The sequence below is a fragment of the Glycine soja genome, chromosome 10 (genome assembly GCF_004193775.1).
Source record: "Glycine soja cultivar W05 chromosome 10, ASM419377v2, whole genome shotgun sequence".
Taxonomy (NCBI): Eukaryota; Viridiplantae; Streptophyta; class Magnoliopsida; order Fabales; family Fabaceae; genus Glycine; species Glycine soja.
Window position 1 is genome coordinate 18,415,914 of NC_041011.1, and position 72,089 is coordinate 18,488,002.

The 72,089-nt window shown below is 37.6% G+C and overlaps 1 protein-coding gene across 1 annotated transcript; it reads right to left on the reverse strand.

Annotated features, from left to right (window-relative positions):
- Positions 1–24,358: 24,358 nt before the first annotated feature.
- LOC114371496 lies at positions 24,359–25,243 on the reverse strand. Its single transcript, XM_028328913.1, has one exon. It carries the CDS (start codon positions 25,241–25,243, stop codon positions 24,359–24,361), a length of 885 nt encoding a protein of 294 aa, XP_028184714.1.
- Between the last annotated feature and the right edge of the window lie 46,846 nt (positions 25,244–72,089).

Genomic DNA, 72,089 nt, shown 5'->3' on the forward strand with positions numbered 1-72,089 from the left:
CTAGTACCCAAGGTGAGGGCGTGTAGCCCTCTCAAGGCGAGGACATGTAGTCCTCTGGAGGTGAGGGCATGCAGCCCTCTGATGGTGAGGACGTGTAGTCCTCTCAAGGCGAGGACGTGTAGTCCTCTCAACGGTGAGGGTAACTAGTACCCAAGGTGAGGGCGTGTAGCCCTCTCAAGGCGAGGACATGTAGTCCTCTGGAGGTAAGGGCGTGCAGCCCTCTGATGGTGAGGACGTGTAGTCCTCTCAAGGCGAGGACGTGTAGTCCTCTGACGGTGAGGGTAACTAGTACCCAAGGTGAGGGCGTGTAGCCCTCTCAAGGCGAGGACATGTAGTCCTCTGGAGGTGAGGGCATGCAGCCCTCTGATGGTGAGGACGTGTAGTCCTCTCAACGGTGAGGGTAACTAGTACCCAAGGTGAGGGCGTGTAGCCCTCTCAAGGCGAGGACATGTAGTCCTCTGGAGGTGAGGGCATGCAGCCCTCTGATGGTGAGGACGTGTAGTCCTCTCAAGGCGAGGACGTGTAGTCCTCTGATGGCGAGGACATGTAGTCCTCTCAAGGCGAGGACATGTAGTCCTCTAAAGGCGAGGACATGTAGTCCTCTAAAGGTGATAGGTACAAGTACCCAAGGGTCCACCCTTATGAGAAAGCAAGAGATCGACTCAGCGAGAGGGCCGGTCATCCCAAATCCACAAGATTTGGACATTAGATGTAGGAAATCTATGCAGTTAACATAATTTTTGGGGATGCAGATGCATGCAACCTTTGTCGTGAAATTTTGGTAAATGCAGACTTCATATGAAACAATGCAATGTAATGGAAAGTTGTACAATGTTCATGACATTCTTTCCCTATTTTGTGATTTTGATTTTGATTTAATTTTTTTTTGGAAAACACAGATTGACTGTCTTTTTGAAAGAGGTGATAATTCATGCAACCTCATCCTAGCTTTTTGCAAATCTCTCCGGGAACTCCCTCAGAGTGTATGTTCTTTTTGATTTAGTCACTTGACTATTTTGGAGTGACGGCAATGGAGTCGTTTGATGTTTGATCAATCCATTGAAAACCTAGGGTTTATCCCCCCTTTTCTTTTTCTTGTTTAAAAACATCGACAGGCGAGAACTTTTGATCTGCCCCTATGTTCACTTGAGGCTCATGCACGATGCCCTTCATTGCCCCAGTGTAAGGCTTTGAGGTACCAATCATTGTCTTTCGTCATGACCTTGTAGCTGGGAACCTATTGAGTGAGAACTTCTAATCTGCCCCTAGGTTCGTTTGAGGTTTATGCATGGGGCCTTTCATTGCCCCAGTGTAGGGCTTAGAGGTACCAATTGTTGTCTTGTTTTCACAACCTCGTAGTGAGGAAGAATGAAAGACGCAATTGATTCTTGCAAAAAGAATTTTCCAAGGACGAGAAATAGTTGAAGGATTTTTCAGCTGATGGATTAAGTCAAATGACTCCTATGTAGAAGCAAAATGTTTTGATGTCTTGATGATGCTAAAGGATCAAGTGCTTCTAAGTTCTATCCAAGGAAATCAAGATATATGATCAAGTTTGATCTCTTTAGAATCTTTAGGAAGAAGTTTCCAAATTGAAACAAACAAAGGTTTGACCAAAGAATTCTATCCTTTCAAATTGAGATTTGCTCTCTGGTAATCGATTACTAGCAGTTTGAAAATGTTTTAATTCAAATTTTTAAAACCTGTAATCGATTACATAAGTCTTGTAATTGATTACCAGAGGGGATTTTCAGAAAATAATTTCCAAGAGACATATCTATTCAAATGTTTTATGAATGGCCGTTCAAATGTTTTAAAGAGAGTTTTCATTGCCCAAACAGTTTTATCCTCTCGAAAGATCAAGAGTTTTTCTGAACTGAAATGTCTTATCCTCTCAAAAAAAGACTCCTTGGTCAACCACTTGCTTATTCAATAAGGAATTTTGATTGATCTTCATTTTACAATCTACCTCTTTTACGAGAGACCTCTTCTTCTCTTCTTCTTATTTCTGAAAAGGGATTAAGAGACCGTGGGTCTCTTGTTGTAGAGGATTCCTGAACACAAGGGAAGGGTTATCCCTGTGTGCATTGTTAATCCGAAAAGAGAGAGTGATAGTTCAATCGGGGAATAGTCTTTGCATCTTAATTCAACCCCCCTTTTTCTTAAGGTAACTGAGGCCATTTGCCCAACATCCTATTCTTGATAACTCACTTCTCTCTAAAAAGACAAAATGAGGTCACATGAACGTCTATATTTTTACTTGAAAACACAGCCAATCAAATGCCTTTTTATTTTTTATTATTATTTTTTTTTTTGAAACTTATTTGTTTTGAACTTTGCTCGTTGTTTTACGGCACCCCCACCAACGTGCAAGATGAGTAATCTCTGATTGAACGGTCTTGGAAGTCAACACTCAGGAGCGCAGGTTGCTTGAGCAAACAGACCAATGGCTTACACCCACATTCCGGTGAAAGTTGAATAAGCAAACATGCGTTTGTGAGAGGATGAGGGACAAAGATATCAACTTTATCCATTAACATTGTAGCTGTGGTTTACAATAATGGCATAAACTTGGAAACCCTGATGAGTCATTAGGGACACCTAACAACAGCTTTCAAAATTGCCCCATGTGTGGCATTTCTTGTCAATGTCAGGATTTACACGCAATTCTCCTCAAATTTCAGCCAGCCCGTATCAATTAGACTTCACACTTTATGCTTCGGGGTCATACAATGCTCAATGGAATGCCCCAGGGCTCCTCCACGATAAGCACACGTTGCGTTCGAGTCGTATCCTCAGAAAAGTGGAGGTTGATGAACCTTGGCTAGGGTTATGGCTACCATTGAATTATCAAGTAGATATGGGAGCAAGTCAGCATAGGACACTGGAATTGGGGTGAATTCTACAGGCTTTCTTGCTGCAAAATTCACTTCTTGGTTGGTGTTTTTGGTTTGTGCTAAAGGTGGTGTTCGTCATTGGAAGTGCGGTAGACAGACTTTGTGGTTGATTTAGGGATGGCCTTTGTGGATAACTGGGTGGTGGGTAAGGAGGAGGTTTGTTATTGACTGAGTAATGACATTGTTGGGTTTGTGGGAAACTTGGTCGTACAGGAATGGCAGTCACAACATGGGTTTCTCCCTTATCCTCACTCTCTTTATTTGCCCCAGTTTTCTCAGTCGTCCTAGTAGGATGATCAAATTTGCCTTTTTTCGGACCCACATCGATCCTTTCACTGGCAAAGACCAAATCCGCAAAGCTTTTGAGGGTGCGAAGCCCACCATCTTTTCATAGTAGAGTACCGATAATGTGTCTACCATCACGATTATCGTCTCCCTTTTTGCACAGTTTTTGTAGTTGCATCCTATCCGGAGCCATATCAGAATTGTACTGACACTGCTTAATGAAGGCAACCATTAGGTCCTTCCAAGAATGGACTCAAGAAGGTTCCTAAGTTAGCATACCAGGCGACAGTTGTCCTAGTAAGACTTTCTCAGGAAAAATGTATCAGCAGTTTCTCATCTTTTGCGTATGCCCCCATCTTCCGACAGTACATCTTTAGATGGTTCTTGGAGCGAGTAGTCCCCTTGTACTTGCCAAAGTCCGGCACCTTGAACTTGGGAATGACCACGTTTGGGTATTAGGAACAACTCTTCTAGGTTAGCAAAGGCATAATCTTCACCTCCTTCAATGGCCCTGAGCCTTTCCAACTTTCCCATTCCTGCCATAGTCATGAGGGGCTCTTCCCACCGCAAAACGCAATGGTTATGGTTGTGGGCGAAACTGAGGGCTCTCCAAAGTGTTTTCAAAGGGTATACCACCAACTGCTTGCCCTTCAGTGGCATATCCGAGCCAAGGCTCGAAGTTAGCTAGATTGTGGTGGGGAATTTCATGTGTCTCCCCCGTGGTTTGAGAGATATGTGCCTGATGAGGTTATTGGTTCTCAATGAGTATCGGAGTGGAGTTATCGAGATTTTCATTGAGAGTGTATGCCACATTGGGTGATGTATAGTTGGGAGGCAAGCCATATGATGGGAAGGCGTGCTCGTTTTGAATTTGCACATCATGGGGTCCGCCCGTACTTCCTAAATCTTTGCCTACCATATTTGACGTTGGACGATTCATTTGCTTGAGGCCAGATGGGAGCATCGGGTTCACCTTAACGACAGCGCTAATAGTGGCAACTATAACTGCATTGGCTTCCATTATCTTCTTCATGCTCATCATGGCCTTTATCATTGTGGCCATTTGCTCTTTTATGGCCTTTTTGGCCTTCATCTTCTCTTGCACCTTCTCTGCTTCACCCATTACTCTAGCTCTAGCACGAGTTCGGTAAGGGCGCCGTAAAGCGTTTCCTTTTTTTTTTTTTTTTTTTTTTTTTTTTTTTTTTTTGATAAGTTCATTTTATTTTATTTTTCAAGGAAAGAATGCAATGAGCAATGCAACCAATGAAAAGCATGGATGCATGCGAATGATGTAGAAGTATTGCGAATTTTTACGCAGGATATGGGGTTGAATCAATTTAGATTTTCAACATGGTCCATGACATCTTTGTCAAGGTGAAACTGGAAGTAACAAGGACATCAATAATCCTAAATATGTTTGGCAGTAGACGAAGCAGTGATGTGACTCGATTCATCTTTTGCCCCAAGTTTGCAGGATGGTTACTTCCATATTTCAACCTGACTTGATGAACCTTTTTGTAAAAGCATGAGCTCGGTTCAACCCTATAATCCAAGGAATGGCATGAAGGGGAGGCTGAGGAGAGGTTCCAAGGTCAGAAGGTGCGGGAATTGAGAGAAGAGAGAAAGAAGAAGAAAGAAGAGGAAATGAAGTTGAGGCGCGACTGTGATCAATCTCTATGTTGTTCTTTGTTTGGTGTTCTTCATGCGACTATCGGTTAGTTTTGTTTTTAAGATTTGGATGAGATCTATGTACCCATAGAGTTCCCCCTTGTTGTTTTGTGCATATTCATTTCCTCCATCTATCATCGGTGGTCTCGTCTTTAAAGAGGTTGAAAGAAAATAAACAAAAACCAAGATAAAACCAATTCATAACCTCTTCTTTTTAACAAATATCACTTGAGATCGTTTCAAGGTCCAACGCCTTAATGATTCCCTCTGCTTTTCGAAATTTAAAACATCGTTTTGAGGTCCAACGCCTTAAACGATTCTTTGTTCACAATTAAATAAATCTTTAAAAAAAAACATAAAATCAATTTAACACACAAACATTTAGACTTAAAGAATTACGTAGGTTTGAATTCCTCGTCGCACCTGAGGATACATAGGAGCAAGGGCAACACCCTTGTTGACCCAAAAAAAATAAAAAAATATAAAAAGGGAAAATAAATAATTTTGAAGTCACGTTACGCACACTCGATCAAAGGCTACCGTCCCTTGTGATGCGCACGTGGGGTGCTAATACCTTGCCTATGCGTTGCCTATGCGTAAACAACTCCCAAACCTTTACTTTCAAAATTCACAGACCTCTTTTTGGTTTTTCTAACATTTTCCTCGAATAAACATTGTTGGCGACTCCTACGCGTTTTCCTTTTTGGAAAACGCTTCTTTGGCTTTTCGCCCACACTCCCATCGTAAGGTAGGTTGCGACAGATGCCAACTCCACTGGGGATTGTTAGATGTTTTATCATGACTTCTTCTGCTCACTACCTCAAAGGACTAAAAAGCCATCTCCAAGGATTCTTCCACAGCTTCAACATATGGCATAGAAGAAGGGCAACTTACTAGAATATCCTCTTCCCCCGAGACGATGACCAAGCGCCCCTCCACCACGAACTTCAGCTTTTGATGGAGTGTCGAAAGGACCACCCCAACCGAGTGAATCCATGGCCGGCCCAACAGACAGCTATAGGCCGGATTGATATCCATCAGTTGGAATGTAACTTGGCATGCGTGGGGTCCAATTTGGATTGGGAGGTCAATCTCCCCTATAATGTTTTAGCGGGTGCCATCAAAAGCCCACATTATCATGGAGCTTGGCCTCAGGTGAGAGGCGTTGAATGGTAGTTTTCCCAACATGCTCTTGGGCATTACATTGAGTGATGAGCGATTGTCAACGAGCACCTTGGCCACAATGTGATCCATACACTTGACAGACACGTGTAGGGCCTTATTGTGCCCTCGCCCCTCGACAGGGATCTCCTCCTCAGCAAAGGTGAGGTAGTTGTTAGTTGTAATATTGTTAACGTTGCCTTCGAAGCCTTCCATGGAAATATCTTGGGCCATGTGGGATTCATTCAAAATTTTAACCAGCAATGCCCGGTGAGGTTTGAAACTCATGAGTAGCTCTAATAGAGAGACCCTAGTGTTAGTCGGTTAATACGACAAACTTTTGTGTAAAAAAACTGTGTAAATTGTATTCGACTCCTTCCATTTACAGTTCTTTTTGTAGTATTGTAAGTACTTTTAGTAAATTTAGGTAATAAGTACTTAGATCCCACTTTTGCGTATTTAATAACCTTTCCATTTCAATTTCAGGTAAAATAAGCAAGTTTGGTGAAGTTTGATTTTTGCAGTTCGCTGAGCCATCCTCCTATGGATGAGCGCATGATCCGCACTGAGCGCAACATGAAATGTTGAGCGCATAGAAGAACTTGGAAGAAGATGACTTGTACAGGTGTGTTGAGCGAGAGTCAAACTCGCTAAGCGCATCGCTTGCACCTCCAGGCTGAGCGAAGAAAAGGCACGCTAAGCCAAATGTCACTTAATTCGGCTGAGCGAACCAGAATGTGGCTGAGCTAACGACCAAAAATCAGCAACATTATTTAAAGCCTGAAATCATAAATGGAATGGAGTTCTCAATTTTTGGCGTTTTCTATGTTCTCGGAAGCATTCATCTGAGTGGCTGAGTGGCAGAGAGAACTTCTAGTGTGAAGATCCTGAGGGACAACAGAGATTGAAGAGGAAGTTATCTTGCAGAGTATTGGATGAGAGTTTGAGTGATTGTGAGGTTTCTAGAGGTGACGGAGACATCCTCACCACTTGTACTTCCTAATCATTCATTTTCTCTTTTTCATCTTTGCAAGATAAGCTTCCCAGCTATTCTCAATGAAAGGCCTTTTTGTTACAAAATTTGAAAGCAAAGCAAATTGCCAATTACAAAATTACAAAGAAATGAAAAGTCCTCAATTGTGGTGGCTATTCTCTCTTTAGTGTTTCACTCAATTTGGAGTGCTTCTTAGTCCAATAGCTCTTAAGGTGGTTGGCCCCTTGCTTCTTGACTCGACTTCTTCAAGGGATGGCACCAATCCTCCTTTCTAATTCCTTATATGGCAACTCACAAACAAGGAAACAAAGAGACAAGTAATAACCAAAGACCAAAAAAATGAAATGAAAGCTAAACCAATAGATCTTTAACAAGAAAAATTTTCAAGGATTATTCAAAAATTAAAGCAATGAAAAGCACATAAAAGCAAGCTAGGACTCAAAGAGAAACCTAGAATGGCTCTAGAGTATAGTAGAAAAACTATAAAAAAAGACTCAAGAAACCTCTAGTTTTAGCACTTGCTTTCACACTAATTTTCAATTGAAATATCAGAACTAAGATTGGTATAAAATAGGAACCAATTATAGAACAAATATTAAGCCAAAACAACAGGCACACTTCCCTTTCACTTTTTTTCCTGAACACTAATTTTTCTGCCAACTTGTGTGATTTTTATTATTTTTTCCTTAAACCCAAACCGCGTGGTTCATTTTTTATAATTTTTGCCCTAATGTCTAGAAAAATCAGTAAAAAGTTCAGCTCAAAATTCGTAGTGATCAATTCCCAATAATTTATACAAGTTCGAATGTTCAAGTTGCCAGCACCAGCGATTTCAGCCTAGAAATCTAGAGTAGTGTTTATGTTGCTTAAGGCTTGGATAGTTACAATTTGTGTTTGCTTATGCTCAATTATCTTGAAGAACACAATTCAAGAGATCTTAAGACTTATTTTGATTCACAAATCCAGCCACAACTCAGCACCACAACTGAATTTCTTCATAGGCATCATATAGGAAACATAGAAAACAAAACAAAGTTCAACAACAAGACTACTTCTAGGAATTGATTTAGAACATGTTATGAACTAAATAACATGCATGAATTAGACTCAAAATTCAAAAGATAGGAAAAGAATGACAAGAATACATGAAAAAATGTATCTAGAATTCAATCAACAAAATCAAAATTCAACACAAACTTAGAACATAATGTGACAATTATTATGACTAAACATGGCCCTAAGACAACATGGATTAAGTGATTTACACTTAGATTTTTGTGTTTTTTTTTTCTAATCAATATTTTGGAAGAAAATTTAGATCTAAAGGTTCAGCACAAGAAGATTATGACTGAAAAATGATAGAACCAAAAATCAACACAAAAACATGATTTAAGAGTAGATCTATAAAATTTGATCCATAGAAATGCATGATTATGTGTAGATCTAAGATTTAATCGGTTTATTTTTTTGAATCTACTCTAAACAACACCAAACCACAATACAATGGAGGATATAAATGGAGAATAAGATCAATAACAATGAATTAAAGTGAATTGACCGAACAAAAAGATAGAGGAAGCAAAAGAACATCACCTAGACGAAGATGCTCTTGATACCACATGATGTAGCTCCATGTTGAGCCTATAGGCCTTGGATCTTCTTGATCAATGGAGTGCTTTGCTTCTTAAAGATGAATGGCAGCAGAATGGAGAAGGAGAAAGATGATTGGAGACGCCACTTCAAGGAGAAGATGAATCTAGAAGAAGCTCACCACCATAGGAAGCCATGGATAAGAGCTTGATGGTAGGAGAAGATGAATGGAGGGAGAGGGAGAGAAGGAGCACGAAATTTTGTGCCTCAAATGAGGTCTGAACTTTGAAGTGCAATTCTCAAATGATCAAAGTTAAATAAATGCACACACATGACCTCTATTTATGACCTCTATTTACAGTTGGTGGCTTAAGCCTGAAGTAACATGCTCGCCCAGGCGAGCTGGTTGCCTCATGTAGAAGCTTCCTGATGGGCCTACATGGGCCCAAGGCTGAAGAACACCCATAAATTGATCAGTTCACCCCCATTTTGAGTTTTTGGCTTATTTCATTTCAAAACATCGCGAAATCTTATGGATCGCGCGACAATTGGCTTTAAGCAACTCAACGTGACCTGCAAAAATCCGCATGTCGACAAATATTTGTCTCTAGACGAAATTAGGGTGTGACACAAGCCATGAACTCCAGCAAGTAACTATATCCTGAAAAATGAAAATTAAAAAAAAAAAGAGTTAAGCTAAAGAAGCGTTACCAAACATGTAGTCCTTCAGAAGTTGCAGGATGAGAAAAGAAAGAAGGTAAGAAACTTCCTAAAAAAAAACATCAAGAAACTTTGTCATTAGAATCACAAAAGTTAAAATGAAAAGAAAAAAAAAATGGATGAGAATCACCACATACCCCCAGCTTCTAATTTTTGGATGAAACCTATTTGATTTCACATTTGAAAAACATCAAGAAATCCATTAAAGAAAATTGAGGGAAATTAAAAACAAATATGAAATACCTATAATAATAAGAAAGATGTAAATGACAAAAAAGATGAGAAAACAAACTTACCAATGATATCGATGCAGTGGTGAAGGAACTAATTGTGCAAGAAAACGACATAGAGATGTATATTAATATAAAAAAATTACTTAGCCACACTTTCTCCCAGACAAACCCCACCAGAAACTGATTCAAAGACAAAGATACCAAAAATCCAACCATACATCCACAAAAACCCAAAAATCCCAGGAAAACATCAAAAAACTAAAAAATTAGCCAAATTTCTTCATCTAAATAAAAAAAAAATGCATAATCTGAACTCCATAATAGCACTCAAAAACTAAATCACATAAATGATCCACAACAACCTAAAGGTAACTATGATTATGTCAGAAAAATCAAGAAATATATTATAACATGTGTGCATAGAATATATTGAACGAATTATTTAATAAGTTGATTAGAACTTTTTCTGACAGAGAGAGAGAGAGAAAGAAAAAAGTTGATTACTGCTATAACTTATTAAACCCACTAAATGATAAATTAATAAAATAATGACTTGAGAAATAGTAATAGTAATGGTAGTAGAGAAGAAAAGGAGAAACCTTGGGCATAGGACAAACTCCAGAGATCCCAAGCCATGAACTCCAACAGGTAACTATATCTTGAAAAATGAAAATTAAAAAAAAGGAGTTAAGCTAAAGAAGCCTTACCAAACATGTAGTCCTTCAGAAGTTGCGGGATAAGAAAAGAAAGAAAGTAAGAAACTTCCTGAAAAAACATCAAGAAACTTTGTCATTAGAATCATAAAAGTTAAAATGAAAAGAAAAAAAAAGATGGATGAGAATCACCACATACCCACAGCTTCTAGTTTTTGGACGAAAGAGGAAAACTTGAAAACATGAGAGGCAAAAAGAGCAGAGATTGAAGAAGAGGGACATTACCATCTTCTACGAAGGTTGTGAGGGGCGAGTGGGAGAGGAATAGAAGTATCAAGATGGAGATGCATTTCATATTCTCACTCTCTCTGATACATGTAGGGTTCTCTGTTTTTGAGGAGCGCAAAGGCAAAGAGAGTAAGAGGATTGAATGTCCTTGACAAAGACAAAGCCAGTGAGAGGGAAAGCGGAGAGAAGAAGGGTTTGCTCTGCAATAAGAAACTACATGTCCACTTTGAAATGACAAGACGACACTGGACAGCAAGACACGTGGCCTAGGCCAAGAGAAGAAACATAGTTAAAAATGGAGGGGCAAAAAGACCATAAAACCAAGAAATGTGCCACGTGTCAACGATTTAAGCATGGGTATAATAGGGTTTTCATTGGACTACTCTTTTATTATAGTTATATTAGATATCTTGAATAAAATCATAAGGTTTTAACTCTCATTTTAATTTATGAATAGAATTTAATTTAATTAATATGTGAATTATTGTTTCGGCAACAACCCGTGCCTACATCCAGTCCCCAAGCAACCAACGGTTCTTGAGATTTCTTTCGACCTTGTAAAATCCTTTACAAGCCAAAGATCCACAAGGGATGTACCCTCCCTTGTTCTCTTCGAACAACCAAGTGGATGTATCCTCCACTTGAACTGATCCACAAGAGATGTACCCTCGACTTGAACTGATCCACAAAGAATTCTCAGACGGTTAGTCCTTTGAATCTTTGTAAGGGGAAATAAAAGATATCTCAGGCGGTTAGTCCTTTGAAATATTTTTTTTAAGGGGAAGGGAAGAATCAAAAGAATTCTCAGGTGGTTAGTCCTTTGAATTCTATTGGAAAGAGAGAAGGGAGACACAAAAGAATTCAGGCGATTAGTCCTTCTATTCTTTTGGCAAAGGAAGAAGAGAATGAAGAAAAAGAATAGCATAAGTTTTTGAACAATGAACTTTTCTTGGAAGAGAAAGTATTGAACAAAAACTCTTAGAAAGAAGTTGAGAAATGAATCATAAATTTCTGTAAAAAAACTTATTATGAAATTCATGCCATGGTCACATATTTATAATCATTTGATGACTCAGGTTAAAGTTTGTGACTCTTGACAATTTCTTTAAAACTAGTAACCTTTTAAAAATTGTGACTCCTTTGAAAACTAGTCACTTAAAAAGTTGTGACTTTTGAAAAAATCTTTAGAAACAAGTCACTTTAAGAATTGTGTCTTTTGGAAATTTGTTTTTCGAAATCAGTCACTGGTAATCGATTACACATCAACAGATGTGACTCTTCATGTTTAAATTTTGAAAATCAAAATGTTTAGAAACTCTGGTAATCGATTACAAGTATTGTGTAATCGATTACACAAGTTTAAAATGATTTGAAAATGTTTTATCACTAGTTGTGACTCTTGAAATTTGAAATCTAACGTTTTAGAACATTGGTAATCAATTACATGATTATGGTAATCGATTACAGCTTTGTAAATCAGTTTTGAAAACAATTCTGGTAATCGATTACCAGAGAGTAAAACTCTTTGGTAAAAGATTTTGTGAAAAATTCTTGTTCTACTCAATTTTTTGAAAAACATTTTTTAGTACTTAATCTTGGAAGTCATTGCTTCCACAATATTTGCATATCTCAATACAGTAATGAAAATATTTAATCTAAAAGTGAACCACGTGAGAAATATATTTCATAAAATTGGAAAAATTTCAATTGAAATTCACCCTCAATCAATTGAGCATGTTTGCTCCTAAAAGATAAAGAAAATCCTATCATTTAATTAAGGAAAATCCTACCAATATCCACATCAAAAACTAAATAGTAAATACCCATTATTTCATCAAATTAAAATAATGAACTACATAATTTATATATCAATTTCCTACTCAAATAACATCAATCGAACATTAAAAAAGACTTAAATATGTTTTTGGTCCCTGATAAATACTTGTTTTTTGTATTTGGTCCCAAATAAATTTTCCTTCAGATTAGGCCCCTAATATTTGAAAAATTTTGTCTGATGTCCCTGTTGTTAGCCGGGATCTGTTAACTGCCTACGTGACCGTTAACCGGCCACACAGGCATGCCATGTGTGATGCCATATGTAATCTTTGTCTGACTGAGATTACATGCGGAAAAAAAATATTAAAAAGAAAAAAATGATGTCTTTTTCCTTCAACTTTGTTTCCATTGGCTTTGCGTTCTCTCCCTTCCCTTTGTTTCTCTGTTCTGCCATCGAACAACGGCATGAGCCCCCACAAAGCGACGACCTTGCTGTTCGACACTGCCACATTCATGGTCGTGGTCACCACGATCACGTTGCAGAACCTCATCGCGGCTAAGCTAGGTGTATTTTTGGTATTATAAACATAAACATGGGATTGGACAGAGGATGATGTTGTTGTGGACACACACAAAAACTTGGGTCTTCCTACAACTCCACACCCCTAATCCAACACCAACACATATCCCTTCTTCATCCTCACCTTCTGCAATTCCCACAACCTAAAAACAAAAAGATCTTCTCTTTTTCATTTTTTGGGAACACCCTTTTACTTCTTCTTCTTCTTCTTGTTTTTAATTTTTTTCTGGGGTTCTCGATTTTTTTAGGTTCTTCTTTAGAACAGCTTAAATGAAATATATTTTTTAAAAATAAAATAAAATAACACATTGTTGTTTGTGGTAGATGGCAACTTAAAAGCTTTGAGGGGTTTTCGTTGAATGTGTGTGACAAGTCTATGTTTTATTTTCTTTTAATCAATGTTTTTCTTTTTTTCTCTTCATGTTGTTCATTTATGAAGAAACCTTCTGTATATGGGCATTGATTACTCTAACTTCAACTTGAAAATTGGCTCAGATGGATGATTTCTTCAACTTTTATTCTTTATTGTTTTTTTCTTTGAGGTATTTTCAACTTTATTACCTCTCATTTCCTTTTCCACCCTATTGTTGATTGATCAAAATTCAGTTCCATCTTCTCTCAAGGACTAACATATGAAGTTAGCTTTATTTTTTTTCAAAGAAGAAATGTATGAATCTTTTAAGTGAAAATATCCACATCAAATGTAGAAGCAATATTGTTATATGGTTAACTCAAGGTTTTTGCTTACATTCAGTATTTTGTTATAAAGTTGTTCCAGTTCACAAAAATAAAAATGCATCAACAAGAAAAATGCACACCAATTATTTTGTATTGTTCTAAACAATAAATTTGGGGGAAAATAAGGTGGCAGGGAACCAATACACATCTAAGAAATCCACAAAATGTCAATTCGTTGCTTACAAGGTTAAAATATCTTCAATAGAAGATGTGTAACAAAATCTACAAGTTTAAAAGGCATTAAAATCCTATGTTGAAAGAAGATTAAACTTGAGGTTTCGTATCTTCTTCATCCTCTTCTATCTTGGAAGTCAAATAGAATCACACATAACCCATCTCAACACTCTTGTACTCAACAACAACGACAACTTATTTGACAGACTAATGGTAACTGTGTTGGACAATGGCTCATTAATCTCAATGATAGTAGCTCTTTAGGCTCCAACATTAACCAAAAATTACAATCATGTAAGAAATTCCACCACTATGCAATTCAATAATTGACTATTAAGCTAAAAAATCATAGGTCGAACAAAAGCAATGAGAAGGAAAACAATATCTCACCTTGTCAACATAAGTGTTCTGCCTGCAAACTATAATGTCTCCTTTGGTGGAAAACTTTACACCCTCCTTAGTAATCAAAATGACAACTTCAACATACACAACAAAACATATTTCAGGGACCAAAAACATATTTAAGTCATGTCACAACCTAACCTACGACGAGCGTGCGGGCGAAAAAGAAAAAGCGCGTCTACTAAAAAAGAAAACGCTTGGGAGTCGCCACCAACATATATTTAAGGAAAACGTTAGAAAAAACCAAAAAGAGGTCTGCAAATTTTGAAAATAAGGGTTTAAGAGTTGCTTACGCATAGGGAAGGTATTAGCACTCCACGCGCTCGCCACAAGGGGCGGTAGCCTTTAATCGAGTGTGCACAACGTGGCCTCAAAGTTGTTTATTTTTCCCTTTTTATACTTCTTTAGTTTTTTGGGTCGACAAGGGGGCTACCCTTGCTGCTACGTATCCTCAGGTGCGATGAGGAATTCAGACCTACGTAGTTCTTTAAAGTGAGAAAGTTTGTGTGTTGAGTTGGTTTTATGTTTTTGAAAGATTCATTTTTATTACAAACAAGAAGGTCATTAACGCGTTGGACCTTGAAACGATCCCAAGTGATTTTTGATGGAGAGAAGTTTAGATATTAGTTAGTTTTTATTGTGGTTTTGTTTATTAACTTTTAACCTCTTTAAAGACAATTTTACGGAACTAGTGATCGGTTAGGATTAAACTTTACAAATAAAAATGAGGTCACTGATGATAAATGGAGAAGATGAATATGCACATAAAAATAGAGGGGACCCCTAAGGGTACATAGATTACATTAAATCCTTGAGAAAAACTAATCGACTGTTATACGAGGGACACAAAACAAGTGATGTAGCTCCATGTGGAGCTTGTAGACCTTGAATCTTCTTCATCAACGGAGTCCTTTGCTTCGTGAATTTTAATTGTAGTGGAATGGAGAAGAAGAAGATTTTAGAGGAGATGCCACTTCAAGGAGAAGTTGAGTCAAGAAGAAGCTCACCACCATAGGAAGCCATGGATAAGAGCTTGAAGGAAGGAGAACATGAGTGAAGGGAGAGGGAGAGAAGGAGCACGAATTTTTGTGCCTCAAAAGAGGTCTGAACTTTGAAGTGTAATTCTCAAATGATCAAAGTTGAAAAAATGCACACACATGGTCTCTATTTATACCCTAAGTGTCACAAAATTGGAGGGAAATTTGAATTTCTACTCAAATTTCACTTGAATTTGTGGAGCCAAATTTTGGAGCCAAAATTTCACTAATTATGATTAGTGAATTTTAGCTATGGTTCAGCCCACTAATCCAAGATCAAGTCCAAGATTCTCCACTAAGTGTGCTTAGGTGTCATGAGGCATGTAAAGCATGAAGGACATGCACAAAGTGTGACTATATATGTGGCAATGGGGTGTAGCAAGCAAATGCTCACCTCTCCCTCTAAAATTGAATTGGACTGAGCTTCTCCCAATTCAATTAAATTTATTTCCAACCACACACATCAAATATTCACTTAATGCATGTGAAATTACAAAACTACCCTTAATACAAAAACTAGTCTAGGTGCCCTAAAATACAAGGGCTGAAAAATCCTACATTTCTAGGGTACCTTACCTATATTTTGGAGCCCTAAGTACAAGGCCCAAAAATAATGAAACCTTAATCTAATGTGTACAAAGATAAGCAGACTCATACTTAGCCCATGGGCGCGAAATCTACCCTAAGGCTCATGAGAACCCTAGGGCCTTCTCTTGCTTATCTGGTCCAATCTTCTTGGAGTCTTCTATCCAATGCTCCTGTGGGGTAGGATTGCATCAAAAAAAGAATAATGTAGGGAATGATCATGATCGCAATTCGGTAGCGCCTCAGCTTCACTTTTCTTCCTTCTTCCTCTTCTTTCTCTCTTTCTTTTTCTTTTTTTCAACTTCTAAACCCTTAAACCCCTCCCTAGCATAGCTATTTATAGGAAAAAGCCATTTTGGGGCAGGGGAAGCTCGCCCAGGCGAGCTAGTTACTTAGCCCTGAAGGAATGAGCTCGCCCAGGTGAGCTGGTTGCTTAGGCACGAAGCCATTTCATGGCCCAAGCGAGCCAGTTGCTAGCCTGGGCGAGCCAGGGTCTAGAAAAATCCCAAAAAAGACCCTTTTGCCCCCTTCCTTGGTATCTTTTTGTTTTCTTGATCAAAACATTGAGTGATTCCTTGCTTTGCACTGGAATTGGCGCCAAATATCGTAATTTGATTAGCAAGAATCAAAATATCATATCGAATGATATTCCCCGGATGAAATTAGGGTTTGACAGTTGCCCCTCTTTAGTTATCTTTTATTGAAAATGAAAAGTTAAGTAAAGATAAGGACAGTAATTTCATTTGAGCGATCTTGCTATTCGAAACCGGACGGGAGAGGAAATAGTGGAAGTGGAACCAAAAAAAGCAAAGGACATTGACATTGAAATATCAAAAGCATCAAGTAAAAGACAACATAGTCTTGTAAAACATAAGATTGGAGACATCGAAGTCTTGTAAAAGTAAAAGACAAAAGGCATTGAAGTCTTTGAAATGTAAAAGACAAAAGACATTGAAGTCTTGTAAATGTAAAAGACTGAAGATATTGAAGTCTTGTAAATGTAAAAGACAGAAGACATTGAAGTCTTTGAAATGTAATAGACAGAAGACATTGAAGTCTTTGAAATGTAAAAGATAGAAGACATTGAAGTCTTGTAAATGTGAAAGACTAAAGACATTGAAGTCTTTGAAATGTAAAAGACAAAAGACATTGAAGTCTTGTAAATATAAAATGCTGAAGACATTGAAGTCACTGAAAACTTTCACTAAATACGAACACGCTTGGTAAAGAAATCAAACCCCCAAACCGATCATAACAACACACATTTTTTCAAAAATAATGTAACAAACGAGGAATGAAAGTACAAAGATAGAATTTCTCATAACCAAGAATAAGATTAAGACATTTTGCATTTCGTTTCTAAAGAAGCATTAGAAGAAACACTGGATTCAATCAAATAGAGGAAAAATGCTTAAAGGTGTATAAAACTTCACACAGGCAAGTGTTTCATCTCAATTCCAAATCACAGATATGCCATAAATTGATTTTGCAAGTCATTTCCCATCAAATCAAAGATAATGTGCATAATCATCACGAATCAATAGGTCTTTTTAAGGTTGGACTCGTAGGAAATTTTGGCTTTGGTTGCCTGGGTTTTTTTTCTTCTTTTCTTCTTTTATGGTGTGAATAGGAGAGCAGACATAAAGATTTGGCTTGTAACTTAAATGAGCAATCACTTCCTATCCTTTCATGCCTTGACCAAGTTATTATTATTTTTCTTCCTTTTTACTCTTTACAACAACTCTGTACATGGTTCAGATATTTGTTTATTCCAAAGAACTTGTTTTTCTTTTCTATTTTCCTTTTTTGCTCTTTTCCATTTTGATTTTTTTTCTTTTTTTTCCTTTCTTCCTTTCTTTCCTGATAAATATCTAACTTCCTTCAAAATCCACGACTAACCACAAAAATGATAGAAATCTCCCTTGAAAACACCCCTGCTCTCCTATCCTAAGGTAAGGTAGGAAACTTTCATCCTAGGTTAGTGTTCTGATAAAAATCAAGTGTCTAGCTCAAAGGGCTTGCAAATGGAAAAAATAATGTATATTGGGATAGCTGTTTGGCCAATGGCTTAGAAAGAAAGAATGCCCATATCACTTTCATGAATTATATGTTATGACAATTAGAAATTCATGCAAAACCAATCGTAAAACATATCCATGCGATCACTCAATATAAAATTTATGGTCACACACAGTCACTATAGCTTAGGGCCTGTTTCCAAAAATTAGTGTTTCAATAATTGTTCTTTCATCAAGTCCATGTGAAAACATCCAAGTTCATTTTGGTGTTCGAGAAAGTCCTTCATTACTTTCATCCTCAAGATACACATTTTTTTCAAAAAACCTTTTTGTTGTGTTTCGATCTACAAGATTTCCAAAGAGTATTGGTGGTCGTTCTTTTCAAAAGCTCGTTAGTTTTAAGAAAAAGGTTGGAATCCCAAACAAAGTTATAATCCAAGACTACACCATCAAACATCAAAGCACGCGAAAAAATAAATCAAAAATATAAACCATGCGTAAGGTTTTTTTTTCTTTTTCAAACAATCATCACAACAAATAACATAACAAAGCAATAAATAAGATAAAGACAAGTTCATAAATTTAGAAGATCGTGGTCGGGGAACTCAGCCTCCTCCAATGAAGAAATCAAGCAAATCTCTCATGTCTCCATCATCCTTAAATCCACCTTCATCCCCTTGGGCAGCTCCTTAAGCATCTGTAGGACTTGCCTCCTTCTGAAAATTTGGCCTATCCCCAGGCCATGCGACAGTGGCTCTGAATTGCTCGGGAGTAGGTCAGGGTAAGGGTTAGGGTCCTAGCGATGCTGGTGTAATGTTTACTGATAGAAGTTGTCATTCAACTACATATGGCCCCTATGGTTTGCTGCCTACTAATAAGCCAAATGCTGCATGTATGTGTGCATCTGGAGCTCCATCCTTTGCATGTGAGCTAAGATGGACTCTAGAGATGGTGATTGATGTGGAGGTGATGGTGGTGTGTCTACGGCCGGCTACTGCTGTTGTGCCTACCTTAGCATGCAATATTTTTCAATGAATGACCTGTTAATGGGAGGCTGAATGAGCTTTGTCGGCGCGACCGGTACCCTATAGAATTGGCAGAGACCTGTGATCAATGTTGAAAATCCCAGTGCCCTGTTGGACTTCTCTGGGTCCACTGGGTATCTCGGAGGTGTAATATCTACGAACTGGTGGATGGCATCTGAGATAAGCTGCGCCATATGAACACTGATCTGGGTCATGATGCTGTAGACCAACTGGCATTTGGGTAGTGTGAGATCAGAGTTATGGTCACTAGGAAGGATGTTGCTGAGTAGAAGTGTCATGCAGATTTGAGTTAGAGTGGTCATGCTAGTGTGCATGATCCGCACCTGCCTCCCTACTATGCTCCGCGCAAAATCATGTCCCGGGGAGCAAAGTAGCTGATCTATGGCCTCTTCATCAAAACCTGAAAATTGGCTTCTTCTCTCAGTGTATTTGCATCGTTGTCCCTCTTCTAAGATCAGTGGATGCCCTAAGAATTGGTTGATAGCATCTATGTCATATGGGATCCATTGGCCCCGCACCCCGGAGTGCTTGTCCATGACTCCTTCTTTAGTGGGCCAGGCGTTTGCGTAAAACTCCATGACTACTTCAGGATCATACTTCGCCATAGGCTCTATCACCTGTGTCCAATGCCTCCTGGAAACTTTGGCATGGAATTCCGCAGACTCTCCATCTAGTATCTGGACCCGTCTTTCTTTGAGAAAAGACCAATCCTTAATCACCTCAAAACAGCATTGATGCTCCTTGCTTCGAAAGTGACATCCATCAAACTCAATTTCCACTTGTGGAGCTGCACTGGACCCTTCCCCTGTAGCGGCCTTCCTAGCTCTTTTAGCAGAAATTTTCTTCGGAGCCATTTGTGAAACAACAAAAAAACAAAAGCCAAACAAACACCAATATCTTAGCAAAAACTATTTTCAGAGACGAGTTAGCCATTGGGTCTTTTCTATTCTCCCATCACCTTTTTATTTTATTTCATTATCTTGTTTTTCTTCTCTTTCCCTTATTTTTTTTTCATTTTATTTATTATTATTTTTGACTAAAAGCTACTCTATGCACGTTTACTACCAAAAATATAAATTCCACACAAAAATCAAATGAAACCCAAATCCAACTAAGTGACGCGATTTCACAAGAAAACGGGGGCGGGGGGCGTTCAAACCTAAGGCTCATAAAAATAATTTCCTCCACAAAAGATCATAATTCTATGTAAAACTATCAATTTGGGGTTCATACCACACCTAATTACATGACTAGACATGTTAAATCCTTCAAAGCCTAGAATAGAATGTAGTCCAACCATTGTGGCATTTCACTGAACACTTGGTGTGCACACGTTTAAGCATGCAAAAAATGAGGATTTGAGCATAATCAAACAATGCAAAAAGGTAAAACAACAAGGATGACCAACTATAACTCAAACCAACACACTTTTACACAAACAAAAACAACCAAACAGCCATCATACGCATTGCATTTCTACTTAAAAAGAAAGCACAAATCATCAAACATAACAAGAAGAAAATGAAATTTTGAGCTAAAGATGATCCTTACTTGGATGAGATGAAAGGAATGCAAAATATTTGAGGCAAATGTGCACAAAAGGGCTCAAAGCTGCTGCCACAATGGATGCCTTGTGGGTTTTGTGACTAAGCTTTTGAAATTTGGAGAAAATGGGGGTGGAATCAGATTTCACACCCTTATTTAAGGCTGCTATCCGTGCTAACTCGCCCAGGCGAGCAGATCCCTCGCCCAAGCGAGTTATTTTTTTTTAAACTTTATTATTATTATTATTATTATATATATTTTTTCTTATAAGCCTTATAATTACGTATAAATCCTAAGCAAATTCATGAGATAATTAAAAAAGAAAAATGAACACCATTAACTTGCAACAGACAACATAAAACATAAAATTAAAGAGCAAAATTTAGAGATACTTGGTTGCCTCTTAGGAGCACTTCTTTAACGTCTTTAGCCGGACGCGTGGTTGTAGTCGAGGCTTTGCCATCTCATCCTTCCTAATTCTTTTCTTCGATCATGAGCAAATCCGATCATGGACTTAGAACATATTGGCACCTGCTCTAATGCCTTGACAAAGAGGATGTTAACATGAAAATGTTTAAAATGCTATGAAATGCTCATATCGCCTTTCCTATTTGCCCCTAGGTTTACCCAAGTTGGTGTGGCGCCGACCATAACCTAAAATGTGTCTTCATTCATTTTCCCTTTACAAAACACTTAGAGATGATAAGATGCAGTCGCATGCATGTTTATTATTGAACATTCATTTAACGCAATAAATAACCAAGTGTTGTGTTTTCTCTTTTTGTTTTTTTGTTCAATTTTACTCAATGCTTATAGCACCCCTATTGAATGTGCCAAACGAGTGACTTTTGATCGTGCAGATTCGACCATTGGCTCCGGAGTGTTGGTCATGTGAGTGAGCAAAAATGAGAGTGTACATTCATGTGCAACGACAATAAAAAAGTGAAAGGACACAACACTAGAGGGAGAGATACAAATCATCAATCTATATTCATTAACGTTGCGATTATTGTTACAACAATAGCCTAAGACGTGAAGATCCTAACGAGTCTTCGGGGAGGCCCTGGTTGAGCTCTTGAATTACCCCAAGTATTATGCATAATATTGCTTGACGACATCAAAATTCACAAGGGAAGGTAGCTCTTCATCATCCATATCCATGAGCAACAATGCTCTTCCCGAGAAAGCCTTTTTCACCACAAATGGTCCTTCATAGTTTGGGGCCCATTTCCCACAGTGTTCTTTCTGAACATGCGATACTTGTTCAGAACAAGGTCCCACTCACTAAACTTACGGGGGCATACTCTTTTATCAAAAGTGCTTTTCATTCAGCTTTGATATAGCCGCTCGTGGCTCATGACAGCCAACCTCTTTCCCTCAATAAGGTTTAACTGGTCAAAACGTGCTTAGGCCCATTTCACTTCTTCCAATCCTGACTACACTAGAATTCTTAAAAAAGGAATCTCCACCTCAAAAGGGAGCACAACTTCCATCCCATACACCAAAGAGAATGGGGTTGCCGCAATAGATGTGCGTATAAAAGTCTGATAACCATGCAATGCAAAGGGTAGCATCTTGTGCCAATCCTGGTACGACACTGTCATCTTCTGAATGATCTTCTGGATGTTTTTATTGGCGGCCTCAACTGCCCCATTCATCTTGGGTCAATAAGAAGTTGAATTATGGTGTTGGATTTTGAAATCCTCACACATTTCTTTCATCATTTTGTTGTTCAAATTGGTGGCATTATCGGTGATGATCTTTTTGGACAACCCATATCTGCAAATTATTTCCTTCTTAATGAATCTAATCACCACATTCCTAGTCACGTTAGCGTATGAGGTTGCTTCCACCCATTTGGTGAAGTAATCAATGGCGACTAAGATGAAGCGATGCCCATTTGAAGCCTTGGGTTCGATAGCCCCAATCACGTCTATGCCCCACATTGAGAATGACTACAATGCTGCCAACATGTTCAACGGTACAGGTAGAGCATTAACATTATCAGCGAAGGTCAGGCATTTATGGCATTTCCTCACATGAACACAACAATCATTCTCCATAGTGAGCCAGTAATATCTCGCCCTCAGAATCTTTCAGGCCATGGCGTGTCCATTGGCATGGGTACCAAAGGATCCCTCATGCACCTCCAATAGTATCTGTTTGGCCTCTTTTGCATTCACAGATCAAAGCAACACCATATCATGGTTTCTTTTATATAAGACATTCCCACTCAAGAGGAAACTGATTGCCAACCAACGTAATGTCCTCTTGTCGTTGTCAGAGGCCTCAGGTGGGTATTCCTTGTTGTCAGACCCTAATTTCATCCGGGGACTACCATTCACTGATATTTTGATTCTCGGTAGTCGAATTACAATATTAAGTGCTAGTTACAGTGCAAAGCAAGGAATCACTCAGTATTTTGATCAAGAGTACAAAAGGATACCAAGGAAGGGGGCAAAAGGGTCTTTTTTGGATTTTTCTGAACCCTAGCTCACCCAGGCTAGCATCTGGCTTGCCTAGGCCATCAAATAAGAGAGAATTGAGAGAGAAGAGGAAGAAAGAATAGGAAACGAAGTCGAGGCGCTACCGAATTGCTACCGTGGTCATTCCCTACATAGTTTTCTTGTTCTGCGTTCTTTGTGCGACCATCGGTTAGTTTTGTTTCTAAGGATTGAATGTGATCTATGTACCGTTAGGGGTCCCCCTTGTTATTATATGCACATTCATCTTCTCCATCTATCAACGATGATCTCATTTTATTTGCAAAGTTTAATCCTAACCGATCACTAGTGCCATAAAATTGTCTTTAAAAGAGATTGAAAGTTAATAAACAAAACCAAGATAAAACCAACTCATAACTAAACTTCATTTCATCAAATATCACTTGAGATCATTTCAAGGTCCAACACCTTAACGATTCTCTCCACTTTTCAAAATTTAAAACATCTTTTCAAGGTCCAACGCCTTAAATGACTCTTTGTTCGTAGTTAAAATAAATCTTTCAAAAATATAAAATCAATTTAACAAATAAACACTCAGACTTAGAGAACTACGTAAGTCTGAATTCCTCATTGCACTTGAGGATACGTAGGAGCAAGGGAAACCCCCTTGTCGACCCCAAAAAAATAAAAATATAAAAGGGGAAAAACAAATAATTCTGAAGTCACATTACACACACTCGATTAAAGGTTGTCATCCCTTGTGATGGGCGCGTAGGGTGCTAATACCTTCCCCTTATGTAAACAACTCCCGAACCCTTATTTTCAAAATTCGCAGACCTCTTTTTGGGTTTTCTAACATTTTCCTCAAAAAAAATTGGTGGTTGTTAGTCGTCTTATATGACTAACTTTTGTATAGAAAAACCTTTTTCAAAACATGTATAGTTTTCTCAATTGTATAGTTTTTTTAGTCAACTTACGAGGGATCGAGGTTTAGTACTTTAGGCTACAACATAGAACACAAGAACATGATTAATTAGAGAAATATCCTCATATGCATCAACTTATTTGTTAGAAAGACCCAACACATTTTACCTATTGCTGTCAACTTTTTAATTACTTGCATTTACTGCTCTTTAACATAGCATCTAGTTTACTTTTGATTATATTCTCAAGTATCAATGTTTGTTCACACAATGCCCTATTTCTGAATAAAAATTTGTCTAATAAACAAGTTCCCTGAGTTCGATACACGGATCACTCCATTTTAATTTTAAATACTTGACGACCTGGTGCGCTTGCCGGTATTTCATTTCCCTTGAATATATTTGTTAAAAATTGGAGTAAAAGGAACCATATGGGAAAGTGAACAACGGTGACTCCACTCGTTTTCTCCGTAGGAGATGAACGTGCTTTTCTTTTATTTATATGCTTTCGTTGTCTCGTCGCGAGGTAGGTTGTGACACTTGTCCTTAATGTATCATTTGATATCAAAGTACCAAGGTTTAGCATTCTCCTATTCTTCTATCAAACAACAGTGTGCAGGCTCAACACGACATTTGATGTCGATGCATGGAAATCTTTGTGAGGGCTTACTTTGAACATGGACGATAGAGTGGAAAGGGCGTTGGCCATCTGGTTTTCCTCTATAGGTATGTGATGGAATAATATATCACCAAAGAGTTCCATCAATCCCTTGATGTAAGCCTGGTAAGGAACCAACTTGTGGTCTCTGGTCTCCCATTCACCTTTCAACTGATGAATTACCAACACCGAATCTCTATATACTTTGAGCAACTTAACCCTATAGTTAATTACTGCTTGGATCCCTAGGGTGCATGCCTCGTACTCCGCCATATTGTTTGTACAGTCGAAACACAACCTAGCCGTGAAAGGCAAACATTGTTTGTCTGGCGAAACCAACATTACCCTAATTCCATGACCTAGTGCATTAGATGCACCATCAAACCACACAACCCACTTATCTCTGTCTTCATCTTCAACCTCCTCCTCAAATAGGGCCATAATATCCTCGTCAGGGAATTTTGGATGCATAGGCTGATAATCATTTATGGGTTGTTGAGCTAGATAATCTGCCAAAGCACTCACTTTTATTGCCTTCTGAGTGACATAGACGATATCGAATTCTAACAACAAAACCTGCCACCGAGCTATTCTCCTAGTAAGAGCGGGCTTTTCGAAGATGTACTTGACGGGATCCATTTTGGACACCAACCAAGTAGTGTAACTCAACATATATTGCCTCAAACGGTGAGCTACCCATGCCAAGGCACAACATGTCCTTTCTAGCAACGAGTAGTTCATCTCGCATGCTGTGGATTTCTTGCTCAAGTAATAGATGGTTCGTTCCCTTTTTCTGGATTCACAGTGTTGTCCCAACATACATCCCATTGACTTATCTAACACTATCATGTACAGAATAAGAGGTCTCCCAGGCACCGGTGGCACGAGCACATGAGGATTTATTAAACACTGTTTAATTCTCTCAAATGCTACTTAACAATCATTGTCCCATTTGACAAACTGATTCTTGCACAACAATATGAAAAGAGGCTCGCAAGTGGCAATTAACTATGATATGAATCTTACGATGTAGTTCAACCTCCCCAAGAAACCTTGGACTTGCTTCTCTGTATGTGGCTTGGCCATCTCAAGGATCACTTTCACCTTGTTCGAATCCACCTCTATTCCTCTCTAGCTATCAATAAAGTCGAGCAACTTTCTGGATTTTACCTCAAACATACACTTTGCGGGATTCAGTCTCAACCTGTATTTACGTAGTCGCCTAAACAACTTTCGCAAATTGACAAGGTGTTCCTCCTCCGTTCTTGATTTCACGATCATGTCATCCATGTAGACCTCTATCTCCTTGTGCATCATGTCCTAGAATAATGCCACCATGGCCCGCTGGTATGTTGCCCCAACATTCTTCAGCCCAAACGACATAGCCTTATAGCAGAAGGTTCCCCATAGAGTAATGAAAGTTGTCTTTTCCATATCCTCTGGTGCTATCTTTATCTGGTTATAACCTGAAAATCCATCCATGAAGGAGAATTGGGAAAAACTGGTCGTGTTATCCACGAGAACGTTGATATGCGGTAAAGGAAACTTATCCTTTGGACTGGCTTAGTTTAGATCTCGATAGTCCACGCACATTCACACCTTCCCTTCCTCTTTCAGGACTGGTACGATATTGGCGACCCATTCCGGGTACTGGTCAACAACCAAAAAACTTGCATCAAATTGTTTCTTTACTTCCTCCTTTATCTTTAGAGACATCTTAGGTTTCATTCTCCTCAATTTTTGCTTCACTGGGGAGCACTCGAGATTCAAAGGTAGCTTGTGTTGTACAATTTCTGAGCTCAAACCAGGCATATCTTGGTAAGACCAAGCGAATATGTCTTGGTAGTCTCACAACAGAGCCACTAACTCATCTTGAACGTTTGCGAATGTCATAACCTACCTTTCGGCAGGAAGGCAAGGTGAGACTCGAGGGTGCATCTTCCAAAAAAAACAAAATGCACGGGAGTCACCAACAATGTTTACTCAAGGAAAATGTTTGAAGAAAACCAAAAAAAGGGTCTGTGAATTTTAAGAATAAAGGTTCAGGAGTTGTTTACGCGCGAGGAAGGTATTAGCACCTCGTGCGTCCGTCACAAGGGACGGTAGCCTTTAATCGAATGTGCAAAAATGTGACTTCATTATTATTTATTTTCCATTTTTATGTTTCTTTATTTTTTGGGGTCGACAAGAGCATTACCCTTGCTCGTACGTATCCTCAAGTGCGATGAAGAACTAAGACCTATGTAATTCTTTGAAAGTAAGAAAGTTGTGCGTCGAGTTGCTTTTAAACTTTTGAAAGGTTCATTTTGACCAACAAAAATAAAAGAGACCATTAAGGCGTTGGACCTTGAATGGATTCAAGCAACTTTTGTGGACAAAAGCTCGGTTATACGTTGATTTTAACTTGGTTTCACTTATTAAACTTCAAACTCATTAAAAGGTGATTAGTGACGCAAATGATCGGCCAAAACTCACTTTACCAAAAGAAAAGAGATTACGATGGTAGAAGAATGAGATGAAGATGTATGAATCAACAAAGAGGACCCCTAAGGGTGCATAGATTGTATTCAAATACTTAAAATAAATACTAACCGGTTGACGAATGAAGAACGATGTGGAAATCGATTACGATCGCGATTCGGTAGTGCCTCGGCATCGTTTTTCTTTTCTTTCTCATTCTTTTCTTCAAATTTCACTAAATCCTTTCAATGTTAGAAAGCTGAACCCCCTTCCTCAGCCCACCCCCCCTCTTCACGCCTATTTATAGGAAATGAGGGGACTTGGTTGACTTGCAGCTCGCCCAGGCGAGCTGTTGCTTCAACTTGAAGTAAACCTGCTCGCCCAGGTAAGCTAGTTACTTCACCCCTAAGCTATTTAGGGGCCCAGGCGAGCCAGAGGCTAGCCTGGGCGAGCCAGGGGTCAGAAATAGCTTTAAAATGACCCTTTTGCCATCCCATTTGGGTATTTTTTGCATCCTTTACCGAAACCTTGAATAATCTTCTGTCTTGAGCAGCAACTGATGTCAAATAACTCAATTCGGCTAGCAAGAATCAAAACGTTTGTAAATGATAGTCCCTAGACAAAATTAGGGTCTGACAGTTACCCCTCCTTACTTATCTTTTATTGAAAATGAAAAGGTAAGTATAGATAAGGACATTAATTTCATCCTAGCGATCTTGCCACCCGACCGACAACTAGCGAAAACCCAAGCAGTGAAACCTGTCAAAAGAATAAATGTATGAAGTATGAGGTACACAAAATAAAAGACCTTGAAGCCTTAAAAAGTAATGGAGACATTGAAGTCTCGATGAAAGACATTGATAGCCTTTGAAAAGTAAAGGAGACATTGAACTCTCGACAAAAGACTCTGGTAGTCCTGGAAAAGTAAAGAAGACTTTGATAGTCTTGACAAAAGACTCTGATCGTCCTGGAAAAGTAAAGAAGACTTTGATAGTCTTGACAAAAGACTCAAATGGTCTTTGAAACATAAAGGGCAGAATACATTGATAGTCTTTTCAAGACAACAGACTTTGATAGTCTTGGAATAGTAAAGAAGACTTTGATAGTCTTGGCCAAAAGACTCTGATGGTCTTTGGAATGTAAAAAGCAGAAGACATTAATAGTCTCTGTAAGACAACAAATTTTAATAGTCTTGGAATAGTAAAGAATACTTTGATAGTCTTGGCCAAAAGACTCTGATGGTTTTTGGAACATAAAAAGCATAAGACATTGATAGCCTCTTGTTAGTCGATGAATACGACTAACTTTTATGTATAAAACATGTGTAAAATGTATCAAACTCCTCCAATTTATGGTTATTTTGTAGTGTTGCAATTAATTTTTGTTAAAGATAGGTAATAAATACTTAGTACTCCCATTTTGTGTATTTAATAATCATTTCCTCACAATTTCAGGTTAATTAGGCATGTTTGTGAAGTGTTGATTTTCATCTGCTTGCTAAGCCAATCTGCTGGCTTAGCGAGCCATCCGCTGAGCGCACCATTCCCTTGGCTGAGCGCGAGGAAGAATCAGGAAGAAGGATGACTTGTCCATGTTCGCTAAGCGAAGGGTCATCCTGCTAAGCGTACCGCTTGAGTCCATCCGCTGAGCGAGAAGACTCGTATTAGTCGATGAATACGACTAAGTTTTGTGTATAAAACCTTTGTAAATTGTACCAAACTCGTCCAATTTATGGTTATTTTGTAGTGTTGTAATTACCTTTTGTTAAAGATAGGTAATAAATACTTAGTACTTCCATTTTGTGTGTTTAATAATCATTTTCTCTCAATTTCAGGTTAATTAGGCAAGTTTTGAAGTGTTGATTTTCACCCTCGTGCTAAATGAATCTGCTGGCTTAGTGAGCCATCCACTGAGTGCAACATTCCTCGGCAAAGCACGAGGAAGAATCTGGAAGAAGGATGAGTTGTGCTTGTTCGCTGAGCAAAGGGCCATCCGTTGAGCGAGAAAAGTTGCGCTAAGCCGAAATTCACCAATGCGCGCTAAGCGGTTTAGAATTGCGCTATGCGCACGAGCACGAACAAAGCCACCTATTTAAGCTTGAAATCAGATTTTTGATGAGAGTTTGGTCTTTTCTTGAAGCTTCTACATGTCTAGAGAGTTCTAGAGAGAGAAAGGTCCAAGTTCCAAAGAGTTTGAGAGATTTTGTTGTGTGAAGATCTGCAGAGACCAGAGCTTGAAGAGGAAGCTGTCCTGAGAGCTTGAGATGATTTTGTGAGTGATTGTAAGGTCCTAGAGGTGGAGGAGACATCCCCACTACTTGTATTTCTGCAATCTTTCATCTTGCTCTTCTCTTTGTTGTAAAGGAAGCTTCCCAGTTATGGAAAGCTAAATCCTTTGTTGGATCTTCCTTGTAGGTACTTGATGTAAATACCTGTATATTTATTTAATGATGTTTTGTGGGTTCACTGTGCTATTAGAACTTCATTCTACCATGCTTTTTCCTTGATCACGTAGATGCATGTGTTTTTAGGATCATTCAACAATGGAAACTGGTCTGATTCTTAGAACTTGATAGGACAGGGCTAGTTTGTTGTACTATCACGATGGATCGGGGTACAATAACCTAGTTGTTGTATGTTTGTCTTAATGCAGTCCTGGCCAAGTTTAGTCCAACAAGAGGAATCTATGGACGATGCTTGATCAGGATTAGGCTAGACTATCATGAGGAATCGGGGTTTAGCATTTCAGGAGACACCATAGAACGCATAAGCATTATTAAGTAGAGAATATCCTTTTAACATCAGGCACCTATTAGGAAGACCAACGTGTCATCTACTTGTCTTTACACATCATTACTCACATGATTTTCCTTTTTCATAGTTAGTTTACATACCTGTTCATAGTAAACATATCTCTTTTCACACTAGACACCTATTCACAGAAATAGCTTTACCAAGTAACACAAGTTCCCCGAGAGTTCGATACTCGGTTCTTACCGTTTTATACTACTTGTGCGATCCGGTGCACTTGCCGGAAGCGAACAAGTTTTTGGTGTCATTGCTGGGGAACTTCATTTTATTTGGAAAGTTAGTTTGCTTTTAGGTGCATGTTCTTTATTCGTTATTCTTTGATTATCTTTGAATATTTGTTCTTAATTTATATTTGTCTTCTCTTATTGAATTGGATAATCGTTGTTTCTGTTAGTATTTTATATACATAGATCTCCCACAAGCAATTTAGTTCCTCTGGACTTAGAAATTGAAGCTACATTGAGAAGGAACAGGGCCGAGAGGAGAAGGAAACTTCTGCAAGATAGAACAGTTGCATCCATTCTTGAGGAAGAAACTCATTTTTCTTATTCATTATCACTTGATTCACCATCATCAAGGGAATCCGCTACACAATTGCCTGAAACCACTACCATGGCAGATGAGCAGCACCAAAGGATCACCCTTGAGGATTATTCAAGCAGCTCAGTACCGCAATTCTTTACTAGCATTGCACATTCTGAAGTGCAAGCTCACAACATCAACTACCCGCATTCTTTAATTCATTTAATATAGGGGAATTTATTCCAAGGATTACTTAATGAAGACCCCTATGCACATTTGGAAACGTTCATTGAAATATGCAACACTATTAAGATTACTGGTGTGCTGGATGAAGTTATTAGACTCAGCCTATTCTCATTCTCATTGGCAGGAGAGGCCAAGAGGTGGCTTCACTCATTTAAGGGTAATAGTCTGAAAACCTGGGAAGAAGTTGTTGAAAAATTTCTAAAGAAATACATCCCAAAGTCCAAGACTGCGGAAGGGAAAGCTGCTATCTCTTCATTTCATCAGTTCCCTGATGAATCTCTGAGTGAAGCATTGGAGAGGTTCAAAGGTTTATTGAGAAGAACTCCCACCCATGGGTTTTCCGAGCCAATTCAATTGAATATGTTTATAGATGGGCTGAGACCACAAACCAAGCAATTGCTAGATGCTTCTACTGGAGGAAAAATAAAGCTGAAGACCCCAAAAGAAGCAATTGAGCTAATTGAGAATATGTCAGCCAATGATCATTCCATTTTGCACGACAGAACCCATCAACCCACAAAGAAAAGCTTGTTAGAATTATCATCACATGACACTTTATTGGCACAAAATAACTTGCTTTCTAAGTAACTTGAGATTTTAACAGAAACACTTGGTAAGTTGCCAACTAAACTGTCTATTGGTCAACCTACACATTCTTTTGTTTTGCAAGTTACAGGTTGTACCATCTATGGTGAGGCTCATGAAATAGGCCAATGTATTCCCATTGAAGAAAACACTCAAGAAATTCATTATATGGGAAATCAACAGCGACAAGGGTATACTCAAGGAGGATTTTCAGGCTTCCAGCAGGGTTCTTATAATCAACAAGGACAGTGGAGGTCACACCCTGGAAATCAGTTCAACAAAGACTAGGGTGGACCTTCGAACAGGCCAATCCAACAAGGGCCTAACATCTTTCAGGGGACTACTAAGCTAGAGGAGACTTTGACTCAGTTTATGCAGGTAACAATGTCAAATCATAAAAGCACTGAGTTAGCACTGAAGAACCTTGAGGTCCAGGTGGGACAATTGGCCAAGCAGATAGCTGACAAGTCATCCAACAATTTTGTGGCAAATACAAAAAAGAATCCCAAGGAGGAATGCAAAGTTGTGATGACAAGGAGTTAGAGGTTTGTGGAGGCTGAGGATGAGGAGAGTGTTGCGCACAAGAAGAGAGCTGCCAAAAAGAAAGGTACTGATGGCATGAAAAATGATATGAGAGGTGAAAGCAATCAGGAAAAAGAAAAACAAATAATGGTCAAGAAGAAAGAATTTAATGACCAAGAAAAAAGAATGAAATGACCAAGAAAAAGAAAAAGAAGTAGAAAAAGAAAAAGAAAATAAAAAATTGAAAAAGATGAAAAAAATGAGAATGAAGAGAAGGGTAGAAGTGATAAAGCTGTGAACGAAGGTATGGAAGTACCATATTCTGTGGTACCTTCCAAGAAAGAGAAGGATCGTCATTTGGCGAGATTTTTAGATATTTTCAGGAAACTAGAAATAACCATGCCCTTCGGAGAAGCTTTATAGCAGATGTCACTCTACTCCAAGTTCTTGAAGGATATGTTAACAAGGAAACATTCACCAGGAAAACATCGTAGTGGAAGGAAATGGGTTTTGAAGATCATAAAATTTATTTTGATTTGTTTGTTGAAGACAAGCCTGCTCCAGAACAAAATGTTTGCTTATAGGTAATAGAAGTGGGTCAAGAGGTTCTGGAGGTAAGAACCAAAACATGATATCACCCATTGAGGTAAAAGTGTCAAGCTAATGACATTAAGGAAGCGCTTCCTAGGAGACAACCTAGTTTTAATTTCTGTTATCTTTGTTTTTCATGCATCATATCATGTGGAACTTGCTTTATAATCTATACATTGGAGTTTATCAACTTATCCTTGAATGTTAGATATAAGGGTTTCAATTTCTTGAGAAAGGGACTAAAAAATAACTCGGAAAATATTTTCTGAAAAACAGTCATTTCGCTAAGCACAAGCCTCGCGCTAAGCACATCTTTGGTCATGCGCTAAGGCGTGAGTCGCAAGCACTTAGCGCTCAATTCTTGCATCTTAGGCTAATTTGGTCCGCTAAGCTGGCCAAGGATGAGCTAAGCCAATTTCAATTCGATCTAAATTCGGCTAAGCAACGGCCCGACCGCTAAGTGTAGTGTATTCTTTGGCTAAGCGTTACTCATTGCCGCCAAGCTCATTTCCTTGCGGTCTAAACTGGGTTTCATGGAGCTAAGTGCCACTCATTGTAGCTAAGCGCAAATGCTTGCGAAAATTTAAGTGCTCAGCGATTCCTTATCCGCTAAGTGCTTTCTCCTCTGTACTTAAGATGCATCATTTTAGCTAAGCCGACACAGAGTCCGGCTTAGCGAGAGTTGTAGGTTTTTTTATTTGCAGAAATCGCTAAGCGGTCTTATCCGCACGCTAAGCCAAGCTATTTGTGCTAAAAACAAAATCTGATTTTGAATTTCAAACGTTGGCTAAGCGTTCGGATTCGCTAAGCAAGCCTCATTGAGAAACCAAATGTCTCTCTGGCTCGCTTAGCGCAGCGGTCTGCTAAGCAAGAAGGTCAAAAACTACTTAAGTGAGTGTAACGACAGTTACACTCACAATGGCCAGATACCTTGAACTATCTGTCCAAATACCTTGTTTAGATTCTAGGAGAGCAGATAGTTCAAGGCAAATTACCCCAAATTTGGGGGAGTTGATTGGGATGTAAAGTAAAAGGTAAAGCATCAGCACACACAATAAATAAGTTATGTGTTAAAAAAAAAGAGCAATCACAGAAAATGTGTGTTGTGTAATAAGGTCAAATGCAAATTAAAGTGAAAGGCTAGTGAGTAAGCTAATTGTACTGAAAAGAACATTTAGATAAATCTAGGATTACTACTCTCTTAGAATCTAAGCCTTTGAATTCTAGAAAAAACCAATGATTTTTTGTAGCCAAGCCTCACTACAAGCCTGTGAAAGTCCTTCTAATTCTATTTATGCATTTCTAACTTTATGGCTTGAGATGAAGTTCAAAGATTGGACCTCTTGCTAGTTGTTATTAATGAATAGCTTAAACACTTGTGCTTGAGTGAAACAGAAGCCGTGAGATTGTGCTTTAAGCTGCTTTCCTTGATATCTATCTTATTCCTAACTTCATCTAATTGCACAGGTTACATTTTATTCTTCTCTTTGAATAACTGCATGCTTTGTGAAAGACAAGTGATGACGGCTTCTGCATGTGAGAGATTCTAGAGAGAGAAGGGTCTAAATTCAGATAGTTTTGAGAGATTTTGTTGTGCGAAGACCTGCAGAGAATGGAGCTTGAAGAGGAAGTTGTCCTGAGAGCTTGAGATGAGTTTGTGAGTGGTTATGAGGTTCTAGAGGTGGAGGAGACATCCTCATCTCTTGTATTTCTTCAATCCTTCATTTTTCTATTCTCTTTGTTGTAAAGGAAACTTCCTAGTTATGGACAGCTAAATCCTCTGTTGGTTCTTCCTTGCAGGTACTTGATGTAAATACCTGTATATCTATTTAATGTGTTCTCTGTGCTATCAGTACGTCATTTCAATGTGTTTTTGCCTTGATCACGTAGATGCATGCTTTGTTAGGATCATTCAACAGTGGAACTGGTCTGATTCCTAGAACTTGATAGGACAGGGCTAGTTTATCGTATTATCACAAGGGATTGGGGTACGGTAACCTAGTTGTTTATATGTTTGTCTTAATGCGGTTCTGGTTGAGTTTAATCCAAGAAGAGGAATCTAAGGACGATGCTTGATCGGGATTAGGCTAGACTATCATGAGGAATCAGGGTTTAGCATTTTAGGAGACACCATAGAACACATGAGCATTGTTAAGTAAAGAATATCCTTTTAACATCAGGCACCTAATAGGAAGACCAACATGTTGTCTACTTGTCTTTAATCATCATTACTCACATGATTTTCCTCTTAATAGTTAATTTACATACCTGTTCATAGTCAACACATCTTTTTTCATACTAGACACTTATTCACTGAATATAGCTTTACCTAGTAACACAAGTTCCCCGAGAGTTCGATACTCGGTTCTTACAATTTTATACTACTTGCGTGATCCTGTGCATTTCCCAGATTCGAACAATGGTTGTTAGTCATCTTATACGACTAACTTTTGTATAGAAAACTTTTGCAAAATATGTATAGTTTTCCCCAATTCATAGTTATTTTGTAGGAATTGTAAATAAAATTTGTTGTGTTTTGATCTCTGTCATTAGGGTCTCTTTTATTGGAATTAATGTTAAAATCTGTACAATTTTAGGTACAAATGAGCTAATTTCTTGAAGTGCCAAAGTGACTGTCGTGCTAAGCGAACTCTGTGGGCTTAGCGCATATCCATCGCTAAGCGCGGCTTCATCGCACTTAGCGTGAAGAAGGAATCTGGAAGAGTACCTGAATCAAAGCAGCGCACTAAGCGCGAGATCAGCTTGCTAAGCGAGTCATCCGTCTCTTGCCAGGCTCAGCGCAGCATTGGCGCCAAGCCCAAATCCACTTACTCGCGCTAAGCACGACAGTGGCTCTAAGTGTGACGACGCGATTTCAAAGCCTATTTAAAGCCTAAATTGTCAGAATTAGGGTAAGAAGGAAGAATGAAAATTATTACACTTTTACACAGATAACATTTGCACACACTCAGCGGAGGAAGCAACAGGAAGGAGCCATTTGAGAGTGTTTGAGTGATTGTGAGGCTCCAAGAAGAGGAGGAGGGATCCCCCTTCCTGTGTAAGCAGCAACTGCTCTTCATTTTTTGTCTGATTTGTAATTTAGGTCTCCTTGTTATGGCTTGCTAAAACCCTAGTTGTGGATTTCTAATGAACAGTTGATGTAAATACTTTTCATATCTAATTAAGTGTGTTTTATGTGTTCATTGCTTCTATCAATGCTTTATTGTTGCATGCCTTTGGTCTGATCACCCACTAGTGTGTATTGTTAGGAACTTTAGCACGGGGAAGTGTACTATTTCCTTAGAACTTGATAGAGCAGGGCTAGATAACTGCATTGCTAAGGATAGATTGTAGGTTTTTTAGTTTTTAATTATGTTATGATTATAATGTTGTTTAAATTAAGCCTAGTCCAACAAGAGGGATCTGAGGACGAAGCTTGGTTTAAATTAGTCTAAACTTACGAGGGATCGAGGTTTAGTACTTTAGTCTTCAGCATAGAACACAAGTACATTCTTAATTAGAGAAATATCTTTATATGCATCAACTTGTTTATTAGAAAGACCCAACGCTTTTAAACCACTGCTGTCACTTTTAATTGCTTGCATTTACTGTTTTTCTAATTAGGATATATCATGCGTTTACTTCAATTCACAATTATTATTTTCTGCCAACAAAATGCTTGGTTATTGAACAAAGCTTTGCCAAATAAATAAGTTCCCTGTGTTCGAAACTCGGATCATTCCGTTTTAATTTTAAATACTTGGCGACCCGGTGCGCTTGCCGGTATATCACTCCCCCTTTGATTTAAGTGTTTGTAAATTTAAGAAAAAGGAATTGTGTGGGGAGGCGAACAATGGCTAAAAACCAGCCATGTTGGGATTATACACCCATTTCTCTAAAAAAGGGATGTTGATTCAAAATCATGTGAATATGGTATCTAATGCATGGTTAACTAGGAAAATGATGGCTTTCCGGGCATCTCCATCTGATAATTACATTTTGCCATGCATGGTATAAGTATGCCCGAGACATTCATCTCTATGAAATGTTGTCGAAGTATTGGCGATCAAAATTGTCATTCCTTGGATTGTGGGGTTGAACCAAACACATGTTTTAAGAAAAGGTTCATCAAGGCAAAGTCAAGTATGGAAGTAACCAGCTTGCAAATATTGGGGCAAAAGATTAATCGAGTTACGTTGTTTCTTTGTCTACTGCCAACACATAATTATGCCAATTGAGCACTGTTAACGTTCGTGCATTATTTCCAGTTTCATGAACCATGTTGTTTTAAATCTAAATTTGATTCAACCCTATACGAAATCTGCAATGCATCTTTCACATACATTCATGTTTTTCATTGGTTGCATTGCTCATTGCATTTCTTTCCTTGAAACCGAATTGTAATCATTGTTATCAAAAGGAAAGAATGCGCTTTACGGCACACTTATCGAACACGTGCTAGAGCTAGAGTAATGGGTGAAACAGACGAGGTGCAAGAGCGGATAAAGGCCAACTTGGAGGCCATGAAAGAGCAAATGGCCATAATGATGGAGGCCATGATGAGTATGAACAAGATAATGGAGGTCAATGCAGCTGCAGTTGCCGCTACCAGTGTCGTTGTTGAGGTGGACTTGACTCCGACATCTGGCCTCAACCAAATAAATCATGTCATCTCAGATATGGTAGGGCAGAGAGGCAAAGAATTAGGAAGTACAGGCGGCCCCCATTTTGTGCAAGTTCAAAACAAGCATTCCTTCCCACCATATGACTTGGCTCCCAACCATACACCGTTCAATGTTGCACACACTCCCAATGAGGATGTCGACAACTCTACACCCATACCTATTGAGAGCCAATAACCCCAAGCTGATCATGCACATGTCTCTCAACCCATGGGGGAGACACATGAAATACCCCACCATAATCTAACCGACTTCGAGCCTCGCCTCAGATATGCCACTATAGGGCAAGCAGTCGGTGGTGTGCCCCTGCCAAACACTTTGGAGGACCCTCAATTTCTCCCACAACCACAACCCTTGCATTTTGCATCGGGAAGAATCCCTCTTGCTATGGTGGATAAGGGAAAGTTGGATCATATAGAGGAAAGGCTTAAATCCGTTGAAGGAGGTGAAAGTTATGCTTTTGCTAACACGGTAGAACTGTGCTTAGTGCCTGACATCACCATCCCTCCGAAGTTCAAGGTGCCTGACTTTAATAAGTACAAGGGGACTACTTGCCCCAAGAACCACTTGAAGATGTACTACAGGAAAATGGGGGCATACATAAAAGATGAAAAGTTGTTGATGCATTTCTTCCAAGAAAGTCTTACTGGGGCAGCTGTCACCTAGTACACTAATCTGGAACCTTCCCGAGTCTATTCTCGGAAAGACCTAATGGTCGCCTTCATTAGGTAGTGTCAGTACAATCTTGATATGGCTCTGAATAGGACGCAACTACAAAACTTGTGCAAAAGGGAGCACGAATCTTTGAAAGGGTATGCCCAAAGGTGGAAGGATATGGCAGCTCAAGTAGCACCCCCAATGATGGGAGGGAGTTGATAACGATGATAGTAGACACGTTACCGGTGTCCTACTATGAGAAGATGGTGGGTTACTATTAGTCGATGAATACGACTAACTTTTGTGTATAAAACCTGTGTATTTTGTATCAAACATTCCCAATTTATGGTTTTTTGTAATATTATAAGTACTTTTTGAAAATATAGGTAATAGATAATTTATACTTTTGTTTTGTGTGTTTAATAATCAATTTCTCCCAATTTCAGATTAATTAGGCAAATTGACAAAAGTGTTGTTTTCACCTTCTCGCTAAGCCAATATGCTAGCTTAGCGAGCCTTCGCTAAGCGCGACACTTAGTGGCTAAGCGCGAGGAAGAATCCAAAAGAAGATGAGTTGTCAGGTTCGTTGAGCGCACCGCTCCAGGTCATCAAGCACACCGCTTCAGCTCATCCACTAAGCGAGAGAAGCGCGTTGAGCTAAAAATCACTAACGTGCGCTAAGCGCACGAGCACGAACAAGGCCACCTATTTAAGCCTGAAATCAGATTTGCAAATGGAGTTTGGAGTTTTTCTTGAAGAAGCCTTTGCATGCACGAGAATATGGCCCTAGCTTGAAGCACTTGCATGTTTAGGAAGTTCTAGAGAGAGAAAGGTCCAAGTTCCAAAGAGTTCTGAGAGATTTTGCTATGTGAAGATTTGTAGAGATGCGAGTTCGAAGCGGAAGCCATTCTGAGAACTTGAGATGAGTTTATGAGTGATTGTGAGATCCTAGAGGTGAAGGAGACATCCTCACCACTTGTGTTTTTGCAGTCTTTCATCTTGTTCTTCTCTTTGTTGTAAAGGAGGTTTCCAGACTATGGAAAGCTAAATCCTCTACTGGATCTTCCCTGTAGGTACCTGATGTAAATATATTTCTATCTATGTAATGATGTTTTGTGTATTCTGTGCTATCTGCTTTTCATTCCAATGTGTTTTTACCTTGATCATATTAATGCATGCTTTGTTAGGATCATTCAACAGTGGAAACAGGTCTGATTCTAAAGTCCTTGGTAGTACAGGACTAAGTTGTTGTGCTATCACGAGGGATTCGGGTACAAGAACTTAGTTGTGTATGTGTGTCTTAATGCGATCTTGGTTGAGTTTAGTCTTACAAGAGGGATCTGCGGATGAGGCTTGATTAGGACTAGGCTAGGCTATCATGAGGAATCGGGGTCTAGCAGTCCAAGAGACAACATAGGAACGCATGAGCATTGTTAAATAGAGAACATCCTTTTTAGCATCAGGAACCTATGAGGAAGACCAACGCTTTCTCTACTTGTTTTTACACAGTATTTCTCTTGCATGATTTTCTTTCTTTTTGCCTAGATAGTTTAAATAGTTGTCCATAACCACAATTATATTTTCATACCAGACACCTATTTATCGAAATAGCTTGCCAGATAACACAAGTTCCCCGAGAGTTCGATACTTGGTTCTTACCGTTTTATACTACTTGTGCGATCCAGTGCACTTGTCGGCCGTGAACAGTTACATGCCTTCAAGCTTTCCCGATTTAGTGTTCGTCGACAAAAGGATTGAAGTGGGTCTGAGGAAAGGCAAATTTGATTGTCTTGCTTTGACAAATAAAAAGCCTAGGGCAAATGAAGAGAAGGAGAAGGAGGAAGGAACCCATGTTGTGGCTGCCATTCCTACATGGCCAAATTTCCCACCTGTTCAACAATGTCATTACTCAGCCGATATCAGCCCTTCTCATTACCCACCACCCAATCATCCACAAAGGCCATCACTAAGTCAACCACAAAGCCTGCCTGCCACATAACCAATGCCAAACACCACCTTTAGCACAAACCAAAACACCAAGGAAGGAATTTTGCAGCAAAAAAGCCTATAGAATTCACCCCAATTCTGATGTCATATGCCAACTTGCTCCTATATCTACTTGATAATTCAATGGTAGCCATAACCCCAGCCAAAGTTCCTCAACCTCTATTTTTTTTATCATATGACTTGAACACAACATGTTTTTATCATGGAGGAGTTTTGGGGCATTCCATTGAGCATTTTAGGGCCCTGAAGTATAAGGTGCAAAGTCTAGTTGATGTAGGATCGTTGAAATTCGGGGAGAATCGCTTGTGAATTCTGACATTGGCAAGCGACACTATACATGGGGAAATTTGAAGGTTGTGGTTAGATGTCTCCAGTGACTCAGTAGGATTTTCAAGTTTATGCCATTATTGTAAACCACAGTTACAATGCTAATAATATGGATAAATTTGGCATCCTTGTTTCTCATTCTCTCACAATTACATCTTTGCTCATTAACTTCCACTAGAATGTGAGTGTAAGCCATTTTTTTGTTTGCTCAAGTGACCCGCGCTCTTGAGTTTGACTCCCCAAGTCTGTTCAATCAGAAATTGCTCATTCTACACGTTTGGTGAGGGTGCCGCAAAATGACGAGTAAAGTTTGAAACAAAAAAGAAAAAGCATTTGATTGACTGTGTTTCAAATTAAAAAAATATACAGACATTCATCTGACCTCATTCTTGAAAGTTTTTCTTTTTGAGAGAGAAGTGAGTTATCAAGAATATGAGTCATTTGACTTAATCTATCAATTGAAAAATCCTATGAATGTTTCTCGTCCTTGAAAAATTCATTTTCGAGAATCTGCACAGCTTCTTTCGTTCTTCCTTGCTACAGGGCCGTGACAAAGAAAAACAAAAATAGATACCTCAAAGCCCTACACTGAGGCAATGAGAGGCACCATGCAGGAGCCTCAAGCGAACCTAGGGGGAAGATCAAAATTTCTCACCTGTTAGGTTGAAAACTCGAAAGGGCGGCCTAAGGAAAATTAGGGTAAAAAAAATAACAAACAATCAGGGGTGCATTGTTAAGGTTTGGTCCCAAAATGCAAACTACAAAAGGATCTAAGTCAGGATTTGAAATGACACATGGCCATGTTTCGACATCCCCAAACACTAGTTTATCCCTTGCTACACCCCTCCGAGCCAAATCATGTTGTTTTCTAAAAACAACAACAAAGAAAAAATGGAAAAAAAAATAGAAACCCTAAGTAGGAACCACCGCTAAAGAGAAATGCAAACAACATATGCATGAAGTTAGGCAACAATGAAAAGAAAGATTCGGCCAAAGGCAAGTGAAAAAAGAGAGACAAAAGATCTCCAAAAGAAAGGCATAAAAGTGCAATAGAAGATTAATGTACAAGACAAAAGAAGTAGAGCCCAACTCAAAGTGGAAATGAACAAAAGGTATGAGCAAGGTGCTCTTGAGGTTCTTACTCAATATAACCCTCAAACACTCTTTGAGCCTGTCTAATCCTTTCTTTCATAGCCCTCTTACCCCTGACCACGTTACAAGCTCAATAAAGCCCATGTGGATCAAGGAATGACTAATTTGCTTTTAAGTTAGGATTCTAGTATGAAACCTACACATGCTTGTGACTGTTAAAAAATATATAAAACAAAAAGAGAAACCCATGAGGTTCACAATTGCATGTTTGTGAAGCAAACTCATTTGGCCAAGAGCTCGTGGAAGATGCCCAAACACCTAATTTGAGATTTCTTTCGAATCCAAGTTCTGTCAAGATCAAACCTTGCCATCAAGTTTCAGGGGGGTCAACAGACCCTGGCATCACTCTATGACCTTAAATCAAGAAAGTTTCACTTGGTCATACACCAAAGTGTGACAATCCATTGTCGTCCTTCAAATAGTGCATGCAATCAATCTCGAGCCTTCTCACTCGATCTATAGGGGTGCCGTGAGCATTTAAGTAATTTTGAAAAAAATAAATATTTGTTTGAATTATTACCCTTGAACTGCCCAATCATAAGCATGTATGTGCATCTTTGTTGTCCTATGAGTCAGAGGACAGGAGAAGAGTTGGTCGATACCACACCAAGTCCAAGGCCAAAGGTAAGCAAAGGTAAGCGATAGCATAGTCATATTCTACTATGTAGTACTATTTTCCTGTATTTGGAGACTTAGGGGCAGGTACGAGCAAGTACTGGGCCTGTGATCGACAAGTCGTCGTCCTACGTTTGGCTTAAGACGTTAAAGAGGTGCTACTAGGAGGTAGCCTAGTACCTTTTAAATTTCTTCTTGTTAGTTATTCACCTATGTTTCTTAAGTCCTAGTTGAGTACGCCTAGTTTCCTCATAATCCTAGGAATTAAAATAAACAAGCGCAGACCGAGAAGGTAGTCAAATTTTGCAAAGGATTTTTTTTGAAAATAAAAAGTTAAATTTTGACTAAAAAGCCAAGACGCTTTTGGAAAGAAGTGACTGCCAATTTTTCTTTGAAAAAAGGTTTACAAAAAAAAGAAAGAAAAAATATGTGTACATCTGAAGGGTGAATGCCGTGAAAATTTTTCCGAATGCCTAAATGGGCTCGGATGTGTGCATAAATTGATAAAAGAGCATATTTTGGAAACACTGGGTTGATTGTAAATAGGAAAAATGAATCCTAAGCCTTAGTGTTACATGACCACAAACTTGAAGCTTGAGTGTCCACATGGGTGCATGCATGATCAGTTTTACATAAGTTTTTAAATCATCGTTGTTATATGCATGTCATGGAAATAATATGGGGTATTCCCTCTTATCCCTAAACCGTTGGCCAAAGAAAATACCCTGACATACGTCATGTCTTGCCTTCTGTAAAGCCTCTTTGGGCCAAAACCTCAATCCTTCAGCCCTAAGCCTCGACCAAGGGTAGGAACTTTTACCCTTATCCTCAAAAAAAGAAGAACAGGAGGATCTAAAAAAAACGAGAGGAAGAAAAAGCTTCATTTACTATTAAGTTATGAATGTGCTTCAAAAGGAAAAGAAAAAGAGAAAATCCCCAATCAAAGATTGGAGGAAAGAAAAAGAAAAAGAAAAATTCCCGATCAAAGATTAGAAGAAAGAAAAAGAAAAATATACAGAAAGGTCGTTGGACCAAACAATGTTTGAATGATGTACGGAATTGTCATAAGAAAAAAAAAGCAGAATAAAAGAAACCATGAATTGAAACACGTGAAGCTCCCCTTCTTGGTTATGAACCGAATCTTTGTGCCCGCATCTCTTTCGCGTCGTGCTAAACAAAAAAAAAGGGAAAGGAAAAGGCCGAAACTCCCAAAGCCGAATTTCCCACCAAAATCCAAAATGTCTTACTGATCCATGATTATGCATGTTATCTTTAATTTGATAGGAAATGATTTGTAAAGTCAAGTCATGACATATCTATGGTTCGGAATTAGGATGAAACACTTGCCTGTGGGAGATTTATACACTTTGAGTAGTTTTCCTCTATTTTCAGTTGGACCCAGTGTTTCTTCTAAATGATCGTTGAGAAAAGAAATGCTAATATCCTAAATCTCATTTGTGGTTATGAGAAAATTTTATCAGCATGCTTTCCTTCCCCAATAAACACATTGTTTTTCTTCAAAATATATGTTGCTCGTATCGGTTGGAAGTTTGTTTTTTTGCTAAAGCGTGTTCGCATTTTAGTGAAAGAACACCGAGACTACTACAGTCTCCCTTCGTATTCCAGAGATGGCAAATCTGATGACACGCAGAGATCAATATGGTCGCCTGCTCCCTTTGTCGAAGACTCGATGTCTATCGACTTAGACTACTTTAGTCTCCCTTCGTCCTCCAGAGACGGCTAGTCCAATGACAGGCAGAGATCAATATGGTCATCTGCTCCCTTTGTTGAAGAATAGATGTCTATCAACCGAGACTACTTTGGTCTCCCTTCATCATCCAAAGACGACAAGTCCAACGACACATAGAGACCAATATGGTCGACCGAGACTACTTTAGTCACCCTTCGTCATCCAGAGACGGAAAGTCCGATGACACGTAGAGCAACATATAATTTCTGGTGAAAAACAATGTGTTTATTGGGGAAGGAGAGCATGCTGATAAAATTTTCTCATAACCACAAATGAGATTTTGGATGTTAGCGTTTTGTTTCTAAATGACCATTTAGAGGAAACACTAGGTCCAACAAAATAGAAGAAAATCACTCGAAGTGTATCAATCTCACACAGGTAAGTGTTTTATCCTAATTTCGAACCATAGATATGTCATGACTTGATTTTGCAAATCATCTCCTATCAAATCAAAGATTACATGCGTGATCATGGATCAATAGGAATTTTTCGGGAATAGTGTTTTTTGCTGGGAAATTTGGATCCGAGCGTTTTGGCTTTTCCTTTCATTTTTTTGTTTAGTGCGGGGCGAGAAAGTTGCTAGTGCACAAGATTTTGGTTGGCGATCAAAGGGAGAGGACCACTTCAGGTTGTGGTTTCCTTTCTTTTCTTGTTTACTTGTGACAATTCCGTATTGTTCAGATATTGTCTGGTCCAAAGACCTTTCTGTATATTTCTTTTGTTTTCTTTTGATCTTTGATCAGGAATTTTCTTTTCTTCTACTTTTTTTTGTTTTCTCCCAATCTTGATTGGGAATTTTCTTCTTTTGCTTTCTTCCAATCTTTGATCAGGAACTTTCTTTTCTTTGTTTTCTTTCGAGGGCAAGGATGGATATTCTCACCCTAGGTCAAGGTTTATGGTAAGTTGAGATTTTTGCTCAAGGCTTGTAGAACGGCTGGACATGGTATATGTCAGGGTGTGGGTTTGGCTAGTGGTTCAGGGATAAAGGGGATGTCCCACATTATTTCCATGACACACATGCAACAATGATGATTTGGAAATTTTATGCAAAACTAGTCGTGCATGCACCCATGTGGACACTCAAGCATCAAGTTTTTATGGTCATGTGACACTAGGGCTCAAGATTCATTTTCTCTATTTAAGTCAACCTAGTGTTTCCAAAACATGTTCTTTTATCAATTCATGCATTCATCCGAGTCCATTTTGGGCGTTCGGGAAAATTTTCACAGCATTCACCCTTCAGGTGTATACACAATTTTTCAACAAAACCCTTTGTTTTGATCGGTGACTCTTTTTAAAAGAAAAGTTGGAAGTTAATTCTTTTCAAAAGCGTGCTGGCTTTTTCAACCGAAAGATATATTTTTTGTTCTTGTTTGTTTTTGTTTTTTTTTCATGAGGTATTTTGCTACCTAAACATGTGTATATTTTTGTGAGGTATTTTTGCTATATACATGTGTATCCAAGGTATCTTGCTACCTAAACATACATATATATGTTTTATAAGGTATTTTTTTGCTACATACATGCATATCTAAGGTATTTTCACTACCTAAACACACATACATATATTTTGTGAGGTATGACTACCTTCCGAGCTTGTGCTTGTTTTATTTAAATTCCTAGGATCATGAGCAACTAGGTGTGTACTACTATGACTTGAGAAACAAAGGTGATCAAATAACAAGTCGAAATTTAAAAGGTACTAGGTTGCCTCCTAGTAGCACTTCTTTAACGTCTTGAGCTGGACGCGTGATGACTTGTCGGTCACGGACCTAGTACTTTTGCTTACCTTTGGCTTTGGACTTGGTCACCTGCTGGTCGGCCACGGGTCGTAGGCAACCCTCCAGGCTTTGTAGATGAGCTGAGGGGCTCTAGAGGTGGCGGCGGTAAGTCTATTGCCCACTGCCGGCCATCCCCAAGCTGCTGTGGTGTCTTGCCTTGCGCCTGCCTGGGGGGCACAGTACTTCTTGATGAAAGCCCGATTAATAGGGGGCCTGATGACCTTGTTGGGGGCGACGGGCACTCCGTAGAACTAACAGACGCCCGTAATCAGAACTTGAAACCCCAGGACCCTATTGGACTTCTCCGGGTCCACAAGGTGTCTTGCGAGCGCGACCCCTGCAAACAATAGATGACATCACAAATCAGTTGAGAGATGTGCATACTTACCTATATCATGATGGCATGACCTTGCTAGGGGGTACGGGCACCCTATAGGACTGACAGAGGCCCGTAACCAAAGCTGGAAACCCAAGGCCTTGTTGGACTCCTCTGGGTCCACTCGGTGTCTTATGGGGGCGATCCCTGAAAATAGTGGATGGCATCATAAATCAGTTGAGCCATGTGCATACTTACCTATGTCACAATGGCACAGACCAACTGATACTTCCATAAGGGGAGATCAGCATGGTGGTTGTTGGACGAAATATTGCTAAGTAGCAACGTCATCTATATCTGTGTAAGAGTGGTCATGTTGGTGCGCATGATCCACACTCGTCTCTTTGCAGCGGCACGGGTGAAATCTTGCCCCGGTATGCACAGTAGTTGCGCGTAAGCCTCCTCCTCTAGTTGTGCTCGCATAGTTGGCCCTCCTCCAGGATCAAGGAGTGGCCCAGGAGCTGATAAAAGGAAAATATTGGCCCCTTAACCGGGAGTGCAAGTCTCAGTTAAGCATTAAGGGCAGAGGACCTTAAATTCTCTTAAGGTGCAGATGTGGAGCCCTCCAAAGGCGAAGACGTCTAGTCCTCTAAAGGCGAGGGCGTGCAGCCCTCTGAAGGTGAGGGCGTGTAGCCCTCTGAAGGCAAGGGCGTGCAGCCCTCTGAAGGTGAAGGCGTGTATCCCTCTGATGGCGAGGACATGTACTCCTCTGAAGGTGAGGGCGTGCAGCCCTCTGATAGCGAGGACGTGTAGTCCACTATAGGTGAGGGCGTGCAGCCCTCTTAAGGTGAAGGCATGTAGCCCTCTGAAGGAGAGGACATGTAGTCCTCTGAAGGTAAGGGCGTGCAGCGCTCTGATGGCGAGGAAGTGTAGTCCTCTGAAGGCGAGGACGTGTAGTCCTCTGAAGGTGAGGGCATGTAGCCCTCTGAAGGAAAGGACATGTAGTCCTCTAAAGGCGAGGGCATGTAACCCTCTGAAGGAGAGGACGTGTAGTCCTCTGAAGGCGAGGGCGTGTAGCCCTCTAACGGCGTGGACGTGTAGTCCTCTGAAGGTGAGGACGTGTAGCCCTCTGAAGGCGAGGGCGTATAGCCCTCTGAAGGCGAGGGCGTATAGCCCTCTGAAGGCAAGGATGTGTAGTCCTCTGAAGGCGAGGGCGCATAGCCCTCTGAAGGTGAGGACGGGTAGTCCTCTGAAGGCGAGGACGAGTAGTCCTCGGAAGGCGAGGACGTGTAGCCCTCTGAGGGGCGAGGACGTCTAGTCCACAGAAGGTGAGGACGTCTAGTCCTCTGAAGGTGAGGGCGTGGAGCCCTCTAAAGGTGAGGGAATGTAGCCCTCTGTAGAAGAGGACATGTAGTCCTCTGAAGGCGAGGGCGTGTAGCCCTCTGAAGGAGAGGACGTGCAGTCCTCTGAAGGCGAGGGCGTGTAGCCCTCTGAAGGTAAGGACGCGTAGTCCTCTGAAGGCGAGGGCGTGTAGCCCTCTGAAGGTGGGGACGTGTAGTTCTCTGAAGGCGAGGGCGCGTAGCCCTCTGAAGGTGAGGATGGGTAGTCCTATGAAGGCAAGGACGTGTAGTCCTCTGAAGGCGAGGGCCCATAGCCCTCTGAAGGTGAGGACGGGTAGTCCTCTGAAGGCGAGAACTTGTAGCCCTCTGAAGGCGAGGACGTCTAGTCCTCTGAAGGTGAGGGCGTCCAGCCCTCTAAAAGTGAGGGCATTTAGCCCTGTGAAGGAGAGGACATGTAGTCCTCTGAAGGCGAGGGCCTGTAGCCCTTTCAAGGCGAGGACGTCTAGTCGTCTGAAAGTGAGGGCGTGCAGCCCTCTAAAGGTGAGGGAATGTAGCCCTCTGAAGGAGAGGACATGTAGTTCTTTGAAGGCGAGGGCATGTAGCCCTCTGAAGGCGAGGACGTGTAGTCCTCTGAAGGCGAGGGCGGGTAGTCCTCTGAAGGCGAGGACGTGTAGTCCTCTAAAGGTGAGGGCGCGTAGCCCTCTGAAGATGAGGACGGGTAGTCCTCTGAAGGCGAGGACGAGTAGTCTTTTGAAGGCGAGGGCATGCAGCCCTCTGATGGCAAGGACGTGTAGTCCTTTGAAGGTGAGGGTACTACTGCCCAAGGGTCCACCCTTATGAGAAAGCAAGAGATTGACTCATTGAGAGGGTCGGTCATCCGAAATTCAAAAAGATGGGACATTAGATGTTGGAAATCTATGCAGTTAACATGATTTTTAGGGATGCAGATGTATGCAACCTTTATCTTGAAATGCGATAAATGCGGACTTCGTATGCAACAATGCAATGTAATGGAAAGTTGTACAATGTTCATGACATTCTTTCCCTATTTTGTGATTTTGATTTTGATTTTGATTTGATTTTTTTTTGGAAAACACAGATTGACTTTCCTTTTGAAAGAGGTGATAATTCATGCAACCTCATCCTATCTTTTGCAAATCTCTCTAGGAACCCCCTTAGAGTGTATATTCTGTTTGATTTAAACACTTGATAATTTTGGAGTGACGGTGATGGAGTCGTTTAATCAATCCACTAAAATCCTAGGGTTTGTCCCCCTTTTCTTTTTTTTTTGTTTAAAAACATCGATGGGTGAGAACTTTTGAACTGCCCCTAGGTTCGCTTGAGGATCATGTACGGTGCCGCTCATTGCCCCAGTGTAAGGCTTTGAGGTACCAATCATTGTCTTTCATCATGACCTTGTAGCAGGGAACCTATTGGGTGAGAACTTCTAATCTGCCCCTAGGTTCGCTTGAGGTTTATGCATGTGCCTTTCATTGCCCCAGTGTAGGGCTCTAAGGTATCCATCATTGTTTTGTTTTCACAACCTTATAGCAAGGAAGAATGAAAGAAGCGGTTGATTCTCGCAAAAAGGATTTTTCAAGGACGAGAAATAGTTGAAGGATTTTTTCAGTTGACGGGTTAAGTTAAATGACTCCTATTCTTGATAACTTACTTCTCTCTGAAACTTTTCGAAATGATAAAATGAGGTCACATGAACATCTATATTTTACTTTAAAACACAGTCAATCAAATGCTTTTTTTTCCTTGAACTTTTCTGCTTTACTCATTATTTACGACATCCTCACCAAATGTGTAGCACGAGTAATTTCTGATTGAACGGTCTTGGAAGTCCAAACTCAAGAGCGCATGTCGCTTGAGCAAACAAACCAATGGCTTGCACCCATATTCTAGTGGAAGCAAAGATGTAATTATGAGAGGATGTGGGACAAAGAGGTCAAATTTATCCATTTTATTTAGCATTGTAACTATGGTTTATAATAATGGGATAAACTTGAAAATCCTGATGAGTCATTAGAGACATCTAACAATAGCTTTCAAAACTGCCCCATGTGTGGTGTCGCTTGTCGATGTTAGGATTCACAAGCGATTCTCCTCAAATTTTAGCCATCCCGCATCAATTAGACTTTGCACCTTATGCTTCAGGGCCATACAATGCTCAATGGAATGCCCCGGAACTCCTCCACGATAAGCACCGTTTGCGTTTGAGTTGTGTGGTAGGTGGGTTTTGTGGTTGATTTAGGGATGGCCTTTGTGGATAACTGGGTGGTGGGTAAGGAGAAGGGTTGCTATTGGTTGAGTAATGACATTGTTGGGTTGGTGGGAAACTTGGCCGTATAGGAATGGCTATCACAGCATGGGTTTCTCCCTCCTTCTCATCCTCTTTATTTGCCTCAGTTTTTTTTTTTTTTTTGCATTTATCAAAGCAGGATGATCAGATTTTCCTCTTTTTAGACCCACTTCGATCCTTTCGCCGGCGAAGACCAAATCCACAAAGCTTGAAGGTGTGTAACCCACCATTTTTCATAGTAGAACACTGGTAATGTGTCTACTATCATTGTTATCATTTCTTTCTCCATCATTGAGGGAACTACTTGGGCTGCCAGATCTCTCCACCTTTGGGCGTATTCTTTGAAAGATTCATGCCCCTTTTTGCACATGTTTTGTAGTTGCATCCTATCCGGAGCCATATCAGAATTGTACTGACACTGCCTAACGAAGGAAAACCATTAGGTCCTTCCAAGAATGGACTTGGGAAGGTTACAAGTTAGTGTACTAGGTAACAGCTACCCCAGTAAGACTTTCTTGAAAGAAATGTATTAGCAGTTTCTCATCTTTTGTGTATGCCCCTATCTTCCGACAATACATCTTTAGATGGTTCTTGGGGCAAGTAGTCCCCTTGTACTTGTCAAAGTCCGACACCTTGAACTTGGGAGGGGTGATGATATTGGGTACTAGGAACAAGTCTTCTAGGTTAGCAAATGCATAATCTTTGCCTCCTTCAATGGCCCTGAGCCTTTCCTCTAGATGATCCAACTTTCCCATTTCTGCCATAGCATTAAGGTTTTTACCCGCCGTGGAATGCAAGAGTTGTGGTTAGGGGTGAAATTGAGGGCCCTCCAAAGTGTTTTGCAGGGGTATACCACCAACTGCTTGCCCTTCAGTGGCATATCCGAGGCAAGGCTCGAAGTCGGCTAGATTGTGGTGGGGAATTTCATGTGTCTCCCCCACGGTTTGAGAGACATGTGCATGATCAGTTTGGGGTTGTCGGCTCTCAATGAGTATGGGAGTGGAGTTATTGACATTCTCACTGGTAGTGTACGCCACATTGGGTGGTGTATGGTTGGGACTTCATATGGCGGGATGGCATGCTTGTTTTGAATTTTCAAATAATGGGGGCAGCCCGTACTTCCCAAATCTTTGCCTACCATATCTGAGGTTGGATGATTCATTTGGTTGAGGCCAAACGGGGGCATCGGGTTCACCTTAGTAACAGCGCTGGTAGCGGCAATTGCAACCGCATTGACTTCCATTATCTTCTTCATGCTCATCATGGCCTCCATCATTGTGGTCATTTGCTCTTTCATAGCCTCCATGTCGGCCTTCATCTACTCTTGCACCTCCTCTATTTCACTCATTACTCTAGCTCTAGCACGAGTTCGGTAAGGGCACCATAAAGTGTGTTCTTTTCTTTTTGATAACAATGATTAAGTTCATTTTTTTTTCAAGGAAAGAATGCAATGAGCAATGCAACCAATGAACAACATGGATGTATGCGAATGATGCACAGTTGAAGTATTGCGAATTTTTATGCAGGATATGGGGTTGAATCAATTTAGATTTTCAACATGGTCCATGACATCTTCGTCAAGGTGAAACTGGAAGTAACAAGGACATTGACAGTCCTAAATGTGTTTGACAGTAGACAAAGCAATGATGTAACTCGATCCATCTTTTGCCCCATTTTTTTTTTGCAAGGTGGTTACTTCGATACTTCAACTTGACTTGATGAACCTTTTCATAAAATCATGAGCTTGGTTCAACCCTATAATCCAAGGAATGGCAATTATGATCGCCAATACTTCAACAACATTTCATAGAGATGAAAGACTCGGGAATACATATGCTATGCATGGAAAATGTAATTATGAGATTGAGATGCCCAAAGAAACATCATTTCCTAGTTAACCACGCATTATGTACCATGCTCAATCATTTTGTTTTGTTGTTTGGTTTTTTCTTTTTTTAGAAATGGGCTTATGATCTCAACATGGTTGGCTCATGGTACCTAACACATGCAACTAAGAATGCAGTGTGAATTTCCACGCTTCCTTTTTTGGTTTTTGTTTTGCATAGGAAAACACAAGGATCATGCATGAGTAAACATGAAAATAAAAGTTATGCAAAAAACATGTTAGATGCAGATGCATGGTGATGAAATGACTTATGCAAAATGCAATGCATGAACATGATAAGTAACAAATGCAGGAACAATATGTCGATTAGGATGCCATGAAGAGATGCTTATGCGATGCATGATATGAATGCATTTACGGACACAAGAGCCCAAAAAATTATCTCTTCTTACTTGTGCATTTGGGGGCGCAGTGCCCCATGTGTGCAGTTAAGAAGGTGATATGGACCTTTAGGACCTTCCGGCTTCCTGTGACAAAAGACGAGACCAACATAAAACGCGTGCATGATGAAATGATGCAAACGCGTAAAAGCACAACAGGGGGATGTACACAGTATGGCAATATCCACAAATAATCATACATCAAAGGCGTATATGACATTTAGGTTATATGCATGGCAGTGTTTAAAAGGCACGCAACGTGTTCGCTTCGTGCCCCTATTTTAGGGACCTAAACGGGAGGGACTAAAATGCTTTTAGTGATAACTCCCAAGTTGGTCATATCTCCCTAAACGGTTTCTAGAGATATTATTCCCTTCGAAAAACATATTGCGGCAATAGGGACTACCAGCAACAATATGTTTATCAAAGAGAAAAACTCTAGATGAGGGTTCACTATTATCAAGCAAGTCGGAGACCTAGCATGACCACAGATTCACCTCCACTCCTTATGTTCCCATGGACCCAAGTATAGGGCCCCTTTTCAACTCACCGTGTGTACAAATAGTGTTGGTGTTTGTGTGCATCAAATGAATAAATATTTATCTCATGCATACATTTCAAAAACACACTAAAAGCATCAAATAGTTATATACAAGAACGTAAGAGAAATAAAAGGGAACCGACAAAAGAGGAAGTCATGATATTGCACAAGATTAGAAGGCCTAACTCTCTAAAAACAATCCCCCGTGGAGTCGCCAACTGTCGCAACCTACCCTTCGGTGGGAGGGCGAGGCGGGGCTCACGGGTGCATCTTCCATGGGAGGAAAATACGCGGAGTCTCCACCAATGTTTATTCGAGGAAAACGTCGGAAAAACTGGAAAGGTGTAGTCTATGAACTTTAAGTGTGAAAGGTTCGGGAGTTTTTTTTACGCACGGGGAAGGTATTAGCACCCCACGCGTTCATCACAAGGGACGGCAGCCTTTAATCAAGTGTGCAAATATGACTTCAAAATGTTTTATTTTCCCCTTTTTTATGTCTTTTGGTGTTTTTATGCTTTTTATGTTTTTTGTATTTTTTTATCTTTTTGTGGTCGACAAGGGTGTTTCCCTCGCTCCTACGTATCCTCAATTGCGATGAGGAAATCAGACCTACGTAGTTCTTGCAAAAGCGATAAAGTTACATGTTGATTTCATGCTTTTGAACAATCCATGTTAACCGATAAAAGCAAACAGGACCGTTTAAGGCGTTGGACCTTAAAACGGTTTTTAGTGATTTTTGCGGACAAAGCTTGATTTGTGAGTTGATTTTAGCCTTAGTTTCACTTTGGTTATTAGTCAATTGATCCAAGGAAACTTCCAAAGAAAAACATCCGATTGATTGTTTTGATTATTTTATTCAAAGATATTTTGATTATTTTATTATTATTTTGCCCTTTTTTGGTTTAACCGTGGTTATAGTGTGAACGATGGGTTAGATTTTGTTTTAACAGTGATTAAACGAGATTACAACGCAAATGATCGGTTGAAATTCATTTTATCATTTATTAGAAGAGATAACGGCTTAAACGATCGGTTAAGGCTCGTTAAAAACGAAAGAAAAGAAAACCGAAAATGAACAAAATGAAGATGAAAGCTAAAAAAACAAGAAATGAATTGAAAGTCTCGGATTCAAAAACTTACCCATTGAAGAACGAAGAACGGATGAAGAACGGTGAAGAACGATGGAAAACCTTCACGGATTTGCTCACGGAAACGTCTCAGAAGCGTTACGGAAGCACCTCGACTTAGATTTTCTTCACGGAAACAATTTTTTTCTCCCAAAACAGCTGAAATGCATAGCCAAGGGGGTTAGGGATATCTGGAACAGCCTCCCTTCGCCTATTTATAGGAAAAGGGGGGAGGAGGTTGCCGCCCAGCTCGCGCAGGCGAGCTGGGTTGCTTCCTCCATAAGCAACCCCACTTCCAAAATGTTCTGGAAGGCCCAAATTCGAAAATTTGAAAATTGTTATTTGCACCCCCATCTTGATAAGTTCACCCCCCTTCTTTCATAATTTACAGAAAAGTTAAGGAAGCCTTACGGAAGCATATAGGACTTGACTTTATTCTTTTTTTTCTCTTCCTTCTCACTCATATTAGGTGAAATATGCTTATTTAGGGTTAAGGGAATTTTACGGAAGCATATAGGACTCGATTTTCTTCTTTTTCCTCTTCCTTTTCACCAATATTAAGTGAAATATGCTTACCCATGGTTTTCAAAAATTTTATGGAAGCATTACGGAAGCCCCGGAAACCATTTTTCAACAAAACATGGAGGATCTTGATAAGTTCACCCCCCATTTTGCTAAATACACTCATGTTTATTGACACACCCCAATTTGCTAAATACACTCCCGTTTTCGTGTTTTTGACCGGCTTCCTTCTAAACATCTCAAAACTTCAAGGATTATGCAATGATACTCTTTTTTCCCTCCGGAATGTTGCGGGACTTTATGGATTATGCAGCAATGCTCTTTTTGACTTTTCGGAATGTTGCGGATCTTTACGGATTGCACCATAATGCTTGTTTTGATTTTTGGAATGTTGCAAGACTTTACGGATTCCACAACGATGGGTGTTAAACATTTTCAGGTGGTCAAGCGAAGGTCGCATGCCAACAAATATTGGTCCCCGGACGAAATTAGGGTATGACACTCCATATTGGTGATAAATACACATAGCAGAGAGATGGATATTTTATTTCCAAAATTAGAGGTGCCAGATTGACTCTGTTGCGCTCTTCATGATCTGAGTATCTGACTAGGTATTTACTTTTGCAAGTTTACAAATGGTCCACTAAGAAGGCTTATTGGAAGGTGAGTTTTTTTTATAGTTATGTTATGTGATGGGCTATTGGACTATGTTATGGGTTAATTCGTTGTCTCTTGCTATCCTATCATCTCCTTCATTTAATAGCCAATATTACTTTAGTAGTTTAGTGCAATTGAAACCAAGTTAAGGGATTTTCTTTTTACCTCTGGCCCTTTGCTGCTGGCTCTATATACTGAGTTTAGTCGACCAATCAGGCCCAAGTGGAGTGGACTAGCGGGACTTGTTTTCCAAGTGCTTCATTGACAATATTGACAACTGTTTATATCTTTTTATTTCTAATTTTAGTGCTTCCACTCCGGCTCTATAAATACCACCTACAAATTGATGATTTGCTTAGTTTAGTTAAACTGTGCAATCAATAGTAAGAATATTTCCTTCAAAATTTCTATATCATTAATACTACCGATTTTTTTCCTTCAAAATTTCTATATCATTTATTTCAATATGCCGGAGTACATGATGAGAAAGGTATTCCTATCATTAAGGATTGTTACAGCAGTCCTCTTATATGCCTGTGTGGGTAATTGGGTATTGAGAATCTCACACTTGATATAATTTTCTCATGTGCCAATACAAAGACAAAGAAGCTCCAAAATTAACTGAAAGCGGTTTCCAGTTTTTGGTATGTGTCAATGTATTTATAAGCCAATTGTATTTAATGTATAATGCATTCTCCTAAATATAAAGATTGTTCCTTGTGAATTACAACTCATGGATACAAATACACAACTTTGGTACATCATTAGAGAATATATCTCTAATTCTGAGGTAGCTCTAACTTTTTTTTAATAATATTTTTTCCATTTGTTTTCTAGTGCTCTTCATCATCCAATTTGATGCAGGATAGAGATGTTGATGCAGCTGACCTTATCTCATTCATGTTGGAACTTAGTTTTCATGAAATTGGGGAGGTAAGACATTCTAGTTAACTTGCACAAGTGTTGCATAAAAACTTTGACAAGAATTTTGTTGCATAAAAACTAATATTGTGGTATTCTACATTAACTTGCACAAGTGTTGGACTGATCAAACCTTTGCTTTCTAGTTCCTTTTTCTCTATAGCTATGATTATTGATAAGTATTTGTCTTCTGTTTCTTTCTTCTTTTTGTGACAACTTTATAGGGCAGGAAAGGAAGTTGGTTTATACCAACAAAATTGGCAACCAATCTTTCAATGAGCTTGGCTGATTCATCATCTAGAAAACAAGTTTCTTATTGGTTTCAGAATGTATTTATCTTGATAGAAAATTTAGATAACTCCTTCACAGTAGTGAAGGCTCTATGAAATCAATGTTTTTGTTTGTTTGTTTCAGCTGCATTTTTTCCATTGTGCCTTGTTCACATAGGATGACTTATTCTTCTCCTCCTATTCTTTTTCGTTGTGACTTGTGTCAGAGAAAGCCTCTAGTCTTTCCTCATTTTTTTTCTGCCATTTGTGTTTTGGAACTACTTAATACTTATAGATATCTGAAGTTGTTCTTCGTAGACAATATTTTTGGAATATCCTTAATCTTTCTGACACTATTTTTAAATGAATCCACTAATTAGCTATTAAATTTTGAGCTACCTATTTCAACAAAATATTATTGCTTAGTATCAGTACGTGTGCACTACTAGAAAGATAGCTTTTTACGACGCACATTCTAAGACGGTTATCTGGGACCGTCTTAGAATGTGATGCGGTGGCAAACTTGTAATTATAATACCTGAAAATTATTTTTTACAACGTACATTCTAAGACGATTGTTAATGACCGTCTTAGAATGTACTTGGGGGACATTTTTGTAATTATAAACAAAACAACAACGACGGTTTTAAGAGAAAACCACCTTCGTTTTAATTCCCAAATTAAGACACACAGTGCCACCGGGACCTGTGCTATTCTTTCTTCTTCTACTACTCGTTTTAATTGTGACTGAACCAAAAAATCAGCCACCATCATTTTCATTCTCCTCTTTGTTTTTTCTATTTCCTTTCTCATTGTGGTGTACACAGGGTAGAGTATCAATTTCCAAATCTTATTGTTGGGGCTATTACAAAAGAAAGCTTATATAGTGCTTTTGAAAATGGCATTACAGCAGAGCATGTAAGTATTAGAAAATAGAAATTTTAGTGTGTAATATCTACTTTTATAATATGACACTTGGTTTTTGCAGATAGATGGTAATGATTTATTTCTTGCAATGCTTTTGCTAGGAATAAGGGGCCTAGTACTAAACTGAATTCTAGAAGGAATAGGAAGATAACAAACCCACTGATCCACAGGTCAATAAGTTTAGTGGTCACACACATGGGCACAATAAGTTTAGGTGAAAAAAATCAATTATTTAGGTAAAAGAAATCGAGTTTTTAGAAAAAAAAAAAAAAAAAAAAGAAACCATTTTCTTGGGCACAAAAAATATTATTTCTATTTTATTTTAAAAAAAAACCAAACAGCAAAACATATAACTTCATTTTTATTTTATCTCTCTTGTATTTTTATCTATTCTATTTTTTCTTTTAAATCAAACACACTGTAATACATCAAATGTTATTACACACCTAGAGAGATAAAGAAAGAGAAATTTACATACTTCAATGGTTGTTGTATGCAAAAGCAATAAAGTTCCTACTCTTCTATCCCCTTACTAAAAAAGGAATTGTTCATACAAAATTGTATATAAATTCAAATCATATCTAAACTAAATATATTATAATTGCTTTTGATTTTCAACATAATAATAATTAAAACACTAATCACATTCTTAATTATAGGCCATTCTAATTATTTAAATTGATAATAACTAATATAATTTATTTAACAAATATTTTATTATTATAATTATTGGAGAAATTTAGTATTTATAAACGAGATTTAACATTAAGTAAATTTTACAGATAAAAATCTTGATAAGTTAAAGTGAATGTAAATCAACAACCTCTTTAATATCCCAGAAACTTATTACTTTACATGATACTTAATAAACATGTTATGAAGTGATAGAATTTTCTGCCCATGTCTTTTTCTTAATACCTAAATATGTATGAAACAACTTCTACATCTACTGGGGTGGAAAATAAAATATAATGCCCGCCAACGTAATTGTTTCTAAAATAAACTAATCACACTCTAGGAGTTGTTGTTATAAACTTTTATTAGTGATCATGACTAAGTATTTTACAGTAAATCTTAGTTAATATTAAATGGAGGTAATTATTGAACTAATGGGTCAAGATGAAAAGATAGGGCCAATAATTCATTTTCAAGTTAGCACTAACATATAAAACAAGTTTCTTAAGAAGGTTAAGTTGGACAACTTTTTACTAATTTCCTTGTTTTTAATCTTTCGTTAGTAGCAATAAGATTCTTGGAAATTTGGTTAATTAGCAGATATACACGATACGATATGCACACAATTTTGAATTTAATTTTTCTTATAAATTTTATAGCAGAGTTAGTGAACAAATACATGGTGGTGTGTTGCTTCTTCTATTGGATGCAAAGTTAGTGGACAAATACAATAAAGCAAAATGGTCAAAAACATTGGTGCAGAAGTATCAAGAAGAGGTTGCTAGCAAATACAAGAAAAAGTCCAAGGAACTTATGGTTAGTTTCTATCATTTTTCACATTAGTTACTCTTTTGTTTTTTGTTGAGGAGTTTCATATATGAGAAAAATTAGGTGACAAGCTGCAACAAACTACTCCTTTTTATGTTATCATATGTGTAAAATTTAAAGTAGTTGCACAATGATTAAGCTATGCTAATATCTGCCTATGGTTTATCTTTTCTAAGGCCTAATCCATTTCAACTTGCTGATTGATCTGCATTATTTTATCAGAAATTACTACAAAATAAGGGCTTTAGTCCCAAAGAACAGATGGAGATACTACAAAAAATGAAATTAATTTTTTTAAAAAATAATACATTCTAAGACAGTGTCTTTAAGACCATCTTAGCCACATTCTAAGATGGTCCTGGATAGGAACCTGTCTTAGAATGTTATACATTCTATGACGGTTCTGTAGAAGCAAAGACTTTGAGATTGTAGAAGCAAAGACTTTGCATTTGATATTTTGATGATGCCATATGATCGTGATGATTTGATGTCTTATGAAAATGCGCTTCTCAAGTTTAATTCAAGACAACAATCCAAGAATACAAGATACAACATCAAGAAGATCTCTAGTATTTTAGGAAGGGAATTCCAAATTTAAATAACAAAAGGTTTGGCCAAGAAATCTAAGTTAAAAAGTCTTGTAATCGATTACCAGAGGATGTAATCGATTACCAGTGGCCAAAAATGATTTACAGCAACTATTATGAACTTGAATTTAAACTTTACACTGTGTAATTTATTACACATAATGGTAATCGATTACCAGCAGTTACTAAATGTTATGATTCAAATTTTAAAGCCTATAATCGATTACACAAGTCTTGTAATCGATTACCAGAGGAGATTTTCAAAATATTATTTCCCAGGGTCACAACTTTTCAAATGGTTTTTACATGGCCATCAAAGGTCTATTTATATGTGACTTGGAACAGGAATTTGCTCAGAGTTTTTCAGAACAAAAAGGTCTTATCCTCTCAAAAAGCAAAATCTTCTTATCCTGTTAAGATTCCTTGGCCAATACACTTGCAATTTAATAAGGAATTATTTAAGTGCTCAAATTGTTCAATCTATCTCTTTTAAGAGAGATTTCTTCTTCTCTTCACTCTAATTCTGAAAAAGGGATTAAGAGACCGAGGGTCTCTTGTTGTAAAGAAATCTAAACACAAAGGAAGAGTTGTCCTTGTGTGGTTCAGAACTTGTAAAGGGATTTTACAAGATAGTGGAACTCTCAAGCGGGTTGCTTGGGGACTAGACGTAGGCACAAGGGTGTGGCCGAACCAGTATAAATCTGAGTTTGCACTTTCTCTTCCCTTAAACTCTTTTATTTATTATTGCTTTACATTTATATTCAGATTGTTTAATTTGAATCATTGTATAGAAATCCATCTTCAAGGGAACTTGGAACTTGTATTGAAATCAAAGTAGAATTTTTAATTGGGCAAATAGTTTGTAATATCTTAATTCAACCCCCCCCCCCCCTTCTTAAGATATTTGAGGCCACTTGTCCAACAAGTGGTATCAGATCTTCATTCTTGTACAAAGTTTAGAAGCTTCAAGAATAATGGCCTCAATAAACTTCTTATTCCTAGAAGGAAACTCTATAAATAGGCCTCCTATTTTAATGGAGAGGGTTACAACTACTGGAAAACCCGAATGCAAATTTTCATTGAGGCAATAGACTTAAACATTTGGGAAGCCATAGAAGTTGGACCTTATGTACCCACCATGGTGGCTGGTAATACAACAATAGAGAAACCTAGAGAAGAGTGGTCTGAAGAAGAAAGAAGATTAGTGCAGTACAATTTAAAGGCTAAAAATATCATTACTTCTGCCCTAGGAATGGATGAATATTTTAGGGTGTCAAATTGTAAGAGTGCTAAGGATATGTGGGACACTCTACAAGTTACACATGAGGGAACAACTGATGTCAAAAGATCTAGGATAAATACTCTAACTCATGAGTATGAATTATTTAGGATGAAGACAAATGAAAGTATACAAGATATGCAGAAAAGATTCACACATATAGTTAACCATCTTGCTTCATTAGGAAGAACTTTTCAAAATGAGGCAACCAAAAGTAACAACCATTATAGAATCTAGAGATTTGTCTATTATGTCTCTTGCTACTTTATTTTGAAAATTACAGGAACATGAGATGGAGTTGCAAAGACTAAATCAACATGAAGAAACTGATAAGAAGAAGAAGGGAATTGCTCTTAAAGCTTCATCTTCAATCCAAGAGGAAAGTGAGTTAGAAGATTCAATTGATTTAGATGAAGATGAAGATCTTAGCCTCTTTGTCAAAAGATTCAACAAATTTATTAGAATGAGAGGAAATCAAAGAAGACAAAACTTCAAATCTAAAAGAAGAACTGAAGAGTCATCTCAAATCCCAAAATGCTTTGAGTGCAATCAACCCGGACATCTGAGGGCTGATTGTCCAATCTTTAAGAAGAAAATAAAGAAGTATGAAAAGAAGACTATTGGAGATAAGAAGTGAAAGAAGGCCTATGTCACATGGGATGACAATGACTTAGAATCGTCTGATGATTCTGAAAAAGAAATGGTTAATCTATGTCTAATGGGCAAAGATTATGAAAGTGACGAAGAGGTATCTTTGAAGAAGAAATGTTACATAAATAGCAGATGTTCAAAGCATATGACGGGAGATTCATCAAAATTCACACATATTTCTCCCAAGAAAAGTGGGCATGTTACTTATGGTGATAACAACAAAGGTAGAATTCTTGGAGTTAGAAAAATAGGTACGAATTCTTCAAACTCCATTGAAAATGTTCTACTTGTTGAAGGCCTTAAGCACAACTTGCTTAGTGTTAGTCAATTATGTGATAAGGGCTATCTAGTATCATTTGATTCTCAAAAATGTCTTATTGAACATAAACATGATACTAATATAAAGCATATAGGGTATAGAGTTAACATTGTTTATATGATAGACTTAAGCCAAAAATTAAACAATAATAAATGTTTTCTTAGCAAAGATGATGATCCATGGTTATGGCATAAACGCATTGCTCACATAAACATGGAACACTTAAATAAATTGATTTCAAAAGATTTAGTTGTTGGTTTGCCAAAACTAAAATTTGAAAAAGATAGACTATGTGATGCATGTCAAAAAGGAAAACAAACTAGAGTTTCATTCAAATCCAAAAACATTGTTTCAACTACTCAACCCTTACAATTATTACACATGGATTTGTTTGGACCTTCTAGATTCATAAGTCTTGGAGGAAGTTACTATGCCCTTGTTATAGTTGATGACTATTCTAGATACACTTGGACATTATTTATCACTCATAAGAATGATGCATTTCAAGCATTTAGAAAACTTGAAAATACTATTCAAAATAAGAAAAATCTCAAAATTATATCTATTAGAAGTGATCATGGGGGTGAGTTTGAAAATAAAGAATTTGATTTATTTTGTGAAAAGCATGGCATTGAACATAATTTTTCTGCACCTAGAACCCCTCAACAAAATGGAGTTGTTGAAAGGAAAAATAGGTCTTTGGAAGAAATTGCTAGAACCTTATTGAATGATACTCCTCTTCCAAAATACTTTTGGGCTGAAGCCATTAATACTGCATGTTATATCTTGAACAAGGCTTTAGTAAGACCCATTTTAAAGAAAACTCCATATGAATTGTTTAATGATAGAAAACCCAACATTTCACATCTTCATGTTTTTGGATGCAAATGTTTTGTGCTTAATATTGGCAAAGATAATCTAGGAAAATTTGATGCTAAGTCTGATGAAGGCATCTTTCTTGGATATTCATTGCATAGTAAATCCTATAGAATATATAATAAAAGAACTATGACTATTGAAGAATCTATTCATGTTTCCTTTGATGAGTCTAATGCTATTTCTTCAAGAAAGGATATTTTAGATGATGTTGCAGAATCTTTAGAACAAATGCATATTCATGGACAAGATTCTAAAGGAAAAGGTAAAGGAAGCAATGAAGATCCTCCAGAAGAAGTCAAATCCAATGATGAACTTCCAAAAGAATGGAAAGCTTCAAAAGATCATCCCCTTGACAACATTATCGGTGATATCTCAAAAGGGGTAACAACTAGACATTCTCTTAAAGATTTATGCAATAATATGGCTTTTGTGTCTATAGTTGAACCTAAAAATATAAATGAAGCCATACTAGATGATCATAGGATAGTTGCTATGCAAGAAGAACTAAATCAGTTTGAAAGAAACAATGTATGGGAATTGGTAAAGAAACCTGAAAACTATCCTATCATAGGAACAAAATGGGTATTTAGGAATAAGTTAGATGAACATGGCATAATCATTAGGAATAAGGCTAGATTAGTTGCAAAAGGATACAATCAAGAAGAAGGTATAGATTATGAAGAAACATATGCTCCAATTGCAAGATTAGAAGCCATTAGAATGCTTTTAGCCTATGCATCTATAATGAATTTTAAGCTTTATCAAATGGATGTTAAAAGTGCTTTTCTAAATGGATTAATTCAAGAAGAAGTATATGTTGAACAACCTCCAGGATTTGAAATATCAGATAAGCCAAATCATGTTTATAGATTGAAAAAGGCTTTATATGGTTTGATACAAGCCCCAAGGGCATGGTATGAACGTCTAAGTAAATTTCTTTTAGAAAAAGATTTTTCTAGAGGAAAAGTGGATACCACACTATTCATAATGAGAAAGTATGATGATATTTTGTTAGTTCAAATATATGTTGATGATATAATATTTGGATCCACTAACGATTCATTGTGCAAGGAGTTACCTCTTGATATGCAAAGCGAATTTGAGATGTCAATGATGGGAGAACTAAATTACTTCTTGGGGTTACAAATCAAGCAAACTAAAGAAGGTATATTTTTCAACCAAGCAAAATACTGCAAAGAATTGATCAAAAGATTTGATATGGAAAGTGCAAGGCACATGGCTACACCTATGAGTACTGGTTGTTATTTAGATAAAAATGAATCCGGTCAGTCTATAGACATGAAACAATATCGAGGTATGATTGGATCTCTTCTCTATTTATCTTCCAGTAGACCTGATATCATGTTTAGTGTATGCATGTGTGCTAGGTTCCAATCTAATCCCAAACAATCACATTTGAGTGCAGTAAAAAGGATCATAAGATACTTAGTAGGAACAATCAATTTAGGATTATGGTATCCTAAGAACTCAACTTGTAACATAATAGGATACTCTGATTCTGACTTTGTCGGATCCAAAACTGATAGAAAGAGCACTAGTGGGACATGTCAATTTATTGGATCTGCTCTTGTATCATGGCATAGTAAGAAACAAAATAGTGTTGCTTTATCTACTGCTGAAGCGGAATATATTTCTGCTGGTAGTTGTTGTGCCCAAATTTAATGGATGAAGCAACAACTATCTGACTATGGAATCCTTCTTGATCATATACCTATTAGGTGTGATAATACCAGTGCAATAAATTTATCCAAAAATCCAATTCAACATTCTAGAACCAAACATATAGAAATTAGGCACCATTTTCTAAGAGATCATGTCCTAAAGGGAGATTGTGTGCTAGAGTTTGTTGATACAAAGAAACAACTTGTTGATATCTTCACAAAACCTCTCCCCAAAGAAACATTCTTCTCTATTAGAAGGGAATTAGGCCTCTTAGATATTAGTGATTTGGATAAATAAGGATTGATTGATTGAATCATCTATTCTTAATGATTGATTGTTTGTGTTAAGTATGCTACTTTGCTTGATTTTGCTTAAATTCTTGTTATTATGTTTGATTGATGCATTATTGTATGTTTGATGTTTGAATGATTGAATTAAATACATTAGTAGTGATGATTGATATTGTTAGATGTATTTAGCATAGACATAGATAATTTTTAGAGGAACTAGCCTAGTTTGTGTTCTGGTAATCGATTACCATTAAGTGTAATCGATTACACAAGAACAGATAGCTTGTAATCGATTACAACAGCCTATAATCGATTACCAGAAGGCTTACTAGTCCTGTAATCAATTACCAAACCTTGTAATTGATTACATCACATCCTCCTCTATAAATACTTAAGAAAACTAGTCACGTTGCGCAACCACCATCTCTTCTTCATGCCTCCTTCATGCCTAATCTTCAAACCTTCATATCTCTCTCAATTCTTAACCAAAACACGTCCCGCAAAGCCTAATCTTCATCATTTTCACTCCTTTTTTGATTCCACTGATTGAAATTCACTAAAACTTCATCAAATGGCAGAATTGTCAAAGAAGCGAAAAGGATCATCCTCCACCACCGTTGTTACTGCCCATCGCCGCCATGGACCATCTGAAGCACCTACAACACCAATCCATCCTTCCTTATCATCTCCAAGATCATCTACTCTATTTTCTTCAGATGATCAACGTCTACGGTACCTTTTTCAATTTTCTTCTAGGATCATTCTAGACCCTAAGTACCTAGACATAGATTTCTTTAATGATGATACATTTGACTGTTATCAAGTGTTTCAAAACTCTGGATTGATTGATTTCATGTCTTTAAAATAGCCTTACTATCCTGAACTTGTTAAAGTATTTTACAGCAATTTAAAAATTCAGGATGGTATTATTTCTTCTAAGATGCATGGTATTTCTATGATCATTGATTAATCTTTGTTCTTTTCATTGACAAAATTACCCAGTCAATGTGCACCTTTTGAGGGCACCATTGTTGATGACTGGAAGTTCGATTATTCTAGTCATAATGCTCGCCATATGGTTTGTAATGATCAGGCTGAAATGACCGGTAGATTGCTAGCCGGATCATTGACCTTTGATAATCGCATCATGCACTACATTATTGTTAGAATTTGCTTCCCCGGTCTTCAAATTTGGCTCAAGCCTCTGAGGAGGACTTGATTTTGATGTGGGCTTTCCTTACCGATCGTCAGATCGACTGGGCTCACTTGGTTCGGTACCTAATGCATAAGGCATTACAGGCTAATGCACCTCTTCCATATCCTCAATTGGTCACCCTCTTTCTCTGTCATTTTCAAATTCCTCTTGATGATGAACCTTTTGTTCAAGTCAAGCGTTCCTTTGCTATAGGTGCTGGTGCTGTCACTTCATTTGGTTACCATAAGGATCGCAATGGTCAATGGACGAAGAAAGATGCACTCCCTCCACAAGACAAACATACTCCTTCTCCTCCTCCTCAGCGAGATGATTCAGCCCTTATGACTGAAGTTCTTTCAGAATTACGGGGTCTTCGCACTTATGTAGTTGAACGATTTGATTCTTTGGATGGTTGCTTTGCAGGAATGGATATCTATCTCACGCAGCTTGAAGAGGATGTGGTTTATATTCGTCAGAGCTCGATCTTCCACCACCACCACCACCCTCTTAGTGTTTAGATTATTATTATCTTATCTTATAAGCCGTGTATTTGGCTATGCTCTTTACTTTATCATTTTCTAAACTTTAATTATTCTTCGATATTTAGACTTTAGTCTTTTATGCTTGGATTCTATGTGGTTTTGGATTATGACTGTTTGGATTATATTTCACTTCTGAATGCTTGGATTATGTTTGGTTATGACTTATTTATGCTTGGCTTATGTTTGGTTGTGACTTATAATTGATTATGTCCACTTTATTATATTATCTTGTGTTGATTGCCATGCACTTTGGCTTTTTGATGTTGCCAAAGGGGGAGAGAAATAGGGTGGTATAGAAGCATAGAAATCAAGTAATCATCAATTCCAAAACATAGGGGGAGTATGAAATGAGTGAACACAATATATCATGCATATACATTGCTTGTATCTTGATTTTAGGAATTAAATTGTCATCATCAAAAAGGCGGAGATTGTAGAAGCAAAGACTTTGAGATTGTAGAAGCAAAGACTTTGCATTTGATATTTTGATGATGCCATATGATCGTGATGATTTGATGTCTTATGAAAATGCACTTCTCAAGTTTAATTCAAGACAACAATCCAAGAATACAAGATACAACATCAAGAAGATCTCTAGTATTTTAGGAAGGGAATTCCAAATTGAAATAGCTAAATGTTTGGCCAATAAATTTAAGTTAAAAAGTCTTTTTCAAGAGATTTACTCTCTGGTAATCGATTACCAGAGGATGTAATTGATTACCAGTGGCCAAAAATGATTTACAACAGCCATTACAAATTTGAATTTAAACTTTACACTATGTAATCGATTACACATAATGGTAATCGATTACCAGTAGTTACTGAATGTTATGATTCAAATTTTAAAGCATGTAATCGATTACACAAGTCTTGTAATCGATTACCAGAGGAGATTTTCATAAAATTATTTCCAAGGGTCACAACTTTTCAAATGGTTTTTACATGGCCATCAAAGGTCTATTTATATGTGACTTGGAATAGGAATTTGCTTAGAGTTTTTCAGAACAAAAAGGTCTTATCCTCTCAAAAAGCAAAATCTTCTTATCCTGTTAAGATTCCTTGGCCAATACACTTGCAATTCAATAAGGAATTATTTGAGTGTTCAAATTGTTCAATCTATCTCTTTTAAGAGAGATTTCTTCTTCTCTTCACTCTAATTTTGAAAAAGGGATTAAGAGACCGAGGGTCTCTTGTTGTAAAGAAATCTAAACACAAAGGAATAATTGTCCTTGTGTGGTTCAGAACTTGTAAAGGGATTTTACAAGATAGTGGAACTCTCAAGCGGGTTGCTTGGGGACTGGACGTAGGCACTAGGGTGTGGCCGAACCAGTATAAATCTGAGTTTGCACTTTCTTTTCCCTTAAACTATTTTATTTATTATTGCTTTACATTTATATTCAGATTGTTTAATTTGAATCATTGTTTAGAAATCCATCTTTAAGGGAACTTGGAACTTGTATTGAAATCAAAGTAGAATTTTTAATTGGGGAAATAGTTTGTAATATTTTAATTCAACCTCCCCCCCCCCCTTCTTAAGATATTTGAGGCCACTTGTCCAACAGGTTCAATACAACCGTTGTTGTAAACATCCACACTTTCTACGACACCTGATTCAACAACGGTCGACAACCGATGTAGTAAGCTACAAATAACCGATGTACTAGGCTTTTATTGTAGTAGTGGCGACAAAAGCATTAGCAAGGTACAAAAAAAAATCCGTCAACTTTCTTCTCTAAACCCTAACCTGGTTTTTTTTATTTCTCTTCACTTGCAAAAGAATGCAAACACAAGTTACTATGTTGATTTGATAAAAGAAAATACTGGATTGGGAACTAATCTTTGGCTATCAACTTAATTACATGAAACACTTAAATTGCTTAAATTAAGAGCAATTTGACATATTTTTTTGTTTTGAGTTTTTATTGTTGATAGCTAACATTATTTTATTATGGTTGCAATGTATTTGTGTGCTAGATCATTGAATATGTTTCACAATGTAGAATAATTTATTCTTTTTAAGAATTATGGTTTTTAAATCACACTTGGATCTAGATTGGTTCCGATTTAGGCACAAATTATGATATTTTATGGATCAACAAAAATGTTGTTAAATTGTTTGGACATTTTTGCTCTGTACATAATATTAATTTATGTATATCTAATTTATAATATTCCTATTCTTTATTGTTATTGCATTTTTCTAATTATCATGTGATGTGTTGGATTTCATTTGTTAGGTTTTTTTATCATTCTAATCACATTGGTAATGATGTTGATTCAACTATGTAATTTTTTTCTAACCTTCATGAAATAATTGAGTGGTGGATATACACCCGTCACAATTGAAGCTTATGAACTAGATCTGTTAAGATCGATAACTATATTCAATTTATAACTATTATTATTTTACATATTTTTTATTTACTTATTTTATACAAAAAGCAACTGATGTGAAACTAATAAGAACTTAATTATATGAATTTAATAACATAAAATACATCATTAAATCTTATACATTAATTGCATTTTTGTAATAAATTAAATAATACATTAATGGAAGAAAAGTTGTTCGAGCAAAAGTTTTAAATCAATCACTCCTTTCATATTAAAGTTTCAACTCGTGTAGGTTTGGGACAGGTATATGTATTGTTTTTATTGCATGAATGGGAATGGATACTATTATACCCATCCTACACATGCCCATTGTCATCCCTAGTGATGACCCAATTTTGAGTTCAAGAGCTGTTTATCTCGATGGTTATTTTTTTCCCCATAATTTAGATTTGTAATAAAATACTCTTATAGTGTTAAATAGTTTTTTAGAATAGTTTTAATGTCATTAATATAATATTTATAAATAGATAAAATTTTCTTGTTTGTTATATTATTAAAATTTTTGAAAATGAGTAAATAAGCTATTTAGAAAAAGTAAAAGTCAAAAAAATACTGTCAAGATAAAAATTTCTTGTTTGTTATTTCATCATCTTTCTCCTTTGAATCCTAACTTGATTTTTTTTATTTCTCTTTTTTTTGCAAAGGAACACAAACACGAGTTACTGTGTTGATTTGATACAAAAAATACTGAATTGGGAGTTAATCTTCTGCTATCAACTCACCATAATCATTGAAATTGCCTAAATTAAGAGAAAGTTAACATATTATTTTTTTTAGCTTTTACTAGTGATAGCTAATATTTTTTTATTGATGATACCATTGTAATTTTTTGGCTAGATCATTGACAATGTTTCACCATGCAGAATAATTTATTCTTTTACAGCATTGTGATTTTTCAATCACATTTGGATTTTAGATAGGTTCCGATTTAGACACAAATTATGATATTTGCTTGATCAACTAAAAGGTTGTTGTTTGTACATTTTTTTTGTATATGATATTAATTTATGTATATTTAATTTTTAATATTTCTATTCTTTATTTTTATTGTATTTTACTAATTATAATGTGATATCTTTGATTTCATTTTTTAGATTTTTTTTATCATTCTAATCACATTGGTATTGATGCTAATTTAACTATGTGATTTTTGTTCTGACATTGTGAAAGGATAGTTAAGAGAACCTATGATTGATATAGTCAAATTCAATATATATTCTATATATATTTTGTATAAGATTGTTTGTATTAGACACTATTTGTCTTCATGAAATACTTTAGTGTTGGATGTACACCCTGATGCAATCCTACCACCCAAGGGCATTGGATAGAAGACTCCAAGAAGATTGGGCCAAAGATGCAAGAGAAGGCCCTAGGGTTCTCATGAGCCTTAGGGTAGATTTCAGGCCCATGGGCTAAGTATGAGCCCACTTATCTTTGTACATATTAGATTAAGGTTTCATTAATTTTGGGCCTTGTATTTAGGGCTTCATAATGTAGGTAGGGTACCCTATAAATATAGGATTTTTCAGCCCTTGTATTTTAGGGCACCTAGACTAGTTTTTGTATTAGGGGTAGTTTTGTAATTTCACATGCACTAAGTGAATATTTGATGTGTGTGTTGGGAAATAAAATTTAATTGAATTGGTAGAAGCCCAATCCAATTAAATTTTAGAGGGGGAGGTGAGAATTTGCTTACTACACCCCATTGCCACATCATATAGTCACACTTTGTGCATGTCTTTCATGCTTTACATGCCTCATGATACCTAAGCACACTTAGTGGAGAATCTTGGAATTGATCTTGGATTAGTGGGCTGAACCATAACTAAAATTCACTAATCATAATTAGTGAAATTTTGGCTACAAAGTTTGGCTCCACAAATTCAATTTCAATTCAAGTGAAATTAGAATTGAAATTCAAATTCCCCTCCAATTTTGTGTAAGGGCTATAAATAGAGGTCATGTGTGTGCATTTTTTCAACTTTGATCATTTGAATATTGACTTCAGATTTCAGATCTCTTTTGGAGTACAAAATTTCGTGCTCTTCTCTCCCTCTCCCTTCATTCATCTCCTTCTTCCTCCAAACTCTTATCTATGGCCTCCTATGGTGGTGAGCTTCTTCTAGACTCATCTTCTCCTTGAAGTGGCGTCTCCTCTCTCTCTTCCTTCTCCATTCCGCTGCCATTTATCTTCCAAGAAGCAAAGGGATCCATTGATGAAGAAGATCCTAGGCCTACAAGCTCCAATGGAGCTTACATCACACCCTATCACAATTGAAGCTTATGAATGAGATCCATTCAGATTATATTCAATTTATAACTATAATTATTTTATATACTTTTTTATTTACTTATTAATGTGAAATTTTTTAGAATTTAATTATATGAATTGAATAATATAAAATATATCATTGACTAAATCTTTAAATTGTATATATTAATTGTATTAAATTAAATAATACATTATGAAGGAAAAGTCCCTAGAGCAAAGCGTATCTTTTTTAAATCAACCACTCCTCTCGTATTACAAATGTGTGTATGAGGGCGGTTACGTGTATTGCTTATAACACGAGTATGAGGATGTTTACTATTGTGCTCTTCCTAGATCCTAACTATTGTCATCCTTATTGATGATCCATTTATGTGTTAGAGTTCCTCATGAAGATGATTTCTTTATACTAGTAATAAGCATAATTTAGATTTGCAATAAAATACTCATATAGTGTTAAATATTTTTTTAAGTAGTTTATAATTTCATTGAATAATATTTGTCTTGTTTTTTATTTTATCTAAATTTTAGAAAAATTAGTAAATATGTTATTCTGAAAAAGTAAAAGTCAAACAAATATTTAAGAAATTAGATTTGAAGAAAGGTATCATTATAATAAAATCTATTGTATAAAGCCAATTTGTTGTTTGATTGAAATTTTAAATAAATTATTTTATAAAATATTATAAAGAATAAATTTCAAATATACATATATATATTTGAAAAAAGTATTAGTATGATAAAATCTATGGTATGACACAATTTTGTTATATAATTAAATTTTTAAGAAAAATAGTTTTAAAATATTTTGAAAATAAAATATCAACCATATATAAAAGAAACATGTCCCAACATATATAAAATGAACTATTTTGGTGGTAATACAACAAAAGGGGGTTTGAACCTTTTAAATGATTTTCTTTTTCCTTTTTGACACATGTCCCCACATTAACGTGAAATTAATTATATGAATTTATTAATTAAAATATATCATTAAATTTTACACATTAATTGTGTTTGGTATTAAATTAAATAATACATGGTGGAAAAGTCCTTACAACAAAATGTATCTGATTGAAATCAACCATTGCAGTCATATATATTTCTGCTAAAGGTTACAAGTGTTTATCTGTAGAGAATCACCTTTTCTAACTTTTTGCTAAAAGTTCTATCTCAACACTTAAGCAAGGTAGAACTGTGTCAAGAGGTGAATCTAGATAGAATTTTGAAATTATGTTTTTCTAGATTAAATTCTCAGATTTTCTTTTTTGCTTGTTGACCATAAATCTATCTGCCAAAGTAATCTATTTTTGATTTTGTAATTCTTGGTTGGATTTGATACAGGGTTTTCAAGAGCATCAATCTGAAAATGAGTGAGAATGAGAATACCCAAAACTTGGACATTGTAGGTGAGTTAGTCCTTAGCCTCTAATATATAATTATGATGTTTAACTAGCATATTTTAAATATGTTGCTTGGATATAATATGTTGATTTACATAATTATTTTATGCCATTTTTCCTCTCTTGATATGATTCTTATGCATACTGGAAATCATGAATATGTATATGTTCAAGAAAAAGTGTTCCATATATTTTTTGGCAAGAGGATGAGAAGGAAGAGTAGAAAAATTAAATTTATGATACAAAGAATAACATACTTTTTGAAATTAAATGATTAAAGATGTTGGAATGTCTAGGGAGCACTCAATAAAGTGAAAAAAATTCATCCATTCATTTTAAAATGTGTAAATATACCTGTTACAACAATGCTATGCACAATGGGATACTAGTTAAGGTAAAGGGCAAAATGAAAGCAGCAAATGTTTTGCTTACTCATTTCTGTGAAAATATGAAACATGGTAGCATGAAAAGTTCATGTAAAAATGTTTTGACAGTAGAGTTCAAATAAAAAACTATTTTTTTATTTGAATTCTACTATAATAGAAGGAAGTGATCCAATTCACAAGAGAATCCTTAATCTAGGTGAATGCTCAAACACTAACATGGATATTGTATCGTATAGAGAAAACAATTATCTTATTGAACGCAGTATCGAGTTTCCAGAAGACCATTTGTTTGACAAATCACATGGTCCTACAATCTTTGGGAGGTAATTAATTGATTCTGATGGACAAACAATGCCCCCTAATGATACCT

Excerpts from the sequence above, each read along its gene's own strand:
- LOC114371496 (XM_028328913.1), bottom strand. The coding sequence starts at position 25,243 with ATGGGATGTATGTTGGGACAACACTGTGAATCCAGAAAAAGGGAACGA.